The 72,089-nt window shown below is 44.9% G+C and overlaps 1 protein-coding gene across 1 annotated transcript; it reads right to left on the reverse strand.

The window, feature by feature from the left end:
• Positions 1 to 8,441: 8,441 nt before the first annotated feature.
• On the reverse strand, positions 8,442 to 42,283 carry MED10 (mediator complex subunit 10). Its single transcript, XM_069730580.1, has 4 exons — positions 42,001 to 42,283; positions 34,737 to 34,820; positions 10,950 to 11,052; positions 8,442 to 9,799 (listed from the first exon to the last, which is right to left on the reverse strand). Exons 1-4 carry the CDS (start codon positions 42,120 to 42,122, stop codon positions 9,701 to 9,703), a joined length of 408 nt encoding a protein of 135 aa, XP_069586681.1. The 5' UTR covers positions 42,123 to 42,283; the 3' UTR covers positions 8,442 to 9,700.
• Between the last annotated feature and the right edge of the window lie 29,806 nt (positions 42,284 to 72,089).

The following is a 72,089-nucleotide window of genomic DNA, read 5'->3' on the forward strand; positions in this document are numbered from 1 at the left end:
TTGTAACACGTCTGTTGGTAAAGATAACCGACTATCTAATCGGCCCTGTAATCTTTCTTCTTCTTGTAGTATTGTATACTGTAATTTCCTACTATGGAATTGGGCCCATGGAACAGCTGGAATACATGATGTGAAAGAACCAAGAAGGGACATACCTTCTCTTAGGGAAATTAGGGGTTTATTAATCACCGATTGTACCTTGTTTATAATTGCTATTTGTTTAGATTCGGGAAGAAAGCACCTTTGATTTATAGAATCTAGAATAAGTCCTAGAAATGTTTGTCGCGTTGTGGGAGACAATCTGGATTTTTCCCAGTTTACTAACCACCCTAATTCCTGCAGGGACGAAATTGTATCAAATAAACGTTGATGGCATTGAGAAAGGGAGTTCCCCACTATCAAAATCTCATCTAAATATGGTATTATGAGGGTGTATTTTAACCTCAAATATGACATTACCTCTGACATTAATTTTGTGAAGACTCTAGGGGCTATTGACAGTCCAAAGGGCATTGCTGTATATTGATAATGCTGTATTTGACCTTTCATCATAACTGCCACCCGTAGATATTGTTGATGTTCAATGAAGATTGGAAGATGGTAATACGCATCTTTAAGGTCAAGAAATGCCATAAAGCAATGGGGAAACAGAAGTTTTATAGTTGACCGTATAGATTCCATTTTAAAAGTGTGGTTCTCTAAGAAGACGTTTAGTCTCTTAAGGTTAATTATTGTTCTAAATGATCCGTCTGGTTTCGGAATCAAAAATAAAGGGGAATAAAAACCCCTTCCTTTTTGATGAAAAGGGACTTCCACTAATACTCCTTTGGACAGGAGATTTGTTATTTCCCGCTCTAAGGCCTCTTGTTGTGATTGAGACCTTAAGGAAGTCAATAAAAATGAGTCCGGAGGGACTCGGGCAAATTTTAATTTTAGACCCGTAGTTATAAGGCTAGTTGCCCACGGATTGGAAGTCATTGCCAGCCATTGTGCAGAGAAGAAAGACAACCTACCACCAACGGGTAGATCTGTCCTAACGGGGTTTATCCTCAGGTTTGAATGGGCGTTTTCCGAAAAAAGCTCCTTTTTGTTTAAAGTCTTTATTAGCCCAGCGGTCCTGGTTTTTATAGTCCCTTCTTCTATTAAACATGGGCTTTCGGAACGCTCTCCTATAGGATGGAAGATAAGTATCATTGGGGAACCCCTTCTTCCTCTCACCCGCTTTGGTAAGTATTTCATCCAACTTAGTACCAAATAGGTACTCACCCTGGCATGGAAGACCACATAATTTAGACTTCGTTTGGGGATCTCCTTTCCACCCCTTTAGCCACAAAGCGCGGCGAGCCGCGTTAGTCAGACCTGACAATTTGGCTGCTAATCGTATGGAATCAGCTGAAGAATCCGCCAAAAAGGCAGTAGCTCCTCTAATCAATGGTATGGAAGAAATAAGTTTATCCCGGGAAAGGCCACCTTTCAATCCTTCTTCTAAATCATTCAACCAGACTAGCATGGACCTAGCAGTGCATGTAGCCGATATAGCCGGTCTGAAAGCTCCTGTACAGGATTCCCATGCCCTTTTTAAAAGGGAATCAGCTTTTGGTCAGACGGGTCTTGTAAAGAACCCGAATCTTCTACGGGCAGTAAAGATTTTCTAGAAGTGGATGCCACTGCCGCATCTACCTTCGGGGCTTTTGACCATGTGGAGAAATCCTCGTCGTTAAAGGGATAGCGTCTTTTTGACGAAGACGGCAACCCTCTTTGTCCCTGGCTTTCCCATTCTTTTTTGACTAGATTTTTTATTGCTGGAATTACTGGAAAAGAAGGTCTTTTTCTTTCAGACTTGCCAGCAAACATCACGTCCTGAGGCGTTAAGGATTTTTGTATCTTCAATGCCCATGGTGTTACATACTGATTTGACTAAATTGTCAATACTGTCTGTGGGAAAGCATGTATCCTGCTCGCCTTCTGAGGAAATAATCTCTTGGGAACCCTCCGAATCTTTATCTTCAATATCAGAAGATTGCTCAGACCTAGGAGAATTATATTTTTTCCTACCCTCAGAAATTTGGTCTGAGCTTCGAAAGGCTCGTAATTCTTCTCTAATCATACTCCTTATATCCTCCGACCTTACAGAAGATTCCTCACGTAAGGTGGATTCGATGCATGACTGGCACAGCTTCTTTAAATAACTATCCGGGAGCGGCTGAGAACATAAAGCACATTGCTTCTGTTTGGACTTCCCTGTTCTTTTTGCCTAGGGAATTAGACAAAGAGGGAAGTATAATCAGCCTAAATAGGGTAGACAGACACTCACCCCAGTGAAGCTGTTGTCACAGTACCGGCTGATGAGGAGGAGACGGAGGCACATATGGAGGAGCCAACCGGTCCGACCTCTTATCCCTGGTGCTCTTTCAAGAAGATCTGCGGCTGCTGCTTGTCCGGCTACCAGGCGTAATAGTGGTGACTTCAGATGAAGCCAGCGCTGGGTCCTGTGGAGATGCCATGATGGACGCCGGGTAACGGCGCCGGCATCCTTTTGTAATGGGGGCCGCCATCTTCTTCCTGCCGCACCCGGAAGTGACCGCTGCATCCGGGTCGCGGCCATGCTGTACGCGCCTGCGCCTTCACCAGCGTTAGCGCAGGCGCCGTCCTCCTCCTGTATCACCCCGGAAGTTGTGGTAATGCTTCCGGGGGACGATATACTGGGCCTCACGCTGCCTGCACGCCACCGAAGATGGCGTCACAGGATCTCTTACCGCAGCGATTTGGTCCCTGCAGGTCCGCTGGATGGACTTCCGTGAGCCAGGCGACTCCCCGGTCCTGGCCTCACGGTACCTGCCAGCAGAGGGGGGAAGCTGCCACAGGACCCCCGACGCTGCTTCCAGCTCTGGAGCCCTTGCCGTCCCTTTGAAGGTAAACTGCGCAAGCGGCATCCAGGCTAGGCATCCTCTTCTCTCCAGGTGTCTCCCGTAGGAACAGGAAACCAACTGTGGGAGCGAGGGGGACCGCCCCTTTTATCTCTCCATAGGGTTTCCTGTTCCTAGGGGCAGATCCCCTCTCTCAAGTGGGTGCTGTCGTGGCGAAGAGAAAATAGGAAATTTGGCTAAAATTTTGAAAAATTCACAATTTTCAAATTTTGAATTTTTATTCTGTTAAACCAGACAGTTATGTGACACAAAATAGTTAATAAATAACATTACCCACATGTCTACTTTACATCAGCACAATTTTGGAAACAATTTTTTTTTTGCTAGGAAGAGAAGGGTTAAAATTTGACCAGCGATTTCTCATTTTTAAAACAAAATGCACAAAACCATTGTTTTTAGGGACCACCTCACATTTGAAGTTAGTTTGAGGGGTCTATATGGCTGAAAATGCCCAAAATTAACACCATTCTAAAAACTGCACCCCGCAAGGTACTCAAAACCACATTCAAGAAGTTTATTAACCCTTCAGGTGCTTCACAGCAGCAGAAGCAACATGGAAGGAAAAAATGAACATTTAACTTTTTAGTCACAAAAATTATTTTTTTTAGCAACAATTTTTTTATTTTCCCAAGGGTAAAAGGAGAAACTGGACCCCGAAAGTGGTTATACAATTTGTCCAGAGTATGCCGATACCCCATATATGTGTGTGTGTGTGTGTGTGTAGGGGGGGGGGGTGTGATGAGGGAGAACCACTGTTTGGGCGCACGACAGGGCCCGGAAGGGAAGGAGCTCCATTTGACTTTTTGAATGGAAAATTGGCTCCAATCTTTAGCGGACACCATGTCGCGTTTGGAGAGCTCCTGTGTGCCTAAATATTGGAGCTCCCCCACAAGTGACCCCATTTTGGAAACTAGACTTCCCAAGGAAGTAATCTAGATGTGCGATGAGCACTTTGAACCCCCAAATGCTTCACAGACGTTTAGAACACAGAGCAGTGAAAATAAAAAATCATTTTTCTTTCCTCAAAAATTTTTTAGCCCACAATTTTTTATTTTCACAAGGGAAACAGGAGAAATTAGACCCCAAAAGTTGTTGTCCAGTTTGTCCTGAGTATGCTGATGCCCCATATGTGGGGGGGGACAACTGTTTGGGCGCACGGCAGGGCTTGGAAGGGAAGTAGTGACGTTTTGGAATGCAGACTTTGATGGAATGGTCTGCGGGCGTCACGTTGCATTTGCAGAGCCCATGACGTGCCTAAACAGTAGAAACCCCCCAAGTGGCCCCATTTTGGAAACTAGACCCCCCAAGGAACTTATCTTGATGTGTGGTTAGCACTTTGAACCCCCAAGTGCTTCACAGAAATTTATAACGCAGAGCCGTGAAAATAAAAAATAATTTTTTCCCCACAAAAATACGTTTTTGTTATTTTCCCAAGGGTAATAGTAGAAATTAGACCCCCAAATTTGTTGTGCAATTTTTCCTCAGTACGCTTATGCCCCATATGTTTGGGTAAACCACTGTTTGGGCACACGTCGGGGCTCGGAAGGGAGGGAACACATTTTGACTTTTTAAACGCAAGATTGGCTGGAATCAATGGTGGCGCCATGTTGCGTTTGGAGACACCTGATGTGCCTAAACAGTGAAAACCCCTCAATTCTAACTCCAACACTAAACGCAACAACACACCCCTAACCTTAATCCCAACCATAACCCTAATCACACCCCTAACCTTAATCCAAACCCTAATCCCAACTCTACCCATAACCCTAATCACAACTCTAACCCCAACACACCCCTAACCCTAATCCGAACCCTAATCCTAACACACCCCTAACCCTAATCTTAACCCCATTTCCAACCCTAACCCTAATTCCAACCCTAAGGCCATGTGCACTGCGTTTTACCTGTGGATTTACCATGCATTTCCAGTGATTTTTGTGCGGATTTCACCTGCGGATTCCTATTGAGGAACAGGTGTAAAACGCTGCGGAATCCGCACAAAGAATTGACATGCTGGGGAAAATAACGCGTGTGTTTTTTTTTTGCACCATGGGCACAACAGATTTGGTTTTCCATAGGTTTACATGGTACTGTAAACCTGATGGAAAACTGCTACGAATCCGCAGCGGCCGATCCGCAGCCAAATCCGCACCGTGTGCACATAGCCTAAAGGTACCATCACATTTAGCGATGCTGCAGCGATCTAGACAACGATGCTGATCGCTGCAGCGTCGCTGTGTGGTCGCTGGAGAGCTGTCATACAGACAGCTCTCCAGCGACCAACGATGCCGAGGTCCCTGGGTAACCAGGGTAAACATCGGGTTACTAAGCGCAGGACCGCGCTTAGTAACCCGATGTTTACCCTGGTTACCAGTGTAAATGTAAAAAAACCAAACACTACATACTTACATTCCGGTGTCTGTTGTGTCCCTGGGCGTTCTGCTTCCCTGCACGGTGTAAGCGCCGGCCGTAAAGCAGAGTGGTGACATCACCGCTGTGCTTTACGGCCAGCCGGCGCTGACACAGGATGCAGGAGTGCAGGGAAGCAGAACGCCAGGTGACACGACAGACACCGGAATGTAAGTATGTAGTGTTTTTTTTTTTTTTACATTTACACTGGTAACCAGGGTAAATATCGGGTTACTAAACGCGGCCCTGCGCTTAGTAACCCGATGTTTACCCTGGTTACCAGTGAAGACATCGCTGAATCAGCGTCACACACTCCGATTCAGCGATGTCTGCGGGTGATCCAGCGACGAAATAAAGTTCTGGCCTTTCTGCTCTGACCAACGATGTCACAGCAGGATCCAGATCGCTGCTGCGTGTCAAACACAACGATATCGCTATCCAGGATGCTGCAACGTCACGGATCGCTAGCGATATCGTTGTTAAGTTGTTCAGTGTGAAGGTACCTTAATTCTAACCCTAACTTCAACCCTAACCCTAACTTCAACCCTAACCCTAATTGCAACCCTAACCCTAATTGCAACCCTAACCCTAATTGCAACCCTAATCCTAATTGCAACCCTAATCCTAATTCCAACCCTAACACTAATTGCAACCCTAACCCTAATTGCAACCCTAACCCTAGTTTTAACCCCAACCCTAGTTCTAACCCTAATTCTATCCCTAACCCTAATTGCAACCCTAACCCTAGTTCTAACCCTAGTTCTAACATTAAACCTAGTGGAAAAATAAAAGTAAATGCATTTTCTTTATTTCATTATTGTCCCTACCTATGGGGGTGATAAAGGGTGGGGGTGGTTATTTATTATTTTTTTTATTTTGATCACTGTGATAGAACCTATCACAGCAATCAAAATGTACCTGGAATGAATCTGCCGGATGGCGGCGCCCATGGAGAAGACAGACACCGGGAGGGACATCGGAGCTCGGAAAGTATGCGGGTGTGGGATCGGACCACGTGGGGGTGGGGGAAGGGGGGGTGTGATCGGACGCAGGGGGGAGCGGACAGGAGGACGGAGGGGAGCGGAGGACAGCAGAAGACAGGACGGAGGACGGGGCAGTGGATCGATGGCGGGAGCAGATCGCGGTCTCCAGCCATGGCAGATGATATTGAAGCATCGGCCATGGCTGGATTGTAATATTTCACCAATTTTCATTCGTGAAATATTACGATTGTTCTGATTGAAAGTGAAACATCACTTTCAACAGCCAATCAGAGCGATCGTAGCCACGGGGGGGGCTGAAGTACCACTCCCCCTGTCCCTGGAGGTCGGGTGAAATTACAGTTAACCCTTTCACCCGACCTGCAGGAGCGCAATCATTCTGTGACAGCATATGCGTCACAGGTCGGATTGGCAACGACTTTCATGACGCATACGCTGTGTCACAGGTCGGGAAGGGGTTAAGAACCCATGATTTCTGATCTATCTTAAAAATAAATAAAAATTTGTTTGATTTAATTGAAACTTTAGCCCCATTTGGCTTTCATTGCCTCTTTCTTGCAATGATTTGTGAATCCATCAATCGAGCATGGGAGTTGATAACTTGTCATTCTTTTTTGGAACTCCTCTCAGCTGATGTATGACCACAGACCACATTAAAGTGGAATAAGCAGAGAAACAAAACCCAAATGGTGTAAAAAAAAAATTAAACATACCGTATATACTCGAGTATAAGCTGAGATTTTCAGCCCAAATTTTTGGGCTGAAAGTGTCCCTCTCGGCTTATACTCGAGTCAAGGTGGGTGGCAGGGTCTGCGGGTGAGGGGGTGAGGGCGCTGAGGCATAATTACCTGCTTCCAGCGATCCTGGCGCTCCCCCTGCCGTCCCACAGTCTTCGGTGCTGCAGTTCTTCCACTGTTCAGCGGTCACGTGGGACCGCTCATTAGAGAAATGAATAAGTGGCTCCACCTCCCATAGGGGTGGAGCCACATATTCATTTCACTAATCAGCGGTAACGGTGACCGCTGATAGAGGAAGAGGCTGCGGCACCGAAGACAGCTGTCCGGGGGAAGGAGCGGGACACCGGGACCAGGTAAGTATCGCATATTCACCTGTCCCCGTTCCAGCCGCCGCTCCATCTTCCCGGCGTCTATCTGCACTGACTGTGCAGGTCAGAGGGCGCGATGACGCATATAGTGTGCGCGGCGCCCTCTGCCTGATCAGTCAGAGCGGAGAGACGCCGGGACCGGACGCTGGGAGCTGCAAGCAAGAAAGGTGAGTATGGCATTTTTTTTTTTTTTTATTGCAGCAGCAGCAGCAGCAATGGCAGAGATATATGTGGAGCATCTATGGGGAAATATGAACGGTGCAGAGCACTATAAGGGGCACAGCTATGGGGCAATATGAATGGTGCAGAGCACTATATGGGGCACAGCTATGGGGCAATATGAACGGTGCAGAGCACTATATGGCACAGCTATGGGGAAATATGAACGGTGCAGAGCACTATATGGCACAGCTATGGGGAAATATGAAGACACAAAAGAGAATAGTAAAACCAAAAACACTCAGTTTGAAAAAATACCCTGTTTTTTACATCTTTTACTAGCACTTGCGGATTACTGCAACATTTTTTCAAACTGAGTGTTTTTGGTTTTACTATTCTCTTTTGTGTCTTCAGGTTTCTTGGTGGTGTGTGAACATGATCATACAGACTTGTTCACTGTGCAAGTAGCCCATGTGTTCCTGTTTCCATAATTGTTCTCTTGTGTCTACAAGACTGGGGAGTTCCACCACTCCTCTTGGGCTATCTGCACAAAAGCTGTTCTACCCTGTATGCACACATGGATTTTTCCTCTCTGAACCCTGTTCACACAGGTTATATACAGATGATCAGGTTTTTAAATACATCAGATAGGGATTGCATACATTAGTTAGGACTGCTCTGATAAGGGTATACCGTGAAGATTGGTAGAGCAGCTTAGTATACATTTTTTGCAAAAAACGTATCAACCAAATACCCTGTTTTTTACATCTTTTACTAGCACTTGCGGATTACTGCAACATTTTTTCAAACTGAGTGTTTTTGGTTTTACTATTCTCTTTTGTGTCTTCAGGTTTCTTGGTGGTGTGTGAACATGATCATACAGACTTGTTCACTGTGCAAGTAGCCCATGTGTTCCTATGGGGAAATATGAACGGTGCAGAGCACTATATGGCACAGCTATGGGGAAATATGAACAGTGCAGAGCACTATATGGCAGAGCTATGGGGCAATATGAACGGTGCAGAGCACTATATGGCAGAGCTATGGGGCAATATGAACGGTGCAGAGCACTATATGGCAGAGCTAAGGGGAAATATGAACGGTGCAGAGCATTATATGGCACAGCTATGGGGAAAAATGAACGGTGCAGAGCACTATATGGCACAGCTATGGGGAAATAATGAACATGCAGAGCACTATATGGCACAGCTATGGGGCAAGAATGATCTATTTTTATTTTTGAAATTCACCGGTAAATGCTGCATTTCCACCCTAGGCTTATACTCGAGTCAATAAGTTTTCCCAGTTTTTTTGTGGCAAAATTAGGGGGGTCGGTTTATACTCGAGTATATACGGCAACTTAATGGTAAATTTTTTAACCTCAAAATACATACATTTATAAAGGAGTTTGAGCAAAAGCTAGCTGCTTGACAGGTGCTATAGGTGTGTGTGTGTATATATATATATATACACACACATACAGACATATACACACACTCCCATCTTGGAACAACTACTTTAAAACAGAGGATCCTGCAGGTATCCTCCTTTCGTCACTGCTGTCTTATTTCCACAGTCAGATGTATAATATTAGGAGACCGGAATATGTGTTTTCTCCTGCAGTTCTCCATCAGATCTCATTGTGCCTATTGTTAAGACCCAAGAGCTGCAAAGTGAGGCATTTCATACATATTTAATCATTTATTGAAAACAGTACACAAAATGCATAACTATGAATTGAACCAAAATAAAATAAACAAAAATGTAGAAAAAAATATATACATATCTGAAACAGGAGAGAGAGAATGCATTATTCATTTGACTCAATTTAGTGCTGTATGGGGTTTTGTGACGTGTGGCAAGAAAACGGTGAGGAATCTTCAAATATTCCATGTTCAGCGTCTCCCAGTGATCACTATAGCCTGTATGGCGCAATGTCCTCAGTTCACCCCTCTAAATCGCAGGTAATGTGACCTATGAAATACGTCTGCCATAAGAGGTCTTCCAGTCACATTTTCTCACACTTGTAAACACAAGGCTAGAATTATAGAATCCTGTAAGTGTCGGTGAAGTTCATATCATGTAAAGGTGAAGTGCAGTCATGATGGAGGGTGCTCTTCTCCTCGAATTGCCTTGTATTTAGCCATATCTTCAGGAAAGACCTTGCTCAACTCTTGGATTAAAAGGCTTTGAAATTTCTGCAGAATGCAAAATACAAAAATTAAAAAAAAGGAATGTAAAAATAAATCTTTTCAACAAAAGTAAAAAAAAGACAAATACATTTATTAAAACTGGTGCTCTGGACCACCGTCTGAGCAGCCGTTCTAGCCCTTATGCAACACCTTCTAATATGTGGCCCATTATTTAATAGCCAGACAAATTCCCAGACTGCCACTGATCATCTCTTCTATGGATTGGCAATTCCTTTTGATTATATGGAACCCCTTAAAAGTGAACCTGTCTCCAGATTTCACACTACAGACTGCATATATTATGCCCTTGTCACTGATGCAAAAACAAAATGATGCTTCTGGAGGCATGAACCCCTAAGTTAGGCGGGCTCTAATTTCTTCAGAAATGCCAAACATGTGGGTGATATATGTGGTTTAGGTACACTGTAGGGCTCAGAAGGGAGGGGGCATTTGGATTTGGGAGAGCAGAATTTGCTGAATTTCTTTTGGCGGGTGAGGAGCCATTTTGCTTTTCCAGAGCCTTTGTGCTACCAGCAACGTAGAAACCCGCTATATTTCCAGTAACAGATGACAGACCTGAGTGAGGACTTGCTTTTTTTGTGTATTGAGTTGAAGCTTTTATTGGGAACATTTTACATAACGTTCGGTATCACATTTATCCGGCGCTCTATGCTGAGCACTTATACATTGGTGTTTCCATCTAAATCTCTGAGTGACGTGATTCAGAGGAAACCACCGAGGGATCCATTCACTATAATGAGGCAGCAGAGTCACGGTTATCACCCACGCACAGCCTGTGTGAACGGGCGATCGCCATGCAGTAATAATACGTCCCTGGTCAGATAGGCCCAGGGCATAGGGACGTATTATTACGACAAATGTCAGAAAGGGGTTAATTGGGAGGGTTTATGTGACCAGACCCATACATTGTCCTCTTACATCAACTTCCAGGAGAGCTGCACAGGCAGTAAGGAAAACTGTACTAACAAGTGAAAAAGGAGAACCTGGAGGTGGTATAAAATCTTAGCCTAAAAATATAGAAAAGGTAGCCAACCCCTGTAATTAATTTTTTAGTCAAATTATGAATGGACTAGAGAAAATACAGCTTTCTAAAAACATTCCTTCATATTTGCTAAACAGATATTTTCTTCCTTACCTTCATTGTGTCTATTTTCCCTTTAACTTGTTCATTTTTCGCTAATGCTCTTTCCAAACACTCCTTTGTGTACAGCTGAGGATTTCGGCCTTGATCGATGTAGCTAGAAAACACAAATCATTGCAAATGGTAACTCTTAAACGCATGCGCTTATGTAGCAGCCTCAAAAAAGAATTTATATGTTTGTTTATCAAAAGACGTTTTAATGGATTTATTACATAATAGTGCAGCTGTAGGCAAGGATGGCAGCAGAGGGTACAACAAATAGAAAAAATATGTACAAAGCAATTGAAACACATACATACAGTTATATGAAAAAGTTTGGGCACCCCTATTAATCTTAAGCTTAATGTTTTATAAAAATAGTTTTTTTTTGCAACAGCTATTTCAGTTTCATATATCTAATAACTGTTGGACACAGTAATGTTTCTGCCTTGAAATGAGGTTTATTGTACCAACAGAAAATGTGCAATCTGCATTCAAACTAAATTTGACAGGTGCATAAGTATGGGCACCCTTATCATTTTCTTGTTTTAAAGACTCCTACCTAATTTTTACTGACTTACTAAAGCACTTTTTTTGGTTTTCTAACCTCATTGAGCTTTGAACTTCATAGCCAGGCGTGTGCAATCATGAGAAAAGCTACTTAAAGTGGCCACTTGCAAGTTGTTCTCCTGTTTGAATCTCCTCTGAAGAGTGGCATCATGGTCGTAACCGTTTTCCTATAGAGGAAACAGATGCGCTCATAAAAGCGGTTAGAACAACTATGGGGCTGGCAGAGACTCGGTCTAAAAAAAACGTCGGAAGACCTTATGTTCAGCGGCTTAGAGCAGAAGTAACGCCGGGTGTTCACGTTAAACAAAAAAAAATACAGACCCCAAAAGAAGGAGTGGAAGAGGCCAGACCAAAAAGTCCTCATAGCTCCAAAAAGGAAATATCCGTTTGACGACCCTGCATGTGTTTCTTGGGTAAAAGCGCCAAAAATAGATGTTGCTATTGCAAAGGCCTCTAAAAAATTTGCGTTACCCTTTGAAGATATGGGGACCCTTAAGGACCCTATGGACAAGGCCGAAGTTTTCTTAAAAGGCTCCTGGGAAGCGGCTAGCGGGGGTTTAAAACCAGGAATAGCTGCTACATGCACGGCAAGAGCATGGATGGTGTGGTTGGACCACCTAGAGTCCCAATTGAGAAATAATACCTCACGGGAATCAATATTGGATTCCGTGTCAGTAATGAGGGGTGCTGCTGCATATTTGGCGGACACGTCCATAGACTGTGAGCCTGACGGCAAGATCAGCTTCATTTTCAAATGCAGCCAGAAGAGCACTATGGCTCAAGTGCTGGCCAGGAGACCTTCAAAATAAAGCAAAGTTATGCTCTATACCAGGGGTCCCCAACTCCAGTCCTCAAGGCCCACCAACATGTCATGTTTTCAGGATTTCCTTAGTCTTGCCCAGGTAATAATTGCATCACCTGTGCAATGCAAAGGAAATCCTGAAAACATGACCTGTTGGTGGGCCTTGAGGACTGGAGTTGGGGACCCCTGCTCTATACCACGTGAGGGAGAAATTTTGTTTAGCCCTACGCTAGAGGACGTACTCGAAAAGGCTGTAGACAAGAAGAAAGCCTTCCCAGGGTTTCTTAGCCAACCTTACAAACGGCCCTTTCGGGGGTAGGAAATTCATGCGTAAACGCCCCCCAAAAAAAACAAAAAGAAGGATGGGAAGAAAAGATTTAAAAGGTAGGGGCTTCATGTTTAACAAACCGGACAATAAGAAACAATCCCAATGAAGGTACGCCCCAGGTGGGAGGGAGACTGACATACTTTCTCCAAGTCTGGGAAAGAATATCAGGAAGCGAGTGGACACTAAATATAATAAGGACGGGTCTAAAATTAAAATTTCATACAATGCCATGCAACCATTTTGTAATAACACCACAGAGAAAATCAGAGGTCGAACAACTGGGCCTGCAAAAGGAAATATACAGTCTTCTCACAAAGAATGTCCTACAGGAGGTCCCACAACAGGAGAAAGACACAGGTTTTTACTCTCCGCTTTTCCTTCGAACGAAACCAGATGGGACTTTCAAAACAATAGTTAACCTAAAAAAATTAAACAAATATCTAGTGACCCAGAGTTTCAAGATGGAAACAATAAAAACCTGTGTCAGTACCCTTCATCCGTCTTGTTTTATGACTGTAGTCGACCCAAAAGACGCATACGATCATGTGCCCATCCATCCCAGTTATCAGAAATACCTCAGAGTGGCGGTGATAATGCAAGGAGAACAAACATTATCAGTTCAGAGCTCTACCATTCGGCCTTGACATAGCCCCGAGAGCATTTACAAAACTGATGGCAGAAGTGATGGCCCACATAAGGAAGCAAGACGTGCTAATAGTCCCATATCTGGAGCACCTCTTAGTCGTGGGCAGATCCTCACACCATTGCAGTCAGCAGTTAGACAAGGTGATGACAGCCCTGTCAAATTTGGGTTGGATGTTGGAATAATTCTGGATTTTTCTAGATTCAACACAAATACAAAAGTACTTAGGAATAATGATAGAGTCGACAAAACAAGAATGCCATCTTCCGGGGACGAAAGTTTCCAACATGATACAACTAATAGCCCAATTAAGGTTTTCGCCAGTCATCACCTTACGGAAAGCAATGTCAGTGTTGGGATCAATGACAGCCTGTATTCCAGCAGCCCAATGGGCTCAGCATCACTCCAGATATCTCCAGTGGGAAATATTAGAAGCACAACTCCCCTTAAAGGGGATTTAGAAAAGCGCTTAAAAATCTCCTCACAAACAATATGTTCCCTAGCTTGGTGGATAGATCCGGCCAACTTAACCAGAGGGATCCCATGGGTATGGCCAGTTTCTGTAACCCTGACCACGGATGCGAGCCCATGGGGTTGGGGGGCTCATTTAAACGATCAAATTGCCCAAAGCCCTTGGTCAGAGAGAGAAAAAAAACTCTTCTCCTCGAACATGAAAGAACTCTTGGCAGTAGAATACGCACTCAAACACTTTCTAGTTTCCCTCCGTTCCCATCACGTAAGGGTACTTTCATGGTGGTGGCATACATAAATCACCAGGGGGGAACGAAGTCCCGCTTGCTGATGGAAGTAACAAAATCTATCATGTCACTGGCAGAAGCAAATCTATCTTCTCTGTCAGCCCTTCACATCAAAGGGACAGAGAATCAGGCGGCAGATTTTTTAAGCAGAACACAATTAAAGCAGGGGGAGTGGGAGTTGAACCAGGAGATATTCAACCACATTGTGGCTCGCTGGGTAGTCCCGGAAATAGATTTGTTCGCAAACAGTCTAAACCGGAAAACACAGGCATTCTGTTCAATCGAACCACAGGGGAATCCATTGACCCTAGACGCCTTTCTAATTCCCTGGAACTTCCAACTAGCTTATGCCTTTCCTCCGATAGCATTAATTCCATTAGTTCTGAAGAAAATCCGAGAGGAGGGGGCGAGAGTAATTATGATAGCCCCGTTTTGGCCAAAAAGCGTGGTCCCCATGGCTACGCTTAATGTTGGTAACAGAACCATGGGTTCTCCCGGATATCCCAAATCTATGCCAGGGGCCAATAAATCATCCACAAGTAAAAAACCTACATATGACAGCCTGGAATTTGAGAGGGAACTTTTAGCAAAAAAGGGGTTTTCTTCAAATTTAGTTTCAACCCTTTTGTCCAGTAGAAAACCAGTAACTACCAGAGCATACGGCAAGGTCTGGAAAAAGATCCTCTCTAATCCAAATGTCAGCGTGTCGGGAACAATCTCAATTCAGGAAGTACTAGAATTCCTTCAGAAAGGATTAGAAAAAGGGTAAGCCACAAGTACCCTTAAGGTTCAAATCGCAGCATTAGGTGCCCTATACAACTGTAACCTAGCAGGGAGTCACCTTTTTAGGTTTATTAAAGCCTCAATTAGGTCTAAACCAGTCATACACCACACTTCGCCTCCCTGGGACCTAAATCTAGTACTTTCTGCACTAACTAAAGCGCCTTTTAAACCATTATCTCAAGCTTCCTTAAAAATAATCTCCCTGAAAACTTCTCTTCTGGTAGCATTAACCTCAGCCCGCAGAATTAGTGACTTACAGGCTCTTTCAGCTTACCCGCCTCTAACTCTGATCTCAGGAGATATCCTTGCCATCTTTTTGCCCAAATCTCAAGAATGAAAAGGAAAAGTCTCTACACCCATTAGGTCTCAAGAGATGTCTGACCCAATATATAACAGCCACAAGGGAGTGTAGGAAAGGCAGGTCTCTGTTTGTTTGTTTTCTGGGCCCAAATAAAGGACACAAAGCTTCAAAAGCCACGCTGGCGAGATGGGCAAGGGATGCCATTACTCTAGCATACGCCTCATCCAGTGAAGCCGTTCCAGACGGGATCAAAGCTCATTCAACTAGATCGGTAGCAACCTCTTGGGCAGAGCGGGCAGGAACATCGATTGACCAGATATGTAGAGCAGCCACTTGGTCTTCTCCCTCTACATTTTTCAAACACTACCAACTGGACCTATCTTGCTCTTCAGATCTAACCTTTGGTAGAAGGGTCTTAGAGGCAGTAATCCCACCCTAAAACACATTCTATGAAATTCTCTCCGTGGTGCCGTCATGGGGTAAGAGAATATCGTAGTTACCGTATTTTTCGGACTATAAGACGCACCGGACTATAAGGCGCACCGAGGTTTTAGAGGTGGAAAATAGGGGAAAAAAATATTTAAAGCAAAAAAATGTGGTAAAATATTTAATAACATAAATAACATACTATTATACGTGGTGTTATTATATATAATAGTATGTTATTATGTTGGAAGCTGCGGGACCAGTGTGGTGTCTGCACAGTACTATATGAAGATGCTGGAGGGTGAGTATAAGAATGGGGGCACAGGGCTTATATTTAAAGCACCACTCCAGCACTGCAAAATAACACTGGAGTGCTGCTTTAAAATCCCATGGGAGAACTATAACTCCCAGCATGTCTTGCAGATCCTATGACATGCTGGGAGTTATAGTTCACCAAAGGAGTGGCAGAGTGCTTTATTGTGTTTTGTAAAGACTAACCTCTTAAATGTGGCAACCAGCCACACTGTGGTGAGGTAAAAGCATCCCATGACTGCACACAGAGCCTTCCCTCGTTTCCTTTCCACAGCACAGGTTATGAGGAAGCTGCAGATTCTAGTGGAGAGCCTGAAGGACCTGTGATGATGTCAAGAAGAGGGAGGGCTCTGAGCTGCCATGTGATGCTCCAGCCCGCCCACTCCTGACATCAAACAGGTCCTGTTTGTGCACAGCACTCAGTGTCCAGCCCAGGCATGGCAGGCAGGTATGCAGCGATCTCCTCTCTCCTCTGGCCCCTGCTGCTGCTGCCTCCTCTCCCCCGGACACACAGACCTCCCCAGCTGCTGCAGGAATCAGCGCTGGAGAAGCCATGTGTGTCCCTGCTTAAGTGCAGTATTCATTTGGTGCTCTAGGCTCACAGCTCAGCTGATAGGTGGGCGGGGAGCCGCTAATGAATATTCACTGCACTTAATCATCGGGACCCCATGGTTTCCCCAGCACTGATTCTGGGCAGCGGGGACATCCTGAAGTGGGATAACAGTGCGATCCCACTCACTGCTGCCCCCCTCCCCTCATGCTACATCCATACCATAAGACGCACCCACACTTTCCTCCCAAATTTGGAGGAAAAAAAGTGCGTCTTATGGTCGGAAAAATACGGTACTTACCGATAACGGTAATTCTCTGATCCCATGACGGCACCCTTATATTCCCTCCCTCTCACGTGTGGGTGTGCACACTAGTAATCAACCATTGATACTTAGTCACGCGATGTGTCAAAAAAAAAAAAAAAGTTAATTATTTTGTTGTTTAATAACCATTTACGTTACAGCTGTAGTCCTGTTAACGCTCTGTAAACCAAACTGAGGTGGAAGAGAGGTCCCGCCTTTTTGACCTGTGGGTTTCCTGTCCCTGAGGGCGGATCCCTCTCTCCGTGGTGCAGTCATGGGATCAGAGAAATACAGTTATCGTAAGTAACTACGATATTTTTTTACATGTAGATGTTATTGTGGGTTTAACCATTTGCATTGGGAAGAAGGGAAAAATCCAGTTTCCAATCCAGATATATACATGTGTAAATATATATTCCTTTATTGCAAACTATTACAAATAAAACTGGCATGCAGCAGGTTTAAAACGAATGAATCATAAGAAATTGATCTGTTTGTTTTTTTTGTTTAAATCAAATATTTTTTTATTAAAATTCTATTTTGTAACAGAACAAAACCAACAACTCAACCATGGAAGGAACCCAGTCCCTCTTCTATTCGCCCCACAACATGTCACCCTTTGACAACATAACATCTTCAGATAAATATTTCACAGTTCTGTCCACAGCAGATTACAAGCAATATGAATAACCACTATCATAACAATATTAATGGGGAATCTAGATCTTGGTTTGGCACAGTTATGTGTGTGTCTAACTGCCCAATGTGGAATATAGCACCTATCAGGTCTAATTGAATCTATACATAAATCAAAACAGACCTAGTAGAAATCTCTGCAGTTCTCTAGATGCTAGGCCAGAAAATTAATCTACTGTTTACATCAGGCTTGTGTGTTTAAAAACAAACAAAACAATTATTTTTTTTTTTTCCTATCATGACCTATATTAAGAAAATTAAATCAAAATGAGTAATCTTGCGATTGTCACACAGGCCACTGGGGCGATTTTAGACTCCTACTTCTGGTCCCTTCATGATTTCTTTGCAATTCCATTATCCGAGGCAGAATTACAATGTCTAATACACAGCTGATAAAGGACCACGACAGAAGATATAACAGCTGGCACTGCTCCCTCCCCTCACAATGATATTACACATGCTCAGTAGATGCCCCAATACTAGACAAGGGGTCAGGCTTCGGGTACGTTCATACGGCACCATATATGCGCTCATGCAAGAAGAAAAAAAAAAAAATTGAGCAAACTATGCTAAAGACACTGATCAAACACTGTCAAAGTCCAAGTGTCATCTTACTGTGATAGGATTCTCTTACATGAGAGTCGTATCACAGGTGCAGAAGAGATGGAGAGCTTACGGTAATTTCTCCATCTTCTCCATTGTCAGAGTCTGCGGATGTCAAACTGCACTCAGATGACTTCCGACTGCAGTCCGATGTCAAACTTGTATGGGTACAGGAGATCAGCATATTAGAGCCACTCGCTGCACTTGTTTTCTCATGCCGAATTAGTAAGTGACCTACACCAGACTACGTGCTGTAGTTTAGAAGAAAAGAACAGTTAGAAAAAGGCTATCAATGAGAAGACTAGTAAACCTACAGCAAAGTAGTCCTTGAAATCTCCACTCACCACCAATGATTGTCAGCTTTCTTCCTATACACAGTGTAGACGGGAAGCTAACAGTTAATGGGGTTTGTCCAGAGCTCATCATTGACAGGTCTAGCAGAGCTGCTGGAAATAAAAGTGATCAAAAAGCACAGCAAGACAAACAGTAAGTCATACATCGCAGGAATCAGGGTCTCGGTCCCAACATCATTGTGTTCTCAGATGGAGTAGAAAAACTTGCCAACTGATTTCCATTAAAACCATTTTGCAGGTCAATGCGCATACAGATATTTCATGTGGATAGTTGATGTTTAAAGAGATTTTCCCACAATAGACATGGAATTAATCTACATTAATAAACTGTCACATTATAGCCACACATACTGATCCTGAGTGACAACCTGCATTATAGTGAGAATTGGCAGAAGCGTTTCTTTTGGCTATTGTTAGAAATAGGAGGAAACATGCTTATGTGATGCAGTGAAACAGTTAGGCATCAAGAACAAAGAAAACAAAAAAATACTGTATAAAATTCATTGACAGCTGTAGATTATAAAATGGGGTTCTGCTGTTCTGGCACCTCATGGGCTCTCCCAGTGGGTCATGGCACCTGCAAACCATAATCGTAAAATCTGCACTATAATCTGGCGCTCTTTGTCTTCTGAGCTTTGCACTGTGCTTGAAAAGTATTTCCCGATTACATGTAGGGTATTGGCGCACTCAGGAAAAAATGGACCTCAGTTTGATGTCCTATTAGCCCTTAGAAAAATTAAAAACTTGGGGCTAAAACAACATTTTTGTGATAAAAAAAATAATTTATTCTTCACCACTCAGTGGTATAAAATTCTGTGAGGCACATGTGGTGTCAATATGATCACTGCACCACTAGATCAATTCACTGAGGGGTATATTTTATAAAATGAGTTCACATATGGGGGGTTGTTCTGTTGTTCAGGCACCTCAATGTGACATGGCACCCTCAAACCATTTCAACAAAATCTGAACTCCAATATGGCGCATCCTCCCTTCTGAGCTTTTGCACTCAAAAGTAGTTTTTCCCAAAATATGGGGTATCGGCGTACTCAGGATAAATATCACAAGTTGTATGGTGCAATTTCTCCTGTTATCCTAAAAAAAATGCAAAATTTGGGGCTTAAAAACATTTTGTGGGGAAAATGTGATTTTATTATCACAGCTTAACGTTATAAACTTCTGTGAAGCACCTGGGGGTTCAAAATGCTCACCACACATCTAGATACATTCCTTGAGGGGTGCAGTTTCCAAAATGGGGTCAGTTTTGGGGGATTTTCACTCTTCTAACACATCAGGGGCTCTCAAACACAACATGGTGTTCGCCAATTGTTCCAGCAACTTTGCATTCTAAGGGTCAAATGGCGCTCCTTCCTGTCCAAACTCTGCTATGCACCCAAACCGTGGTTTTCCCCCACATATTGGGTATCTACATGCTCAGAAGAAACTGCAGAACAAATTTCAGGGTCCATTTTTTGTGCTATACTTGCAAAAATAAAATTTGGGTGTAAAGTAAAAATTTTCGGAAAAAGTTAAAATGTTCAGTTTTTCCTTCCACATTTCGAAAATTCTGTTAAGCACCTGAAGGGTTAATAAACTTCTTGCATGTAGTTTTTGCAATGGTCTCACTTTTGGTTCTGTCATATTGACCCCTCAAAGTCACTTCAAATGGAATGTGGTGTCTAAAAAAAAAAAAAAAAAATTGTGCTGATGTAAAAGTAAAAATGTGGGAAATGTTATTTATTAACTATTTTGCGTTACATCTCTCTGATTTAGGGGTATAAGAATTTTAAGTTTGAAAATTGCAAAAAAGTTCAAAATTCCCCCCCCCCCCCACAAATAAGCGCAAGTCATATTGAACAAATGTTACCACTAGAGATGGGCTAACTCCTGGATGTTCAAGTCTGGCAGGTTCAGCCGAACAGTTAAAAAAGTTTGGGTACCAAAACAGTACCCAGACCCCATTAACATGAATGGGTGGCCCAAATATCCAGTGTTCGCCAACGCTGTCATGTGCATGACAGCGTGGCAAACACTGGTTCTGATCGGCAATAAAATCATTACCGCCGGTCAGAGCTGTGGTTCCCACGCTGTCAAATGACAGAAAGGGCCAGCAGCTGTGATCGAAGGTAAAAAATAAAAATAAATTTACCTCCGGACACTGGGGTCGGCTGATGAGAGTACTGCTCACATCAGCCTACGCCTGCTGCCGCTAATAACAGCAAGAGCAGGCAGTGGGTTGATGGTATTCTTCAGCCGGCACCCGCACCAAAAAAAAAAATAAATAAATTAAAACAAAAACAGCATGGGTTCCAGTGTATTTTTGATAACCAACCAGGCAAAACTGGCAGCTGGGGGCTGCAACCCTCAGCTGTCAGCCTTAGCAAGGCTGGATATCAAAAACAAATGGTTCCCCACGCTGTTTTTATTTAAATAATTAAAAAATACGACACTGGGTCACCCCCCATTTTTGACAACCAGCCTTGCTGAATCAGACAGCTGGGGGCTGGTAATCTCAGGCTGGTAAGGAGCCATGGATATTGGCCCCCCAGCAGCAGCTCAGAAAAGTTACATCTATTAGATGCGCCAATTCCGGTGGTTTGCCCGGTTCTTCCCACTTGCCCTTTAGCGGTGGCAAGTGGGTTAATATTTGTGGGGTTGATGTCACCTTTGTATTGTCTGGTGACATCAATCCCACGGATTAGTAATGGAGAGAGGCCTCAATAAAACACCTATCCATTACTAATCCTATAGCTGTAATGTAAATAAGCACACATTCAGAATAAAGTCTTTAATTTGAAATAAAAACAAAACACTTTTTTCCTTTTGTATTTAAAAACAGTCAAACTCACCTAACGCCCATTGAATTACTCATTTCCTGTGATAAAAAAATCTTTAAAAAAAAAACAACAAGATCCCTCAGCTGTCCGACATTCTGTCCCACGTCATAATCTATGTCTGGGGATAAATAGTTTTCAAACTGGACAGTGCCAAAATGAGACTGTCCAGGTTGAAAACCACGGGAGAACTAGCCGCGCAGTGGTGACCTCATCAAGGTTGCCGCAGGTTACTGAGACTGCTTTCCCAGCTAGGCCAATGAACTGTGGTGACCTTCCTCCAGTGAGATCACCGCTAGCACAGCGAGAAAAAGTCTCATGGTGCAGAGGAGAGTTCACCGCAGTTCATTTCTTGTTTTATAACAAGAGACTAGGGATTCAATGGTATGGGCATTAGGCAAGTATAATTGTTTATTATTTTTAAACAAAAAAGAAAAAAAAAGTGTTTGTTTTTATTTCAAATAAAAGACTTTACTCTAGCACTTCCAACAGATGTGTTTTTCTCAGGGCGGTTGTGGGCCGCTATTTTTAGCCCCTTACCAGCCCAAGAATACCATCCCCCAGCTGTCTGCTTTAGCAAGGCTGGTTGTCCAAAATGGGAGGGGGGTGGTGGTGGGGGCTCTCCACAATTTTAATTTTTTTATTTAGAGCGCAAGTGCCACCTGATGAATCCTCCCATCAGCCACTGCCTGCTCTCGCTGTTACTAGCGGCAGCAGGCATACGCTGATGGGAGCAGTAGTCCCATCATCCGACGCCAGTGACTGAAGGTAAACTTATTACCTCCGATCACAGCTGCGGGCTCACGCTGTAATTTGACAGCATGGGAACCGTGTGTCTCTGAGAGGTGGTAATTATTTTAACGCCGATCAGAAGCAGCGCAACAAACACCCGGTGTTCGGAGGGGGGCCGAACCCAAACACGGACTTCCTGGTGACAGTACATCAAGCTTATAGTGTTTGCAGAAAGTGTCAGCACTGGCCCATGTTGCTGCCCTATAGATCTACTCTAAAGATACTCCTGCCCTCTCGGCCCAGGAAGCAGATATCCCACATATAGAGTGGGCACATAGACCTGCTGGAGGAGAAATCCCCTCAGCTTGGTAAGCATCTGAGAATACGGTCGTGATCCAACGTGCGATTGAGGCCTTAGAGGCCTTTTTACCCTTATTTCCCCCAAAAAGAATAAACAGGTTTGAATCCACCCGCCAGGAACTGGTGGCCTCTAGATAATCTAAAACCGCCTGTCTGACATCCAGAGAGTGAAGGGCTTTCTCCTTCGCGTTGGAAGGGTTGTTACAAAAGGAAGGTAACACTATCTCCTGATTTCGTTTATTTTCAGAGCCTACCATTGGTATGAATGAGGGATCCAATTTCAAAATTAAACTATCCTCCCTGATCTGGAGATATGGGTCTCTGGTACATAGGGCTTGGATCTCCCCCACCCTCTTAGCCGTGGTGATCGCTACTAGGAATGCAGTTTTCTGTGTGCGAATTGATATAGGCATATTCTCGCCCAGAGCATATGATCCCTTACACAAGGACCTGAGGAACAGGTTAAGGTCCCAAGGTGGAGTCAACTGCCTAATGGTGGGGCGCAGCCTCTGAACCTTACTATCCACGGGTGAGATGCTAGTGTATAGTCAAAGAGCTTAATGCTGAGACCTGCACCTTCAAGGTGCTTGGCCTATGGCCCTTGTTGAACCCTGCCTGAAGGAAGTTTAAGATTCTAGGTATGTCCGGGATATCTGCCACAACATTGGACCTGCCCCCTTCCAGACAGAATAGTTTCCAAATTTTTAGGTAAATTGCCGATGTGACTGGTTTTCTACTTGCCTGGATAGTGGCTATGACCTGATCTGATAAGCCTTTAAAGGGAACCTGTCACCCCGAAAATCACGGGTGAGGTAAGCCCACCGGCATCAGGGGCTTATCTACAGCATTCTGTAATGCTGTAGATAAGCCCCCGATGTTACCTGAAAGAGGAGAAAAATATAGTTCTTACCGATAACGGTATTTCTCTGAGCCCATGACGGCACCACGGAGAGAGGGGATCCGCCCACCAAGGACAGGAAACCTACGGATAAAAAGGCGGTACCACTCTCCTGCATCAGTTGTTTTACATAGAGAACGATGGGAGACTACTAAAACATTTGTAAATTTTAACTGTTTATCATAACGAGATACCGCGTGTTTAAAGACTATAAATAGACTATGGCACTAATTTGATGTGCGCACCCATAAGTGAAGGGAGGGAATGTACGGGTGCCGTCATGGGCTCAGAGAAATACCGTTATCGGTAAGAACTATATTTTTCTCTGATCGCCCATGACGGCACCACGGAGAGAATTGCATAGATAGTACATTCAGGGAGGGACCACCGCCTCCAGAACCCTTTTACCGAAAGTAAGGTCTGAAGAGGAGATTAGGTCCAATCTATAGTGCCTATAGAATGTGGATGGTGAAGACCAGGTAGCAGCTCTACATATCTGGTCTATAGAAGCTCCGGCTTTCTCCGCCCAGGAAGTTGCCACTGCCCTTGTTGAGTGAGCCTTAACCTCCCCTGGAACGGACATCCCACTTGCCGAGTATGAGAGACTGATGGCGTCCGTGATCCATCTTGCTATGGTGGCTTTGGATGCTTTTTTCCCCTTCCGGGGACCCTGGAAACACACAAACAGAGAGGGATCCTCCCTACTCTCTCTAGTGGCTTCTATGTAATGTAAGAGACACCTTTTTACATCTAGTGTATGTAAGGTTTGTTCCTCCTTATTTTTAGGGTTGGGACAGAAGGAGGGGAGAGATATCTCTTGGGACCTGTGAAATTTTGAAGCCACTTTCGGTAGATATGCTGGGTCTATTTTTAAAATGACTCTATCCTCTAGAAATTGTGTGTAGGGAGGATTAGCTGAGAGAGCCTGTAAGTCGCTAACCCTACGGGCAGAAGTGAGGGCGACTAACAGAGCAGTTTTTAGAGATAAATTTTTCAGTGAAGCTTCGCGTAATGGTTCAAATGGAGTACTAGTCAGGGCTTTAAGGACCAAGTTTAAGTCCCATTGAGGAACAACTTTTACTGGAAGAGGCCTCGATCTTCCTGCTGCCCTGATAAATCTAGAGACCCATCTGTTTGAAGCCAAGTCAAAATTGAATAGGGCTCCCAAAGCTGCCACATGAACTTTTAGGGTACTAGTGGCCAACCCCATCTCCAACCCATTTTGTAGGAATTCTAGTATGGAAGTAAGGGGAATTTCTTTCCCTATTCTTACACCTGAAGAAGACAGAAATTTTTTCCATACCTTGCCGTATTGTTTTGTTGTAACCGGCTTCCTACTTTGTAACAGGGTTGAGATTAGCCCCGGAGAGAACCCTCTGCTCTCTAATAATTTCCTTTCAAGAGCCAAGCTGTCAAGTGCAAGTTCTTGACTCGAGGGTGACAGACTGGGCCCTGCGACAATAGATCCTGAAGGTCTGGTAATACCCAAGGGTCGGATATTGACATCTTCCTCATCCATGAGAACCAAGGTCTCTTCGGCCAGAACGGGGCAATTAGGATGACCAGCGCCCCGTCCTCCCGAATCTTCCTCAGCACTGCTGGAATCAGAATAAGAGGAGGGAAGGCATAGACAAGATGGTGACCCCAAGATATCAGGAAAGCGTCCACCGCTACTGGGTTCCCCAGAGGAGATAGGGAGCAAAAGGAGGCTACTTTTTTGTTTAGATGGCTCGCAAAGAGATCTATTTTGGGAACACCCCATCTTTCTGTGATCTGGGTGAATATTGACCGATTTAGTTCCCATTCCCCCTGTTTTAGGCTGGACCGGCTGAGGAAGTCTGCTTTGTAATTGTCTACTCCCTTTATGTGTAGGCTTGTTAGGGATAAGAGATTGCTCTCGGCTATTTGCAGGATTGAGTCGGTCACTTCCATTAGATTTTTGGAACGGGTACCCCCCTGGTGATTTAGGTAAGATACTACCACCCGGTTGTCCGACATTACTCTTACATGGTGAGAGTGAAGGACCCCCAAGAATTCTTGAAGGCCAAATTTTACTGCAAGGAGTTCCTTCATGTTGGAGGATTTGTTTACCAGAGATGGAGACCAAATGCCCTGGGCTACTAGGTCGCCCAGATGGGCCCCCCACCCTGAAGGGCTTGCGTCTGTAGTCAGGACTTTCGAGACCTGAATTACCCATGGGACTCCCTGGGAAAGATTTTCCTGCGATTTCCACCATGTTAGAGAGTGATTGGTGCGAGGAGATAGAGTCAACTGCCCGTCTAAATGCCCTCCTAGATGGATTTGCTCCGATAATATCTGCCATTGAAGGACTCTCGAATGTAATTGGGCCCACTGGACCGCTGGAATACAAGAGGTCATGGAGCCTAAGAGGGACATGGCCTGACGGAGTGTTATGGAGGGGAGAGATTGGGTTCTTGATACTAAACTTTTTAGTTTTTGTATCTTGTTCTCTGGGAGCCGACACTCCATCTTTTTGGAGTCTAGAGTGAGACCTAGGTACTCCTGGACCTGAGAAGGCATTAGTCTGGACTTCCCTACGTTTATTAGCCAGCCCAATTTCTTTAAAGAATGCATCACTATTGCCAGTTGATCCTCGCAATGTTGCGGGGAGGAGCCTATCACCAAGAAATCGTCCAGATATGGAACGATTAGGGTATTTTCTTCCCTGAGGTGAGCCATTACCTCTGCTATCAGCTTTGTGAAAACCCTCGGGGCTATGGCAAGGCCAAATGGTAGAGCTGAAAATTGGAAGTGATTTAGGACTCCCCTGATGTGAACTGCCATCCTGAGGAACCTCTGGTGATCCTTGTGTATTGGGACGTGATAATATGCGTCCTTTAGGTCCAGGACCACCATGAAGCATTGGGGAAACAACATTTTGATAGATGATTTTATCGTTTCCATCTTGAATGCTTGAACGTCCAAGTAATCGTTTAGTTTTTTTAGATTTATAATGGTCCTGAAGGAACCGTCTGGTTTCTTCCTCAGGAATAGAGGGGAATAGTACCCTTGCCCTCTTTCTTGTGGGGGAACCTCCAGGAGTACTCCCTTTTTTACTAGCCCGATGACCTCGTTTTCCAGTGCCAGCTGTTCTTCTGCCGAAGATCTTATAGATGTCATCGTAAAAGAGGGACGGGGCCATTTTTTGAATGTCAGCCTCAGACCTGATTCTATGATGTTTAGAATCCATTGACTGGAGGTAATCTTTTTCCAGGCTGGGAGAAAGAGAGATAATCTCCCTCCCACCTGGGGCGAACCTTCATTGAGAAGGCTTCTTGGTATCGCTGGGGTTTTTGTTAAAGATGAACCCCTTGTTCTTGTTCCTCTTATCCTCCCACTTTCCCTGGCCTCTCCCAGGGTTCTTACGGAAAAACCTCTTGTTTCGAAAGGGCTTCCTGTAAGAGGGGAGACCTAGAGAGGGAAAGGACTTTTTCTTGTCCCCTGCTTTTTCCAAGATATCATCTAATGTGGAACCGAACAAAAACTCCCCTTCGCAGGGGATAGTACACAATTTTGTTTTTGTTTGTAGATCGCCAGGCCAATTCTTAAGCCAGAGGGCACGCCTGGCCGCATTAGCAAATACTGCCGACCTGGCAGCTAATCTTATAGAGTCTGCCGAGGCGTCAGCCAGAAAGGCCGCAGCTCCCCTTATTACGGGTAATGTCTTCAGCATCAAGTCTCGGGAAGTTTTCCCCTTTAATTGACCCTCTAGTTGATTCAACCAGATCATTAGGGAGCGAGATGTGCATGCTGCTGCCACTGCCGGTTTCAGGCCTCCTCCCGCTGACTCCCAAGAGCCCTTGAGGAAGGCATCCGCCTTCTTGTCCATAGGGTCTTTTAGGACCCCCATGTCCTCAAACGGGAGAGCGAATTTCTTTGATGCTTTCGCTATTGCTACATCTAATTTGGGGGCTTTTTCCCAAAAGGAGCAGGATTCATCCTCAAAGGGGTATTTCCTTTTGGGAGTTAGGAGAGTCTTTTTCATGGGTTTTTTCCATTCCTTTTTGATTAGCGCTGCAATTGTTTCATTAAGCGGAAAAGCTCTCCTCTTTTTTTGTTCTAAGCCCCCAAACATAATGTCTTGTGCTGATTTTTTAGGGTGGGAGTCTACTAACCCCATAGTACTCCTCACTGCCTTTATGAGGCCATCAGTGTCCTCTAATGGGAAACAATTGTGACCTCCTGAGGAAGAAGTGGATGACGAAGACGCGGAGGAGGAGTCGGAGGATTCCGAACTCGCACTATCGCTGTCAGATTTAGAGACTGGGGACGGGGACCTGTGTCTGGTCCTTCTCCGTTTTCTTCCCCTTTTAAGGGATTTAAAGGTGTCTTCCACCTGCTCTTTAATCAGGTTTTTAAGATCTGTTGCAAACCCGGGCAGGCTTTCTGATACCGTCTGCTGTATGCAGGAATTACATAGCTGCTTCTCCCAGGCGAGTGGAAGATCCTCTTTACAGATGGCACAGACCTTGTGCTTGGTTTTACCTACGCTTTTCCTTCCCTAAAAGAGACAAATAATAATCTTACTGTCTCTAACTTTCACGAAGATCAACTTACCACCTCCAGGACCCATAAATACCGGTTGGGAATTCTCAGCCTCTGGCTTTTTCCCCGACGCCGTGCTGGACTCCTTGCTGTGTTGAGACCTTTGGCGTTCTTTGCTGGTGTCCTGGTAACCTTTCTGCTGCCGCCTTTTTTGCTGCTGCGGCGATGCTATAGGTGGAGGTGATTCAGGCAAGGGAGATGCCGGGTCGCTCATACTGCTGCTGCTGGTCTGCGCAAAACAACACTTGCTACGCTGGCGCTGACACGACTGCTCCTGAGGCTCCTGCCAATATACTGCAGAGCCACTGGGGGGAAGTAAATCCTCCCATTTAAACTTTCCCGCTGCTCCTCTTTTTTTTTTTTTTTTTTTCTACTTCCCGGCGCCTGCGCAGTAGCGCCCGGCCGGCACGAGGAGCGCTGAAACGCTGGCGCCTGCGCAGACGCTCCTGCGTCTTGTAGAACGCCTAAGCGTCATGTCGGGATCTATGGAGCGTCCAGCTACAGCGAGGAGCGCCGACGCCTGCGCAATCGCTTCCGCGGCGCCCCGGCGTCTCGCGAGACCAGCGCAGTTCCGGGCATGCGCCGACTTTCCAAGATGGCGCCCGGAGTACAGATATGGCGCTGCTGACCGGCACCCCCGGTCCTATGCAGACCCTTATTGCGCGGCTCTGCAAGCCCGATGGCGTTGCAGTGTGCAGGCTGACGCGAGCTAGGGGAGGGCCACGCCGCACCTCCCGCAACCACAGAGGGACCCCCCTGGATGTTGCCGCTGCTGCATCTTACCTGAGGAGGTGACCGCGAACTCCTTGTCACCTCCTCCACGCACCCTTGAGGCCCACTAGCCCCCAGCGGTGGTGCCTCGGGTCACCACCCCAGCCGAGGCAGAGGGACCCCAGCTGCCTGAATCGGACTGGTTGGCCCCGGAATTCCAACGCTGACTGGTAAGTCCGTAGGTCTCCCATCAAGGACAGGAAACCAACTGATGCAGGAGAGTGGTACCGCCTTTTTATCCGTAGGTTTCCTGTCCTTGGTGGGCGGATCCCCTCTCTCCGTGGTGCCGTCATGGGCGATCAGAGAAAAAGACGTTATATTATACTCACCCAGGGGCGGTCCCGCTGCTGGTCAGGTCGGATGGGCGTCTCCGGTCCGCTGCGGCGCCTCCCATCTTCATTACAAGACGTCCTCTTCTGAACTTCAGCCACGGCTCCGGCGCAGGCGTACTTTGCTCTGCCCTGCTGAGGGCAGACAAAGTACTGCAGTGCGCAGGCGCCGGAAAGGTCAGAGGCCCGGCGCCTGCGCACTGCAGTACTTTGTCTGCCCTCAACAGGGCAGAGCAAAGTACGCCTGCGCCGGAGCCGTGGCTGAGATCAGAAGAGGACGTCTTGTAATGAAGATGGGAGGCGCCGCAGCGGACCGGAGACGCCCATCCGACCTGACCAGCAGCGGGACCGCCCCTGGGTGAGTATAATATAACGTCTTTTTCTCCTCTTTCAGGTAACATCGGGGGCTTATCTACAGCATTACAGAATGCTGTAGATAAGCCCCTGATGCCAGTGGGCTTACCTCACCCGCGATTTTTGGGGTGACAGGTTCCCTTTAAGATGTCCCTTTCCGGATCCAGGCTGAAAGATGGAGTTCCCCTGGGTTTGGGTGGTAAATCGGACGCTGGTGAATGACATCCTCCCGAAGGGGAAGCTCGATTGGGTTGTTGATCGCCAAGGCCCCTAGCAGAGGAAACCAGCTCCTTCTTGGCCAGTACGGGACGACCAAAATGACCTTTGCTCGGTCCTCCTTGAACTTCTGTAGCACGGCTGGGATCAGCGCCAGGGGTAGAAACGCATATGAGAGAGGTTCCACCCACCTTTGGCTCAGGGCATCTATCCCTTCAGGAAGATCCAAAGAGTTCAGAGAAAAGAATTTTGAGACCTTCGAGTTTCTTCTGTTTGCAAACAGGTATATCTTGGGGGTTCCCCAACGACGACATGACTCCTGGAAGATATCCTGGTTCAGCTCCCACTCGGTTGGGCACACCCGACGTCTTCTCAGGTAATCTGCTATCACATTCTGAGACCCTTCCAGATGAATTGCCGTTATGGATAGACCCGTACCTTCTGCCCAGCTGAATATTTTTTCCACTAGGTTCTGCAGTGGTCAGTGTCTTGGGCCTCCCTGATGTTTCAAGAATGAAACCGTTGTCAGACAATATCCTGACTTGACAGTCTGAGAGCGTGAGCCGATTTCGTCTTAAGGCCTCCCAGATGGCATATAGTTCTTTGAAGTTGGAGGATCTCTCTTTGATGTCTACTGGCCACCTGCCCTGGAGGATTCTGCCCTGTAGATGAGCTCCCCAGCCCCACGCGCTGGCGTCTGAGGTGACCACTACATAAGGGGAGTAGGACCATAACACTCCCACCTTTAGATTCTCTGTCTGTGTCCACCAGCGTAGAGACTTCCGTACTGGTCCGTATAGCCTCATGGGACAGTCTAGTGAGGACTGGCGGCGATCCCAGATGGACAGAATCTGTCTCTGCAGTAGTCTTGAATGTGACTGTGCCCATCTGACGCATGGTATACATGCCGCCATTAGGTCTAACACTTTCATAGCGACCCTTATGGAAATTTGGTGTTCCAATAGGTACCTGACTCGGATTGCCTCCAGCTTGTCCTCTGGTAAGAGGGATATTCTGCATCTGAAATCTAGACATACTCCCAGGAAGATCTTCCTGTGATCTGGAATCAGGTCGGACTTCTGCCAGTTTATGACTCAGCCCAGGTGTTCCATTACTGATATCGTCCAAATTCTGTGATCTGTCAAAGTCTCCACCGATTTTGCCACAAGGAGAAAGTCGTCCAGGTATGGAATTATTATGATACCCTGGTTTCTCAGGAAGGCCACCACCTCCGATACCAACTTTGTGAAGATACGGGGTGCCGAAGCAAGCCCAAAGGGGAGGCATTGAAACTGGTAGTGGCAGGTCCGAGTTGGCAGAGCTACCGCGAACCTTAGCAGCCTCTGTGATGAGGGATGAACCGGGATCTGATAGTAGGCACTCTTCAGGTCGAGAGTGCACATTACAGAATCACGATCTATGAGATGAATTGCCGACCGGATAGATTCCATTCGGAAGCTTTTGTATCTGACCCAAGCATTCAAAGGTTTTAGATTTATAGTAGTGCGGGTCTCGCCAGACGGTTTTGTGATGGCGAATAGGGAGGAGTAGTGTCCCCTGCCCACTTCTGACGGGGGAACCGGAATTATGACTGCCGAACTGAGCATGTCCTGCAAGTCTATCGGTATGCCAGAGTATGCTGAGACTACGGTAGGGGAGATGTACCTTTCCGGAGAAGGGGAGTAAAGCTAGATGCTGTATCCCTCTGCTATGGTTCTGCAAATCCACTGATTCTGAGTGATTTGGGCCAAATTTCCTGCAAAACGACGTAGCCTTCCCCCAATGCAAGTGGCGTCATTGTGTTTTGGTTTTGTAGGTCGGGCTAAAGAAGAAACCTCGGTTCTTATTACCCTGGCTACGGAAACCTCTGTAGGACCCTCTATTGGACCTACCCTGCCCTCTAAAGTCGTACTGTTTTCTGGAGAAGAAACCTTTCCGAAAGGGCGGAGGTCGTTTAGGTTTGTCCTCAGAACCCCTTCTTTTTGTCAGAGGCTGATTCTAGAATAGTATCTAAGGCTGGCCCAAATACCCTTAGCCCTGAAAATGGGATGGAGCAGAGCTTAGTCTTAGAGGCGTTATCTCCTGACCAAGATCTTAACCATACAGCCCTCCTAGCTGCATTAGACAGGGAACCGTTTCTGGCTGAAAATCTAACCGACTCAGCCGTCATATCAGAAAGGAATGCCATGGCCGACTTCATAATGGGAAGGGAACTTAGAATGTCAGTCCTAGGGCTCTTATTGGACAAATGCTCTTCCAACTGACCCATCCATAGGTACATAGATCTGGCCACCGAAGTGCCTGCTGTGTTTGTCCTAATAAGGGTCGCAGAAGCTTCCCAGGCCCTCTTTAGGAGAATGTCAGCTTTTCTGTCCATAGGGTAGCGCAGGTTAGACGAGTCCTCAAAAGGGATGGCAGTTTTTTTGGCGACCTTTGCTACTGGGACGTCAATTTTAGGGATCTCTTCCCATAATTTGGATTCCTCGGGGACAAATGGTAAGCGACCCTTAAAGTCACGAGATAGCACCAACCTGCGTTAAGAATCCTTCCACCACTCCTCTAGTACCATGGCCTTAATATGTTCACTAATAGGAAAAACTGTCTGTCTCCGTGACATAAGTCCCCCAAACATCAGGTCCTGTCTGGACTGTGGCTTGGGAGTCTCCTCGATCTGCATGGTACTTCTCACCGCCTGGACAAGCTCGTCCGTTCCCTCTGACTAGAAAAGGTACTTTCTACGCTGGTCCTGGCTCCCTGAGGGGAGCTCCCCCTCTTCTTCTGTGACAGAGTCCCTTAGATTTGAACCGTCATCAGAACTATACTCCAGCTCTCCCTGGTCTCTCTCCCGCCTGGCTCATTTGCGGCCTGGGATGGGGGCTGGACGGATGTTGTGAAAGGCTGGACACAGAAGCCTGGACCTCCTCCCGGATTAGGGACCTCATTTCAGAAAGCAGCAATGATTGCTCATCTTTCATGACCTTTGATGTACAAGGTGCACAAAGTCTTGCCATGGGAGTCCGGGAGCTTTACATGGCATACAGGACATCTGTTAGACTTCGCCGAGACCTTGCCGGTCTTTTAGCTGTGGTCCGGGGAGCAGCGGGGGTTCTCTTATCCTAAACGAGATAAGATAGGGAGTAATAGGCTAGACCTGTGCTAAGATCTATCTGAGGTGAGGGTGGACTGCGCCAGGCGCACTTACCCCCCCATCCTCAAGCATGTCTCCTTCCATAGTTGTCTTCCGCAACTGCAGCCAGAAGCACCGCGGCACGACACAGGACGCTATTTGCCAGAAGCGTCCACACTGCTATGCGTTCCACCGCTGGAGCGCACGCACTTCCCCGCTTTCAAGACGTCACCGGAAGTGACAATACCAGAAGTGACGTTACCGGAAGTGACGCTGTCCTACCGAAACTCCGGAAGCCGCTCTGGCTCGGAAGATCTGCGTACCACGCTGGATGTAGCATCGCAAAAAAGACAGCGACACTCTGCTGTCTGCGAGGAGCCCTTCCTCTGCGCTGTGGCACTGCGTCCCGAGCCGAGAGCCTCCCACCGGGATGAACGGCTCTATCCAGGAGCCTCGTCCTGCTCCTGGCCTTTGGGGTAGAGGGACTCCCCCCTCGGGAAGTTTCGACCCTGAGCCTCTTGACAGAGGGAAGGGTATTGGCAAGCCACAAGATCCTCCTGAGCCCGGTAAGCCTGCGCAGCTCTTCTCGTGCATCCCTCCGTGCAGGGACAGGAAAAACACTGAGGAATTAGGGGTGGGACATGACCATTAAACTCTCGTGTGTTTCCTATCCCGGCAAGGAGGAGGAGGAGGACGTCCTCCAGGGTGCTGTCAGAAGAGACGTCCTGGAAAAATTACTTTGGAACCATTTTTTTTTTTATTTTCACAAAGGTATCATGAGAAAATGGATCACAAAATTGGTTGTGCAATTTCTCCTGAGTACGCAGATATGTGGGGGAAAGCCACTGTTTGGGAGCATGGCAAAGCTCAGAAGGGAGAGAGAATCGTTTGACTTTTTGAATGCAAAATTGGCTGGAATCAATGGCGGGCGCCATGTCGCGTTTGAAGAACCCCTGATGTACCTAAACAGTGGAAACCCCCCAATTCTAACCCCAACCGGAAAAAAATATATACATTTTTTAAATTATTATTTTTACCTAACTGGGGGTGATAAAGGGGGGTTGATTTACAATTTTTTTTTTTGATCATTGTGATAGGGTTTATCACAGTGATCAAAATGAACCAATAGGAAAAATCTCCCATTGTTGCCGGTGTCGGTCGGCAGGCGCAGTGCACGTGACCACCATATTTTTCTGGAGGGAAAGGGGGACACCCGAGGTACGGGCTCAGTGAACCCTATTTCTCTCTCCTCTGATGTGTAGATCCTATCAAAAGAGAGAAATAGATGGGAAATCTGACTTTTCTTTTTTGCGGTTGCCGTTATTCCATGAATAACAGTGATCGCAACACTGGGGACAGTAAAAACCTTGGTAGCCAAGACCCCAGAGATTTTCCGACACTGGGGGTGCTATAACTATATTTCTCAGCACCGTTAAAAAGCAGTGCTGAGGAATAAGTACCCTTAACTGCTGAACGTTAAAAGGCGTATCGCCGGTCGTTAAGGGGTGAAACCTGACAGAGAAAAAACGCCCTCTCAGCCTTGCATGGCATAAAGCCACTGACTTCAAAACAAACGTTAATAGAATAATGCTTGAGAGATTAAGAAAGAACCAAATCCAGTCTAAAGAACAGAACACCAACTGCAGAGTCCTGTTAAAAGTCACATACAGTAATCAAGTGTTACAATGAGATTAGTTCCCAATTTATTTTTGTCATAAGAATGGAGAAAATCAACTGAATAACTGTATGTTGTTATCAATGTAACCGACAAACTATAAAACAGGACTGAAAACTCACTGTAAACCCCATTTTGACACATGATTGTCACGTAGTAGACTATTGGGGGTGGCGGTCCAGGTAAGATCAGTTCCTGCTTTGGGAAATCCTAGGAAATTATATTACCACACAGTGAATTAGAGTGCCACGTAGTACTAGATTTCCACTGCAGCTGCCCCCCCAGACATTGAAGGCTATACACATCAAAATGGGTTGTTGGTCTTGCCAAATTAGCAGGTTTTAATAATTCGATGTGTATGGGGGACACTAGGAAAACACTGGGAGACTCATTTATTGGGAATGAAAAACATGGTATCAGATTGAAAAGAATAGTGCACTATAAGCAAACATTTCACCGATACGTGCGAGTCATTCATGCTGTAAACACACAAACTATCCAGGAAACTTACTCGAATACTTCCAAGGGCACTGTGATGTCATGAAGCTGCTGACGACACTTGTCAATATCCTGTAATCCTGTGATCATGAAATTCCTGTAGAAATACAAGCAATTCATTAGTAGGCACACTGCATGCAGGTTTGTCTAGCTAAAGCTGCTCTTCTACGCATTATTAAAATTTGCAGCTAAAGCAACATTAAAATAAATGCAAAGAAGTATCAGGAAATGCTTTCGCTTTGGCTTGAGAAAGGTCCACATATGGACCGAAACTTCGTCGTCATTGTGGACTAATCGACTTTATTCCTAATTTTTTTTGCATTGGTGTGCTGCATCAATGTTTTTATATATTTGGTGGATTATTTTTTTGCCTGAGAGGCTAGGCAGCTTTCTTTTTCTGCTGCAGTGTTGCCCTGTTCCTTTTGGAAATTCTTTAGGATACAAAAAAAAAAAAAAAAAGCAGGAGACATAATAGCCAGCGAATGTAGAGGTTCCAACCAGAGGTCCTATTATATATTTTACAGCGGGTTAACAATATTTCTCTGAAAATGTTTAGGTGTATTTATAGCCAAAGAGGAGTATGTAATTACATGGTGTAGTTTGTAAGACATACAAAATATTAAGTACTCAAAGTTTATGTAGAGAAATTACTATATCTTATAACCAGGGCAGTGGAGTCGGTAAGCCAAACTACTGACTGACTCCACAGCACTGGTCACTACTGATACATAAAGTGCAGAACAGAGTCATCTCCACTAAAGGCAGAGCTCCTTAGATCAGGAACAGAACAGACATTTATAGGACATTTCATAACTTTCCCCAAGTTCTTATAAAAACATTTACAGCACATCCTGCACTGAACATCTGAACCCAATTTATTATATATTTTAGGATTTGGTCCATTTTATACCGACTCCACAGCCCTGCTTATAAGGGTAGGTGCACACGGTCAGTAAACGCTGCGGGTCCAGATGTTACAGCATACTGGATGGGATTTCAAGAAATCCCGTGCCCAATGTGTGCACAGATGCCCACAGATCACTTGTGGATACGGACATGCGGCGCCACTTTCCAGACTGCAGCATGTCTATCTTTATCTAGATAAATTCCACCAGTCCAATGTATTGGGTGCGCTGATTCCGCACAGTTCAATGAACAAATGCGGAATCACCTGCGTTCAATAGCTGTCAGGAGCTTTGGACGCAGCGAAAATGTGCTGCATCCAATGTGCTGCCAATTACTGAACGTCTGGAACCTTATATACAACAAATATTTAAGATAAAACCTATCTTTTATTATGCCCATAAAAATAAGACATTACCATGCATTAACCAAACAACTGTGCTGGCTACCATCACCCTATATGATTATCACCTATTGCCACACTCTCCTCGGTGGCCAACCCTAAAAATCCTAGATGTCCCTATATTGGTGAATGACAAGGCCAACCATTTAAACCACCATGAAAAGGAGTGTATAGGGATTGTCAATCAAGGATTAATATTGAGGTTATCAAAAAATAGAAAGCATGTGCAAAAAGAGGTGAAATTGGCAACAACAATAAAGTGACAAGTGCATTCACTTAGTACCTTGCTATACTGTTCCCTATTTCTGTATAGCCTTCCTAAAGCGGAGGTAGGCACCCTACTGGTCAGCGGAATGGCGCCCTTCACTCCACGGCTGCTGTCCCTTGGGGTCCCTGGTATCAATCAAATGTTAACACAAGGGTAGCCATTTAACAATTAGTAAGGCAGATAAACATTCAAACATGCCAGGAAGACATTAAAAAAATCCTTAAATGGCATATATAGCACATGATATATGCTAATGTTGATAACAGCAAGCTAAGAGGTACTTAAAGGGAACCTGTCAGGTCACCCCCAAAATCGAAGGTGAGCTAAGCCCACCAGCATCAGGGGCTTATCTACAGCATTCTGTAATGCTGTAGATAAGCCCCCGATGTATCCTGAAAGATGAGAAAAAGAGGTTATATTATACTCACCCAGGGGCGGTCCCGGTCAGATGGGTGTCGCGGTCCGGTGTCTCCTATCTTCATCAGATGACATCCTCTTCTTTACGCTGCGGCTCCGGCACACTTTGCCTCCCCTGTTGAGGGCAAAGTACGCCTGCGCAGGAGCCGTGGCAAGAAGACAAGAAGAGGACGTTATCTGATAAAGATAAGAGGCCCTGCACTGGACCGCGATGCCCATCGTACCGGTACCGCCCCTGGGTGAGAATAATCTAACCTCTTTTTCTCATCTTTTAGGATACATCGCGGGCTTATCTACAGCATTCCAGAATGCTGTAGATAAGCCCCCGATGCTGGTGGGCTTAGCTCACATTCGATTTTGGGGGTGACAGGTTCCCTTTAAGATTTGTTGATATTCATGAAACGCGTTTCTCCATAACGAATCATTAGGAGGTTAGATGTAAAGATACTGCCATCTTTACATCTAACCTCCTGATCATCCGTTATGGAGAAATGCAGAATTAGGATCAACTGGACCGACTCCGATTCCGAATATATAATAAATTGTACAGTAGTTCAGTGCAGCATGTGCTGTAAATGTTTTTATAAGAATTTGGGAAAGTTATGAAATGTCCTATAAATGTCTGTTCTGTTCCTGATCTAAGGATCTCGACTTTTGATGGAAATGAATCTGTGCTGCACTTTATGTACATGCTCAGTAGTGACCAGTGCTGTGTGGTCGGACTCCTGGAGTCAGAGTCTGTAGTTAAAGGGGTTATCTGAAAATCAGATAACATGAAGTCCCTGATATGATTCAAACTAGTAAAGTGTCAGGACAGGCTACAGCCTGAAGACATCACAGATACCTCAGTTGCTGGACAGGAGCACACTGTCATATGTGAAATCTCTTCCTCACTGAGCACAAAGGGGTTATCTCCAGCTTCATCTTCCTCAATGTTTGTTTTCCAATTGAGCACAGTCACTCTCTGTCTGACTGACAGGAAGATGAAGCAGGAGATCTCCTCCCAAAGTACATGGGTTAACCCCTTTCTGACCTCAGACAGGATAGTATGTCCGAAGTCAGATCCCCCGCTTTGATGCAGGGCTCCGGCGGTGAGCCCACATCAAAGCACGATATGTCAGCTGTTTTGTACTGTTTTTTGCAGCTCTGAGTGAGATGTTCTGTCTACCTGGAGATGCTGCACTCAGGAGCCGCAGAGCTCACTGATCAGTTGCCATATTGTCACCCAGACAAAGCAAGAGGCCGAGAACAGTGGAGAAACTCGCCTATGGACCTGGGGAGGGAGATTAGAACGTGGATTGTTTCTTTACAATGATCTGAATCCAATGACATAGTAAAAGGGAACAACCCCTTTAAGTATAAGATGGCTGAGTCTGTGGCTTGGTGACGTACACGCTGTGAATGCAGAAATGAAGCTGGGGACATACATCCGGATCCAAAGGCGAGATTTACAGGGCGTGACATTGCCTGTACTAGCCCAATCGGGCTGCGATGGGTGAGAATATTTTGATGAGGACCGTGAATGGAAGGACATGGATTACAGCCTGGGACAGAATGACGGACAGGTATGGTATATTCTTGATTTATTATTTTTGGTTTATTACAGGAGATCGAGGGCTTCGATGGAATTAGGCGAGGTCTTAAGTATGGCTTAATTGAGATTTTGAAAGGAGTCTGTCATTTTTTCAATTAAAGAATTGTATTCTGGCTGTGTCTTTATTTACCTTACAAATATGGGATTAGTAATGGATAGGTGTCTTATAGACGCCTAGTCGTGGGCTTGATGTCACCTGACAATACAAAGGTGACATCAACCCCACTTGCCACTGCTACAGGGCAAGTGGGAAGAGCCAGGCAAAGCGTCAGAATTGGCACATCTAATAGATGTGCCTCTTCTGGGAAGCTGCGGGCTGCTGTTTTTAGGCTGGGGGGGGGGGGGGGGTGCTATATCAATGGCCCCTTAACAGCCTGAGAATACCAGCCCCCAGCTGCCTTCTTTGGCAAGGTTGGCTGTCAAAAATGGGGGACCCCACATGGTTGTTGTTTTTTTTTAATCTATTTAAATAATTAAAAAATACGGCATGGGGACCCCTCTACTCTTGAAAACCAGCCTTGCTGAATCTGACAGCTGAGGGATGCAGCCCCCAGCTGGGAGTTTTGCCTGGCTGGCTAACAAAAATGCAGAGGAACCCACGCCGTTTTGTTTTTTTTATTATTTATTTACAGCGCAGGAGCGGCTGATGAATACTCCCATCTGCCGCTTCTGAAGCTCTGTTATTAGCAGCAGCAGGTGTCAGTTCATGGGCGCAGTTGTTCCATCAGTGACTGGAGGTAAACTTTTTACCTCCGTTCACAGCTGAGAGCTCGCACTGTCTTCTGACAGCGTGGGAACTGCGGTTCTGACCAGCGGGGATGATTTCACCGCCGATCAGAAGCGGTGTTTGCCGGGCTGTCATGCACATAACAGCTCAGCAAACACTGGATGTCCAGGCCCCCCATTCAAGTGAATGGGGTCCGGCTACTGTTCTGGTACCTGAACTTTTTGTAACTGTTCGGCTGAACCTGAACATCCAGGTGTCCTTCCATCTCTACTCCTAAAAGTGATCAAAGTACAAATTAATCTATACAGTAAAATATCGAGAGAAAAAAATCCAAAAATCATGAAAAAAGTCTTACGTACTATTCCAAGGAAAACAACTGACCACACTAAAAATAAAAGAAACAATCCTTCACAGCTTTTCAATGGATTAAAATAAAAAAAAAAAGTTATGGGTCTCAGAAAATGGCAACACAATCTTTACATAAGAGACAAAAAACCTGAAGGCACTGCTAATGGTTAATATATGGGATCACCAAAAGCACGCTAAAAAAAGTGTGGCCAAAGAGAAGAAAGTAGCGTGTAAAGGTAAGGATCACCACAAACAATATAACAAATAAGATTCATTTTATTAAGACAATTAAAGTTAGACAAGCCACAAACAGGTTAAAAACAATTAAAAAACCACAATGGTAACAAATGAACAACAGTGTGGAGGGTCTTGTAAGTGCTTCCCACGCACAAAGAAACCTTCCTCCACTATGTGCACCGCGAGTGTGTTATGATAAAACAGAATATGCTACTCAGGATGGTAACCAGAGCTGATGAGTCTCGACAGGATAACTCCGGCACTTTCCCGACAGGATAACTCCGGCACTTTCCCGACAGGATAACTCCGGCACTTTCCCGACAGGATAACTCCGGCACTTTCCCGACAGGATAACTCCGGCACTTTCCCGACAGGATAACTCCGGCACTTTCCCGACAGGATAACTCCGGCACTTTCCCGACAGGATAACTCCGGCACTTTCCCGACAGGATAACTCCGGCACTTTCCCGACAGGATAACTCCGGCACTTTCCCGACAGGATAACTCCGGCACTTTCCCGACAGGATAACTCCGGCACTTTCCCGACAGGATAACTCCGGCACTTTCCCGACAGGATAACTCCGGCACTTTCCCGACAGGATAACTCCGGCACTTTCCCGACAGGATAACTCCGGCACTTTCCCGACAGGATAACTCCGGCACTTTCCCGACAGGATAACTCCGGCACTTTCCCGACAGGATAACTCCGGCACTTTCCCGACAGGATAACTCCGGCACTTTCCCGACAGGATAACTCCGGCACTTTCCCGACAGGATAACTCCGGCACTTTCCCGACAGGATAACTCCGGCACTTTCCCGACAGGATAACTCCGGCACTTTCCCGACAGGATAACTCCGGCACTTTCCCGACAGGATAACTCCGGCACTTTCCCGACAGGATAACTCCGGCACTTTCCCGACAGGATAACTCCGGCACTTTCCCGACAGGATAACTCCGGCACTTTCCCGACAGGATAACTCCGGCACTTTCCCGACAGGATAACTCCGGCACTTTCCCGACAGGATAACTCCGGCACTTTCCCGACAGGATAACTCCGGCACTTTCCCGACAGGATAACTCCGGCACTTTCCCGACAGGATAACTCCGGCACTTTCCCGACAGGATAACTCCGGCACTTTCCCGACAGGATAACTCCGGCACTTTCCCGACAGGATAACTCCGGCACTTTCCCGACAGGATAACGCCTGCACTTTCCCGACAGGATAACGCCCGCACTTTCCCGACAGGATAAAGCTGTGGAGTTATTTTTGTCTTTGGTACCACGATTGGATTTTGTCATCACATTTGCTGCTGTTAATTTGCAGGAGTTATCCTGGCGAGCCTCACCAGCTCTGGTTACCATCCTGAGTAGCCTATCCTGTTTAATCATAACACACTCCCGCTGCACATAGTGGAGGAAGGTTTCTTTGGGCGTGGGGGGCACTTACAAGACCCTCCACACTGTTGTTCATTTGTTAACATTGTGGTTTTTAATTGTTTTTAACCTGTTTGTGGCTTGTCTAACTTTGTCTTAATAAAATTAATATTGTTATTTGTTATACTGTTTGTGGGGATCCTTACCTTTACACGCTACTTTCTTCTCTTTGGTCACACAATCTTTTCAGAAAGTTCAGGTTTTCTTCTTAAACCACTAATAAATTAGAACAACATTAAGAAAATAGTTAATGCTCACGAAGAGTCTTACAAACAAAACACAATAGTGAAACTGCGTTTTAGTCAGTTTAAACAGATTTTTCGCAGCTCTGAGTGAGATGTTCTGTCTACCTGGAGACGCTTCACTCAGGAGCTCACTGATCGGCTGCCATATTGTCACCCAGACAAAGCAAGAGGCCGAGAACAGTGGAGAAACTCGCCTATGGACCTGGGGAGGGAGATTAGAACGCGGATTGTTTCTTTACGATGATCTGAAGCCAATGACTTCGTGAAAGGGAACAACCCCTTTAAGTATAAGATGGCCGAGTCTGTGGCTCGGTGACGTACACGCTGTGAATGCAGAAATGAAGCGGAGGACATGCATCCGGATCCAAAGGCGAGATTTACAGGGCGTGACATTGGGCTAGTACAGGCAATCAGGCTGCGATGGGCGAGAATATTTTGATGAGGATTGTGAATGGAAGGACACAAGGTGCCGCCCCTATGGCTGAAGGAGAAGGTATGCAATCACCTAAGGGTAAAGCGGGGTTAGTAGATAAATAGTGGGAAGTTTTGCTTGACACTAGTGATGCACAGTATTCCCTATGAGGAAAAAGGCTACAAGTGACCACAGCAGTGACAGCCATAGAGAAAGACACAGGTCACGTGATACCTGGGGCTGCCACTGGCCCCACAGTCACTGGCACACACGGGCACTGACTCACAGCTTCTGGTTGAGGCCAGCCTGGCTGCTGGGCTGGAAGTCGCTCACGATGATCCCCAGCTGTCGTATGTTCTCCACGAACTTCTCCAGGTGCTCCTCCAAGTTATCAAACTTCTCCGCCATGCTCCCTGCTCCTCCCGCACGTCTTCCGCTTATGTCTCTACCGGCCAAACATGCTCCTGTCACTAGCTCTCCTCACCGGGTCCTCACCGGGTCCTCAGGGCTCTCAGCAGAAAGGCTGCGGAACACTCCACTTCCGAGAGCTCTCAGCTTCCGGTCTAGTCCCCGCCCCCTGGTGGTGCAGAAAGAGTATCACGTGATCAGAGTCAGCGCGTCTGGCAGTGCGCACTCTTCACAGGCGGCTCGCGGCTGAGCGGTGACGTGTGGCGGGAACGTGCGCTGTTGTGTGCGCGCTCTCTTCGCCGGCTTCAGTACATACAGGACATGGCTGCATGTCACAGCACATAGCGACGTGTTCGCTGTGGAAACGTGCACGTCCACCCGCTGACAGCTGCAGAACGGTTGTCACCAGAGCATTCTGTGCATGTGGGATAGCATCCTTAACTGCAGCACATCTGCTGACACTAGGAATTTCGGTGCACCATACTGGCAACGTTTTTGGGCCCCCTTGAGACGCCGCCCCAGCCCTGCTGCAAAGGTCCCACCGCCATTCTTGGAAAAACTCAACTTCTGCACCATGTCCTCACCAGATATTAACAGTTCTCATCAAACACCAGATCACATTCATAACCAGCAGCTTTTGTTCTGGCCTAAAGAATTATTAAGCCGCCACCACGACACGGAAGACTCTTTTGGCCGGGCCCTACTCTTATTAAAAATATATTTTTATTTAAGGGAATGAGTCACATACATTTTTTTTTAATGACCATTAATACCACATACAAGGGACAAATAATCGTCACACCATGACCAGACCACATAGTACCACCATAGCGTGACCAAATAATATCACGTACAAGGAACAAATACCACCACACCATGGCCAGACCACATATTACCACCACATAGTGACAGAATAATACCACATGCAAGGAACAAATACCACCACACCATGACCAGATCATATATTACCACCACATAGTGACTGAATACTACAATACTGATCATTAATTGAAAAAAAAAAACAATACTAAGTGCCATTGTACACAGGAACTCTGTATTTACTGTTAGTGTACAAGTAATACAGTGATCGCTGGTGACATAATAATAATAATAATAATTTTATTTATATAGCGCCAACATATTCCGCAGCGCTTTACAAATTATAGAGGGGACTTGTACAGACAATAGACATTACAGCATAACAGAACTACAGTTCAAAACAGATACCAGGAGGAGTGAGGGCCCTGCTCGCAAGCTTACAAACTATGGGGAAAAGGGGAGACACGAGAGGTGGATGGTAACAATTGCTTTAGTTATTCGGACCAGCTATAGTGTAAGGCTCAGGTGTTCATGTAAAGCTGCATGAACCAGTTAACTGCCTAAGTATGTAGCAGTACAGACACAGAGGGCTAATACTGCATAAAGTGTATGAGAACATGATGCGAGGAACCTTTTTTTTTTTTTTTTTTTATTATAAATAGGCCACACAGGGATCGTTAGGTTAATGCATTGAGGCGGTAGGCCAGTCTGAACAAATGAGTTTTTAGGGCACGCTTAAAACTGTGGGGATTGGGGATTAATCGTATTAACCTAGGTAGTGCATTCCAAAGAATCGGCGCAGCACGTGTAAAGTCTTGGAGACGGGAGTGGGAGGTTCTGATTATTGAGGATGCTAACCTGAGGTCATTAGCGGAGCGGAGGGCACGGGTAGGGTGGTAGACTGATACCAGGGAGGAGATGTAGGGTGGTGCTGAGCCATGGAGTGCTTTGTGGATGAGGGTAGTAGTTTTGTACTGGATTCTGGAGTGAATGGGTAGCCAGTGTAATGACTGGCACAGGGTAGAGGCATCGGTGTAACGGTTGGTGAGGAATATGATCCTGGCTGCAGCATTCAGGACAGATTGGAGCGGGGAGAGTTTTGCAAGAGGGAGACCGATTAGTAGAGAGTTACAATAGTCCAGACGAGAATGAATAAGTGAAACAGTAAGAGTTTTTGCAGAGTCGAAATTAAGAAAAGGGCGAATTCTAGAAATGTTTTTGAGATGCAGGTAAGAAGAGCGAGCCAGTGATCGGATGTAGGGGGTGAATGAAAGGTCAGAATCAAGGATGACCCCAAGGCAGCGGGCATGTTGCTTTGGAGTAATGGTGGAACCGCACACGGAGATGGCAATGTCAGGCAAAGGTAGGTTAGTAGAGGGAGAGAACACGAGGAGTTCAGTTTTTGACAGGTTTAGTTTCAGATAGAGGGAGGACATGATGTTAGAGACAGCGGTAAGACAATCACTGGTGTTTTCTAAAAAGGTCGGTGTGATATCGGGAGCAGAAGTGTATAATTGGGTGTCGTCAGCATAGAGATGGTACTGGAAACCAAATCTACTGATTGTTTGTCCAATAGGGGCAGTATACAACGAGAAGAGTAGGGGGCCTAGGACTGATCCTTGAGGAACCCCAACAGTAAGGGGAAGGTGAGAGGAGGAGGAACCAGCAAAACATACAGTGAAGGATCGGTCAGAGAGATAGGAGGAGAACCAGGAGAGAACGGTGTCCTTGAGGCCGATGGAGCGGAGCATAGTGAGGAGGAGCTGATGATCCACAGTGTCGAATGCTGCAGAGAGATCCAAGAGAATTAGCATGGAGTAGTGACCATTAGATTTAGCTGTTAGTAGGACATACACAGGAGCTCTGTATATAGTGTCAGCATACAGGTTATACAGTGATTACCAGTGACATTATACACAGGAGCTCTGTATATAGTGTCAGTGTACAGGTAATACAGTGATCACCGGTGACATTATACACATGAGCTCTGTATATAGTGTCAGTGTACAGGTAATACAGTGCTCACCGGTAACATTATACACAGGAACTCTGTATATAGTGTCAGTGTACAGGTAATACAGTGATCACCGGTGACATTATGCACAGTAGCTCTGTATATAATGTCAGTGTACAGGTAATACAGTGATCACCGGTGATATTATACACAGGTGCTCTGTATACAGTGTACAGGTAATACAGTGATCACCAGTGACAATATACACAGGAGCTCTGTATATAGTGTATAGTAGACAGATAATACAGTGATCACCGGTGATATTATACACAGGAGCTCTGTGTGTAGTGTACAGGTAATACAGTGATCACCAGTGACAATATACACAGGAGCTCTGTATATAGTGTATAGTAGACAGATAATACAGTGATCACCGGTGATATTATACACAGGAGCTCTGTATATAGTGTCTGTGTACAGGTAATACAGGATCACCAGTGATAATGTACACATGAGCTCTGCATATAGTGTATAGTGTACAGGTAACAAAAATGAGAAAATCTTTGGCACGCAACAAGTAACAGTTTATTCTTATCCAATGTATGAGAACAAATAAAGGCAAAACATCCACCACATATGCAAAGCATAAGACACTGGTATATACAGAAATGCTTCCGCTACGACGTTTTGGCAATCACATGCCTTTCCGAAGCCAAATCTGTTTTGAAGTGAATCTTTTACCCAGAAATTCAGACTTCAGCCTAAGAGAACATATTGACAGCAGCATACTGTATATGCAGTGGATAAATCAAGTGGAAGTCTAGGGTTTCTTTGACCCTGGATGCTTGGAAGGAGGGAGGCGATGGACCCATGAAATTGTGCACTCCAGGATGAGACCTTAAATGCTGTTTTCAGAGATTGACAGTGATACCTCTATAGACTACAAACCAGGCAGATACGTCATGCACGTCTCATAATCCAAAGATAAATTTCAAAACAGATTTAGCTTGAGTAAGGCATGTGATTGCCAAAACGTCACAGCGGAAGCATATCTGTATATACCAGTGTCTTATGTTTTGCATATGTGGTGAACGTTTTGCCTTTTTTTGTTCTCATTCATTGGATAAGAATAAACTGTTACTTGTTGAGTGCCGAAGATTTTCTCATTTTTGTATATTTTGTCTTTTTTTTCTGAGCACCAAACTCTTTTTGAAGTGAGCACCCCTTAGTTTTTCAATTCTAGTGTTCAGGTAATACAGTGATCACCGGTGACACTATACACAGAAACTCTGTATATAGTGTCAGTGTACAGGTAATACAGTGATCACTGGTGACATTATACACAGGAGCTCTGTATATAGTGTCAGTGTACAGGTAATACAGTGATCACAGTGATATTATACACAGGAGCTCTGCGTGTAGTGTACAGGTAATACAGTGATCACCAGTGACAATATACACAGGAGCTGTGTATATAGTGTATAGTAGACAGGTAATACAGTGATCACCAGTGATATACACAGGAGCTCTGTACATAGTGTCAGTGTACAGGCAATACAGGGATCACCAGTGATAATGTACACACGAGTTCTGTATATAGTGTCAGTGTACAGGTAATACAGTGATCACCAGTGACATACACAGGAGTTCTGTATATAGTATACAGTGCATAGTGTCAGTGTACAAGTAACACGTATACAAAAAAAGATTGCACTCTATTATGCTAAGGCATGTGAATGTGAACTATATGAAATATGAATAGCAATACGGCTTTTGAATATTATTAAAAACAATTTGAGATGCTTAGCATAAAATTTGGCCAAATTATATCTGCCCATCAACCATCGTCAAGGTGGTCTCAAAAACTGATGGGTACCTACATGTGTGAACACCTCTCTTAGGCTGATGTCTGAATTCCTAGGTGAATGTGGACACCTCTGTCAGCAATGCCTGCATTTATGGGTAAGTAGGAACCTGCTATAATTAAAATCACCACCTGTTGAAGGGCGGAGTGCTTGGTCAGTAAGCTAACATGCAAAAGACAAAAAACTGACTGGCACATCCAGACTAGTGTGAATAGGTGCATTTGGCCAAATTTTATGCTAAGCGTCTCAATTTTTTTTCCTAATATTCAAAAGCCGTATTGCTATTCATATTTCATATATTTCACATTGACATGCCTTAGCATAATAGAGTGCAACCTTTTTTTGTATACTATACATGGAGGCAGCTCCTCCTGGTATGCACCTATTCACACTAGTCTGGATGTGCCAGTCAGTTTATTGTCATCCAGGGAGGTTGGCTACAGTCCCTTGGATATTAAATTTCTGAATAATATGCGCAACTGTAGTCACAGGAACATCAAGTTGCTTGGAGATGGTCTTATAACTTTTACATGTTTGTCTATAATTTTCTTTCTAATCTCCTGAGACAACTCTTTCCTTCGCTTCCTCTGGTCCATGTTGAGTGTGATACACACCATGTCACCAACAGCACAGTGAGTATCTGTAGCCCTATATACAGGCCCACTCACTGATTCCAGGACTGTAGACACCTGTGATGCTAGTTAGTGGACACACTTTGATTTAACATGTCCCTTTCGTCACATTATGTTCAGGGGTACCATCATTTCTGTCCTGGCCTATTTCATGAGTTTTATTTTTTTTTATATTCTGTGGAACCATGGTTGAAAAGCAATGTCTGACTTTCATTTGTTCACTTTCATAGATCTTTTGTTTATTATTACTTCTGTCAGATTTAAGTTATTTCTGTGACCTTTGTGTTTTTTTTCATTAGGGTATATGCACACATTGTCGTTTCTTTGGTTTTGTTTGTTTCCATGGCCTGTGTGAACATGCTTTTATATCATGCATGTTTTCAAGTCATACTCCGGCTTAGTTTTTTTTTTCTACATTAAATGAGGGGTACCAACAATTTTGACCACGTGTGTACATGCTCCTCGAGCCCCAATTCATTGTCATAACTTTCTCTCCTACCCTCTATTCATTATCAACTGCTCTCCCCCACATTCAATACATCATTTACTCCCCCACCCTCAAAATGTATTATTTGTTCTCTCCTCCTTAGATCATCATTTGCTCTCCCCACTCCCACCTTCAATTCATCATTTGCTCTCCCCACCTTCAATTAAATTGCTGTCCCCCATTCCTCACACTGAATTCATCATTTGCAGTCCCCATTCCTTCCCCCCACTACATCATTTGCAGTCCCCCCACTTTAATTTGAAGTCCCCTTACTGCATCCATTGCAGTCTCCTATCACTCCCTCAGTTCATCTGCAGTGACCCTTCATCATTTGCAGCCCCCTATCCCCCTTTCATTTCACCATGTGAAGTCTCCCCTAAGACACACTTCATCATGTGCAGCCCCCTTACCCCCCAACTTTATCATGTGCAGTGCCCCTTACCCCCATTTCATCATGTGCAGCCCCGTCTCGCCCCACTTCATGTGCCGTCCCCCTTACACTCCCCACTTCATCACTTGCAGTTACCCTTACCCATTGAATTCATTTTATAAAGATAACAAAAAAGTTCTTCATACTTACCTCAGAGTCGCTCCCCAGCAGAGCAGCTCTGCTTCCAGTGTCCAGTACATGTCGGCGCGAGCGCTATGTCGTCATCAAGTGAGTTGCCCGCCAGGGCCGTGGGGTACTCAGTACCGGGTCCTGAGTTCACAGGGGGATGTCACGGTGGCTGTGACCCGGTCCGTGGCCCTGGGCGCCCATGCAAAAGGGAAAGGTCTTTAAAAGGAATAAAGTTTATGTTCGTGACGCCACCTGTGGTGTTCGGTCAATGGGGACCCACGCTGCTTTAAGGGGTCCTCTGGGGTGATGTTATGGCAGCTAGATGGTATAACTTCCAACAGGTGAAGTGTATCCCCAGGGCTCCCGTGGTGTAGATGGAAGATGGTGAGGAGTGCAGTAAAGAACGAGGACACAAGGTTGCAGTATATATACCTTGGTTTACTGAAAACTTCAGCATCCACAGTCCAGGGCGCCAAATCACAGGGCAGGCAGGGTCTGGCTGGCTTGAAGGCAAGTTAGGAGTCCCCTTGCCCAGGTGGAAATCAAAAGCCTTCTTCTAGCGCCGTGGTGGTGTAGTTCCTTACTGCTTAAAGCTTCACATAAGGTCCTCACAGATGTTATCTCTCTCTCGGTCCCCCGGATAGGATAGGACATAACCCGTATGACTGGTGGCTTGAGGCTGTTTATAGGGACTCTAGCATGCCCCGGCCTCTGAGGGGTGCCACCGTGCCTCCTGGGTGTTAGGTTGGACGGATAACTTGGGGTTCAGCTGTCCTGCCGGTCTCTGATGTAAGTCATAGAGGTCCTTACAACCTCAGTGTTCCGGCTACTGGTCTCTGCGCCTCAGATGGCTCAATTGAGCAATCTAAATGTCTCTTTCCAGGAACTGCTGGACTGCGGTGGCACAGCTCCGTAAAACCTTCCTCTGCCTCAAACTGATCCAGTCTGTTTCCTGGCAAGACTGAACTCTCCTTTCCCTCTGTGTCTCTGGCAGGAACTCTCTAACTTTCCCTCCAAAACTACATCATATATGGGGAGTCACCTAGCAAGTAGGATAAAAAGCTCCCCCTGGTGGCCTGGAGTGTGAATGTGTTGCATGTTTGTGGTATCTGGTTGCAGTTATCCCTTCTTGCTTTCAAGCGTAAAATCACTCTCCCCGTGAGGAAAGCAATGCTACTGTGACGACCAGGATCCTGGGGTGTCACACAAGCACGCGCCGTCACCTGACCCAGAAGTACAGAGAACATGGAGGGAGCTGGAGCTACGCAGCCATCACAACAGATGTGTGCGCCGCAGGCCCGCAGCGCACAGCAATTGGGGCCCGATGACACACAGCTCTTGGTGCCCGATGAGTAGAAGCACAGGAGTGGGGCTCCGGACCTGTGGACCCCCTACTGTACTGATGTCACCAGGCCCCACACAGCAGTAAGGGCAGTAATGCCCTGATGGCGGCCCTGCATCTTCTTACACAAGACGATGTGCTGCCCACAGGATCATAAGTGCAATAGGTGCAAGGGTTGTGATCGGAGCCTAGGGGGTGCAAAAATACCTTTTTGGCCTAGATAAAAAGACCAATGCTATTATGACTTGCAGTAGTTGGGTCTCTTTGTAGCTCTTGCATAGTTGCCTAAAAGCTGTACATTATGCCACTGGTTCATGATAATGATTCTGGAATAATCTATACCCCTTGCAAAATAGCAAGAAATATTTTCCATACCGGGGCCATTCTAGCAAAATCAGTGCAGGTCTCATATGACATTGTTAGGCCACATGAGAGAAGACGCCCAGTAGTGATCATGGGCTCACATGGCCTCACAATATCGTGCAGACCTTAGGAGAACCTTCCGCCGGCATATATGGAACGGTACCATTGTTGGAGTTGAGGATCTGGTATTTTTATTTCACAGTTAGGAATATGGTATTTAAGAAATGGCTGTCTGTGTAGTGGATAACTCATTTAAAGGGGACCTGCCAGTGCGGGCAGCATGCATCAGGCACTGGCTGTATGATCTCTGACTCTAAAGCACTGCAGCATTTCAGAGAAAAATATGGTTTATTGCCCATTAACAATTGGTTTATTGCCCATATGGTTTATTGCCCATATTGGGACTGGGCAGCACTGGAGACTAGTAGAACAGGTGAGATCCAGGCGGCTTCTGTCTACCTGCTGTCATGGAGTGAGACACAGGCGGCATCGCTCTACGCGCTGTCCTTAAGTGAGACACTATAGGTGCCTTTGCCTGACATTGCCATCTCCGTCTGCAGTTCCACCATTACTCCAAAGCAACATGCCCATTGCCTTGGGGTCATACTTGATTCCAAGCTTTCATTCACCCCCCACATCCGATCACTGGCTCGCTCTTCTTATCTGCATCTCAAAAACATTTCTAGAATTCGCCCTTTTCTTACTTTCGACTCTGCAAAAACTCTTACGGTTTCACTTATTCATTCTCGTCTGGACTATTGTAACTCTCTACTAATCGGCCTCCCTCTTACCAAACTCTCCCCACTCCAATCTGTCCTGAATGCTGCTGCCAGGATCATACAGTTAGGTCCATATATATTTGGACAGAGACAACATTTTTCTAATTTTGGTTATAGACATTACCACAATGAATTTTAAACAAAACAATTCAGATGCGGTTGAAGTTCAGACTTTCAGCTTTCATTTGAGGGTATCCACATTAAAATTGGATGAAGGGTTTAGGAGTTTCAGCTCCTTAACATGTGCCACCCTGTTTTTAAAGGGACCAAAAGTAATTGGACAATTGACTCCAAGGCTATTTCATGGACAGGTGTGGGCAATCCCTTCGTTATGTCATTCTCAATTAAGCAGATAAAAGGCCTGGAGTTGATTTGAGGTGTGGTGCATGCATTTGGAAGGTTTTGCTGTGAAGCAAACATGTGGTCAAAGAAGCTCTCCATGCAGGTGAAACAAGCCATCCTTAAGCTGCGAAAACAGAATAAACCCATCAGAGAAATTGCTGCAATATTAGGAGTGGCAAAATCTACAGTTTGGTACATTCTGAGAAAGAAAGAAAGCTCTGGTGAACTCATCAATGCAAAAAGACCTGGGCGCCCACAGAAGACAACAGTGGTGGATGATCGCAGAATAATCTCCATGGTGAAGAGAAACCCCTTCACAACAGCCAACCAAGTGAACAACACTCTCCAGGAGGTAGGCGTATCAATATCCAAATCTTCCATAAAGAGAAGACTGCATGAAAGTAAATACAGAGGGTTCACTGCAGGGTGCAAGCAATTCGTAAGCATCAAGAATAAGAAGGTTAGACTGGACTTTGCTCAAAAAACATCTGAAAAAGCCAGCACAGTTCTGGAAGAACATTCTTTGGACAGATGAAACCAACATCAACCTCTACCAGAATGATGGAAAGAGAAAAGTATGGCGAAGGCGTGGTACAGCTCATGATCCAAAGCATACCACATCATCCGTAAAACACGGCGGAGGCAGTGTGATGGCTTGGGCATGCATGGCTGCCAGTGGCACTGGGTCACTTGTGTTTATTGATGATGTGACACAGGACAGAAGCAGCCAAATGAATTCTGAGGTATTCAGAGACATACTGTGTGTTCAGATCCAGCAAAATGCAGCCAAACTGGTCGTCATTTCATACTACAGATGGACAATGACCCAAAACATAAAGCCAAAGCAACCCAGGAGTTTATTAAAGCAAAGAAGTGGAATATTCTTGAATGGCCAAGTCAGTCACCTGATCTCAACCCAATTGAGCATGCATTTCACTTGTTAAAGACTAAACTTCAGACAGAAAGGCCCACGAACAAACAGCAACCGAAAACCACCGCAGTGAAGGCCTGGCAGAGCTTCAAAAAGGATGAAACACAGCATCTGGTGATGTCCATGAGTTCAACACTTCAGGCAGTCATTGCCAAAAAAGGGTTTTCAATCCAAGTACTAAAAATGAACATTTTATTTAAAATTATTGAATCTGTCCAATTACTTTTGGTCCCTTTAAAAACAGGGTGGCACATGTTAAGGAGCTGAAACTCCTAAACCCTTCATCCAATTTTAATGTGGATACCCTCAAATGAAAGCTGAAAGTCTGAACTTCAACTGCATCTGAATTGTTTTGTTTAAAATTCATTGTGGTAATGTCTATAACCAAAATTAGAAAAATGTTGTCTCTGTCCAAATATATATGGACCTAACTGTATTCCTTACCAACCGTTACACTGATGCCTCTACCTTGTGCCAGTCATTACACTGGTTACCTATCCACTCCAGAATCCAGTACAAAACTACTTCCCTCATCCACAAAGCACTCCATGGCTCAGCACCACCCTACATCTCCTCTCTGGTCTCAGTCTACCACCCTACGCGTGCCCTCCGCTAATGACCTCAGGTTAGCATCCTCAATAATCAGAACCTCCCACTCCCGTCTCCAAGATTTTACACGTGCTGCGCCGATTCTTTGGAATGCACTACCCAGGTTAATACGATTAATCCCCACAGTTTTAAGCGTGCCCTAAAAACTCATTTGTTCAGATTGACCTACCACCTCAACGCATTACCCTAACTATCCCTGTATGGCCCATTCAAAAAAAAAACTTAAACCATAATTGGGTTCCTCGCATCATGTTCTCATACACTTTATACAGTTAATAGCCCTCTGTGTCTGTACTGCTACATACTTAGGCAGTTAACTGGTTCAAGCAGCTTTACATGAACACCCGAGCCTTAAGGTACCGTCACATTAAGCGACGCTGCAGCGATATAGACAACGATGCCGATCGCTGCAGCGTCGCTGTTTCGTCGCTGTGTGGTCGCTGGAGAGCTGTCACACAGACAGCTTTCCAGCGACCAATGATGCCGAAGTCCCCGGGTAACCAGGGTAAACATCGGGTTACTAAGCACAGGGCCGCGCTTAGTAACCCGATGTTTACCCTGGTTACCATTGTAAATGTAAAAAAAAAAAACACTACATACTTACATTCCGGTGTCTGTCGCGTCTCCCGGCATCAGCTTCCCTGTACTGTGTAAGCGCCGGCCGTAAAGCAGAACGGTGACGTCACCGCTGTGCTCTGCTTTACGGCCGGCCGGCGCTGACACAGTGCAGGGAAGCTGACGCCGGGGGATGCGACAGATACCGGAATGTAAGTATGTAGTGTTTTTTATTTTTTTTTTACATTTACAATGGTAACCAGGGTAAATATCGGGCTACTAAGCGCGGCCCTGCGCTTAGTAACCCGATGTTTACCCTGGTTACAAGTGAAGACATCGCTGGATCGGCGTCACACACGCCGATTCAGCGATGTCAGCGGGTGATCCAGCGACGAAATAAAGTTCTGGCCTTCTAGCTCCGACCAGCGATGTCACAGCAGGATCCTGATTGCTGCTGCGTGTCAAACACAATGATATCGCTATCCAGGACGCTGCAACGTCACGGATCGCTAGCGATATCGTTCTAAAGTTGCTCAGTGTGAAGGTACCTTTACACTATGGCTGGTCCGAACAATGACAGCAATTGTTACCATCCACCTCTCGTGTCTCCCCTTTTCCTCATAGTTTGTAAGCTTGCGAGCAGGGCCCTCACTCCTCTTGGTATCTATTTTGAACTGTGATTTCTATTATACTGTAATGTCTATTGTCTGTACAAGTCCCCTCCATAATTTGTAAAGCGCTGCGGATATATGTTGGCGCTATATAAATAAAATTATTATTATTATAGGTGGAGTGCAGTTAGTGACAGACCCCACACTACACATAAAGGGCAGATAGTGACAAACTGTGCTACATGTAAAGGGAAATATAGACAGTGACAGACCCCACACTACACATTATAGCATTCTAGATAGGTATACAGTGACACATCCTGCACTAAACATGGAGAGCATGCAGCGAAAGATCCTGCCAGGGCTGGGATGAGGGGTAGGTACAAACTTAGCGTGCTACTTCCTGCCTCTCTAATGGGGGCGCACTTTGAGAGAAAAAATGACATCAGTGAATGCTTGTGGCTACACATCTTTCTCTGGCCACAGGCATTCAGCACAGCGATGGCCAGGGTACAGGCACACAAAGGAGCAGCGTCAGTCACTATATATGGGGATTGCTGTGGGGATATACCGTTGCATCAGAGGCGTAGCTAGGGGTTCAGCTCAGGCGGGGGGCGAAACATGTGAGTGGGCCCCTAACAGGCGGACATATCATTAGTGCAAACTATGCAGCAGCACATGGGCCCAAGAGTTAAGGAGGCCCATTTCTACCTCTAAATAAGGTGCAATTTTGTATTTTTAGAAGTTCTTGGGCTGCAACGGGCCCATATATTGTTCTTGCACATGGGTCCTTTTCTGTCTGTGTCCACCTGTGGCCCTTAACCAGGTAACCATGATTGTAACTACGGTGGGTATAGGGGAACCTCAGGAGATGACCGCACTGTTATTGAAAATAAATCTCTATACAATAACCAGCACTGATATTACCGCCATATGGTAATACCATATAGTGGTAGATACCAGTCCTGCATGACATAGAGAGATCACAGTACAGTTATAGATGGTGACTTACAGAGGACGTTCTTTCCGGTGGAGCCATTCACTTTTCCCGTCTTTTCCACCTGGCCCAGACTGACAAACTGTGTATACTATTACTTCAACATTTTTCAGTCACCGCTCTGTGTATAGTGAGTGGCGGCTGTAACTGATGCCCCGGGACCAGGTACGGACTGGAGCTGAAATTCAGTCCTGGCATTTGAAAACACACATGCCCATGTTGTCCCCGTCCCCATGAACCAGATGGGATATATTACTAATATTACACTGGATGGAGGAAAGGAAGATTTTCTACAAGACCAATATGTCTAATGATACCTGTGGGCTACTGGGGTAAGTGACGGAGTCAGCGACTTTATACTCCATCACAACTCATAACAGTATGAGTATCTTGAGAACATCGATTCTGTTAATAATGTGGTAGACAAGGCAGCCCATGACCAGACAGGCCCTTCTGGCATTTGCCAGAATTGCCAGATGGCCAGTCCGGCCCTGCCCGGGACAGACTGACAGCCGGTACAGCACTATCTGCCACCCAGTAGTTAGGCTTCAATGCTTTGTAAGTGCCTACTTGATATTTAGGAGTCCCCCTATGTACAGTAATAATGGCCCCAGCATCGCTGATGAGAGCAGGAGGTCATGTGACGATTTTCTTCTATTGAGAGAAGTCAAACTTGTCTAGTCAACACGTGCAAATAGCAAACGTGGTCACATGAGCGCCTGATCACACCAGTGGTCTTGGGGTCTCATGACGGCAGGTGCACCCCATCATGATTTGGCAGTCTGTAGAGTGGCAGCAGACAATTATCCCAAGCCTTTAATAACTTAAAGGGAACCTGTCACCCCCCAGGGCCTAATAAGGTAAAAGAGCCACCTTCTTCAGCACTAAGGTTGCATTCTGTGAAGGTGGCTCTTATGTTTTTTATCCCTAATAACGCTGAAATATTCACTTTTATAAATTGTGCGCCATACCTGTATTGAGTCTGGGGGGTACGTTTTCTCCCCCTGACTCAGCTGCCTCTCAGCCGTTCATCATCCCACCGAGCACCGCCTCCTCTCTGTTTTGCGCCGTCACCTGCATATTTGCGCTCTGCAATTATTTCTCGGTCATGCGCAATGCGCGCTGCCCTGGAACTTATATCAAGTGATGTAAGTAGATCGCACCTGCGCACAGCACCAGATTCCCAGCCCCGCAGTGTGAATAAATCATAACACACTGCGGGGCGGGATCTCGGTCCTCCGCTACACGCAGGCGCGATATCAGTACATCAGCTGATGTGAGTTCCAGGGCAGCGCACACGGTGCATGCCCAAAAAATGAGAGCCCAGGCATCGGCGCCTGGTGGGATGATGGACGGCTGGGAGACGGTTGTGTCCGGGGACAAAAGACGTACCCCCAGACTCAATACAGGTATGGCACGCAATTTATAAAAGTGAATATTTCAGCGTTATTAGGGATCAAAAACATAAGAGCCACCTTCACAGAATGCAGCCTTAGTGCTGCTGAAAGTGGCTGGCTCTATTACCTTAATATGCCTGGGGGGTGTGACAGGTTCCCTTTAATAATTTAATTATAAGCAATTTATTCTTATAACATAGAATGCAGCCCGTGGTTACTGTATTGTTATACTTGTTAGGGGGCAGACAGACGGACGTATTTCTCATGTGAGGATCGCATCGCAATCCTCGGACTGACCGTCGGCTCTCCTGACCTGAGGCTGACAGTTGCATAGCAATTTATCACGCTGTCAAGCTTATGTCAGGAGAGGTGTCAGGGCCAGTCTGAGGATTGCAATGCGATCGTCGCATGAGTTATACAGTGTCTGTCTGCGCCCTTATGTTAATACTTATCCTTGTTATAGTAATATTAACCTTCTTTGCTATGCTTCTTTTACTAATACTTATAAAAGACCCAGCTCGCAATAATAAAAAGCCCCCGACCTCCCCATCTCCAGCCCCCAAGACAGCAACTATTAGGGTATGTTTCCAAGGGGCGTATTGCTTGGGTTTTTGCTGGGGATTGGACGCTGTATACATGCGCAGCGTCTAAACCGCAGCTTCCAGATGTTACAGCATAGTGGAGGCGATTTTATGAAATCCCATCTCCACTATGCGTACATAGACGCAGGTGGCAGACCTGCGTAACCGGACATGTGGCGCGTTTTTCTAGACAGCAGCATGTGTATTGATCTTGTGGAGATGCTCCGTCTCCACAAGATAAATAAAACAGTCTATGAATAGGATGCGGTGATTCCACCTGTGTTCAATGAATATATGCAGAATCACCGCGCGTACAACAGGGGGCAGCGCTTTGGGCGGAGCAGGGTAACTGCTGCGTCCAAAGCGCTGCCAATACACCTCTAGGACACATACCCTCACATATGATGGAGAGAATATCTCATAACATTAAACAGTATAATAATAATCAGCCCCCCAGTGCCCCCTCACCCACATCAGCCTTCACAATACCCTCAAACTCTCCCATTCACCCCCAGTACCCTGTCCCCCTTCCACAATACCACCATCCTCTCATTCACCCCCACAGTGCCCTGTCCCTCTGCACACCCACAATAACCCCTATCATTTCACTTTTACCCCACAGTGCCCTGTCTTCCTCTCCCACTTCAGCCCCTACAACACCACAATCCTCTCACATTCACCCCCACAGTGACCATGATATGCCTAAATCGAATACTCTAATAAATTCCATCCCCACTTACTGATGAAGTTTTCAGGCAGGCAGTGAGAAGGACCAGGAAGTGTCCTGTTAGATGCTAGGATGGGCACTAGGACCCAGCGTGCCTCAGCCAAACCAAGCAGTGCACACACTCCACAGCCATAACTGCAGCTGCTGCTCCAGCCAGGAAGAGATTCCTGGGATGAGACCACATTGCACTCTGCACGGAGAGAGGCTCTGCAGCCGGCATTGTGCTGCTCTCTCCCTGACACCTCAGCCTCGGCAGTGGATCTCCCGATGGGCCCCTTCAGGTGATTGGGCACTGTGCAATGGCCCCCTCTGCCCCCCCAGTAGCTACGCTACTGAGTGGCATGTAAAAGTTTGGGCATCCCTGATCAAAATTACTGTTATTGGGAACAGTTAAGCAGCTTGAAAATGCAACGATCTCTTAAAGGTCTAAAGTTAAAGATGACACATTTTCTATGTATTTTAGGCAAAATTATACTGTATATATTGTCTTTTTTTTTTTTTATTTAAAAATTACAAAAAGTAAACTCGGCCAATACAAAAGTTTAGGCAGCCTTAAGTTGGAAATTTGTGTGCTCAGATACACAAGATAACTTTGACCAAGGTTTCAGACCTTAATTAGCCTAATATGGTTATGGCGTGTTCACTATCATTGTTAGGAAAGGCCAGGTGATGCAAATTTCCAAGCTTTATAAAAACCCACCCTCCTCTAACCTTATGCCAAAAAAACAGCAGCCTCAAGTTTTTCTAAGCAGCTGCCAAGCACTCTGAAAATGAAAAGGGTGGAGGCCCACAAAGCAGGAGAAGGCTATAAGAAGATAGCAAAGCATTTTCAAGTTGCCCTTTCCTCAGTTCGAAATGTAATTAAATGACAGTGGAGGTCAAAATAACGCCTGGAAGACCAAGCAAAAATTCAGTGAGACCTGCTTGTAGGATTGCTAAAGAGGCAAATCAGAACCCCTGCTTGACTGCAAAAGACCTTCAGAAAGATTTAGCAGACTCTAGAGTTGTGGTGTATTGTTCTACTGTTCAGAGACACCGGTGTAACAGGCCAGATTAACCCCCCGCCCAGAATATACCCGGGGTTAAAGTGGCCTAGGCCAGATTATACCCCGGGTATATTCTGGCCTAGCCCAAACTATACCCCGGGGTGCAAATTGGACTAGTCCAGTTTATACCCCTCCAGGTCAGAATATACCCCAGCTACTGTAGATCAGATTTTTCAGGCTTTTGAGAACCATTGAGTCACATTCTTAATAACGGGGCCCCAGGCAGCACCCAGGGCCCCAGCAGCACACAGGGGCCGAAGGCAGAGCACAGGGGCCCCAGGCAGCACACAGGACCCCAGGCAGCCCACAGGGGCCTCAGGCAGCCCACAGGGCCCCATGCAGCCTACAGGGCTCCAGGCAGTGCACAGGGGCCCCAGGCAGCGCACATGGCCCCAGGCAGCGCACAGGGGCCCCAGGCAGCGTACATGGCCCCAGGCAGCACACAGGGGCCCCAGGCAGCGCACAGGGCCCCAGGCAGCACACGGGGCCCCAGGCAACACATGAGGTCCCAAGCAACACACAGGGGCCCCAGGCAGCACATGGGGCCCCAGGCAGAGCGCAGGGGCCCAGACAGCACATGGGGCCCCAGGCAGAGCACAGCGGCCCAGACAGCGCACAGGGGCCCCAGGCAGCGCACATGGCCCCAGGCAGCACATAGGCTCCAGGGAGCACACAGGGGCCCCAGGCAGCACACAGGGGCCCCAGGCAGCACATGGGGCAAAGACAGCGAATGGGGCCCCAGACAGCACACAGGGGTCCCTGGCAGCACACGAGGACCCAGGCAGCACACGGAGTGGCAGAAACAGTGAACAAGGGAGGGGGAAGAGACAGTGAACGGGGACCCAGGCAGCAAACAGGGCCCCAGGTAGCGCACAGGGGGGCAGAGACAGTGCACAAGGGAGGGGCAAGTGACAGTGTGCAAGGGGGGAAGAGACAGGGCGCAGGGCCCCTGTGCGCTGTCTCTGCCCCTGTGCGCTGTCTGGGATCCCATGTGCGCTGTTTGGGACCCCCTGTGGGATGTCTGTGGCCCCGTTCTTGAGTATATTAAAGATTAAAGCATATTAAAGATCAAATTTTTCACGTTTATGAGCATCATTGAGTGATATACTCAAGAATTACATAATTTTTCAACATTTTATTGTGTAAAACTCTAAACACACAGACTTTTTTTTACTTCAGCCTGAAAACCTTGACTGTTCATAAAAAAAACTGTTCAGGATATAATAAAAGTTATAACATTCTGAAACTTCAACTTATAAAGGTACTTTTACATGGGGCGATTATTGGTTCCAGAGAGGCTTTTGGCTGATAATCGTACACATGGCTGGTGATAGTACACTACAATATAAACGTTCAAAGGTAATCACTGATAACATTATTAAAATGATTAGTAAACACTGATAACATTAAAATGATCATGATTGTTTTCAAGATAAAGTGCATGTTCTGTTGTTGACTGCAGATTGAAGCCTGCGGGATAGGTCAACCAATTCATGGTGTCACCAACTTTGGTGTGGATGACGATGTCACAACTCAACAGATTTGCTGTGGTCATGATTTCAGCATCAGTTGCCCAGGCTCCATCACAAGAGATGCCAGAGGTGTTCACATATTCATTCACATCTTGATTACAGTAGCCCTGTAGTTTTTTGGACAAGTCAGTTTTCATGTGGTGGATGACTTTAGCTCTGAAAAGGGAGTAGTTGTCCTGTCAGGAAATAGCTGATGGCCTGAAAATAGCAGTTCCCATCACCTTTGGTTTTACATGTACGCCGTGGTTGTCCAAGATCTCTTGTGCCTCCAAAGTACACCAAATACAGTAGTATTAGAAAAAACTTTTTGACAGTTAGGGTGATGTATGAGTGAAACAGGCTTCCACGAAATGTGGTGAATTCTCCTACAAAGGGCCCTTTTGCACGTTGAATTCTCTGTCTCACCCAAGGCGACTACTGCATGTCTCACTGGTTTCAATGCTGCATTGCTATAGTGGTCTCAGCAATGACGTCACCAATTTGTGCATTCTGTTGCAATGGCAACCAGATGCAAAACAATTATTGCAGTTTAATTAAACATGCAGGAGTTTGCTGTTGATTTTCAGGATGCTGCCTTTTGTTTGCAATGGATTTTTTTTTAGCCCGCCTGTTTTGACCCATTTATTTGTGTTGGATTCTACCTTATGCCTTACCTCTTCAGGTTGTCTCTCTGGTTTGACCTCTGACTTTGACTTCACTCTGCTTACAGTTCTCCCTCCCTCTATACTTGTCATCACTTTTGACTACCTAATATCTGACCCACTGCTGTCTGACTTCGTTCCTTTGCCTTTACCGCTTACACGTTTGGTTGCCGCTTGGTGACCATGCTAACAACCATGACCTAGGTATCCTATTGTTTAAGTTCAAAGACCTTGCAGGCATCCGCATTGAAAAATGGGGGGTTCCTTAGAGGTGACATTTGAAGTTATGCTTTCATATGGTTATGAGCAGGAGGGAGCACCATCTCTCATTCCATAATCCCCAGCAAGAAAGGGTGTTTATGTCAACCTTAGGCCAAGCAATGGCATTTGGATGAGCCAGCCACTGTGACCTATTAGACCCTGCTACAAGCATATAGGGACTGAATAAAAAAAAAAAGTTCTTCAAACTTTATAATGCATTAAAAAATAAAACATGAAAAAATTCTGGGAAAATGTATTACCATTAAACAAAATTAAGTACAAATATTAGGTATCCCCGTGTCCGGAACAACCATAACTATAAAACGATCATATTATTTATCTCATATATTTTGAATACTGTGAAAAATACATGGAAAAAACACATTCATCATACTGTCAGACAGATAATGAATATAAATGATCATAACATTTTATGTTAAAAAAACCTGGTATCACTGAAAGCTACAACTCGTCCTGCAAAATAACAAGTCCTTACTACACAGCTTTGTTGATAAAGAAATAAAACATGTATAGTAACCAGATTATTTTTTACAAACAATTGTTTTTATTCTGCAAAATGTGGCAAAACATAGAAAAATATTTATAAATTTCGTATCTCTGTAATCATATCGAAGCGAAGAATAAAGTTTTCTGATCACTTTTACTGTATTGTGAATGTCATTAAAAAAAATAAAAATCTGGAATTGCTGTTTTATTCATTCTCCCTCCTAAGGTCAGGTGCAGAGAAGCATATTTTCGATCCGAGTGCAAAAAAATCAGTTCTTGTCCGGACCAATGTTAGTCTTTGGGGCTGTGCACATGTCAGATTTTTTTCTTCGGACAGAGACTCCCTGAGGAAAAAATCATTGCATGCCAGAGTTTGATCTGATACTGAGATTTCACTCTTTCTTGCAAGTCAATGAGTGGGCGGAATCCATCAGACAGCACATCGGATTTCCGCAGACTGACACAGTGAAGAAGGTAGAGATTTTTTTTCGCTATCTTTTTCACATTCATTCGAGAGAATCGGATCACACCATGATCCCACTCTGATCTTAACATAATTGAATGTGATTTTCTTAGATGACAAAAAATATGCGTGTCTGCTCCTGCCTTAAAAGATTGTAATAAAAATCAATCTAAAAAATGTTATGTACCCCAAATTGTTACAAATAAAAAACTTTTACTCCCAAAAATAATGCTTTATGCAGTTCTGTCAATAGGAAAATAAAAAGTTATAGCTCTCAGAGTATAGCAATGTAAAAACTTTTGCAGATTTCCCAACTCTCAGGGTGTGCAGAATTATTAGGCAACTTGTTTTCTTCAGGCAAAATGGGCCAAAATAGATTTACCCGACTGAAAGGTCAGACATTATTGAAAGTCTTACAGAGGGATGCAGCATTCCCGAATTTCCTAAATATTGGGGAATGATCACAGAACCATCAAAAGTTTTGTTGCAAAGAGTCAACAGAGGCACAAAAACATGTTGAGAAAAAGACTTTGATTAACCCCTTTGCCCCAAGGGTGGTTTTCACGTTAATGACCGGGCCAATGTTTACAATTCTGACCACTGTCCCTTTATGAGGTAATAACTCTGGAATACTGCAATGGATCCTGGTGATTCTGACATTGTTTTCTCATGACATATTGCACTTCATGACAGTGGTAAAATGTCTTTGATATTACTTGCATTTATTTGTGAAAAAAATGGAAATCTGGCGAAAATTTAGAAAAGTTTGCAATTTTCCAGCTTTGAATTTTCATGCCCTTAAATCACAGAGCTATGTCACATAAAATACTTAATTATTAACATTTCCCACATGTCTACTTTACATCAGAACAATTTTGGGTTACACGTTAACCAGCGATTTCTCATTTTTATAACACCATTTTTTTTTAGGGACCACATGACATTTGAAGTCACTTTGAGGGGTCTATATGATAGAAAATACCAAAACGTGACACCATTCTAAAAACTGCACCCCTCAAGGTGCTCAAAAACACATTCAAGACGTTTATTAACCTTTCAGGTGCTTTACAGGAATTTTTGGAATGTTTTAAAAAAAAATGAACATTTAACTTTTTTTCACATACAATTTAATTCAGGTCCAATTTGTTTTATTTTACCAAGGATAACAGGAGAAATTGGACCTCAAAAGTTGTTGTGCAATTTGTCCTGAGTACGCCGATACCCCATATGTTGGGGTAAATCACTGTTTAGGATCACGGCAGAGCTCGGAAAGGAAAGAGCGTCGTTTGACTTTTCAATGCAAAATTGGCTGGAATTGAGATCGGACGCCATGTCGCATTTGGAGAGTCCCTGATGTGCCTAAAGAGGGGAAACCCCCCACAAGTGACACCATTTTGGAATGTAGACCCCCTAAGGAACTTATCTAGATGTGTGGTGAGCCTTTGAACCCCCAAGTGCTTCACAGATGTTTATAATGTAGAGCCGTGAAAATAAAAAATCATATCTTTTTCACAAAAATGATCTTTTTACCACCAATTTTTTATTTTTCCAAGGGTAACAGGAGAAATTGGACCCCAAAACTTGTCCAATTTGTCCTGAGTACGCTGATACCCCATATGTGGGAGAAAACTACTATTTATTTGGGGCTCGGAAGGGAAATAGTGACATTTTGAAATGCAGACTTTGATGGAATGGTCTGCGGGCGTTATGTTGCGTTTGCAAAGCCACTGTACAGAAACCCTCTACAAGTGACTCCATTTTGGAAGTGAGTCCCCCCCAAGGAACTTATCTAGATGTGTGGTGACAGGTGAGCACTTTGAACCCCCAAGTGTTTCACTAAAGTTTATAACGCAGATCTGTGAAAATATATATTTTTTTCCCACAAAAATGATTTTTTAGCCCCCAAATTTTTATTTTCACAAGGGTAACAGGAGAAATTGGACCCCAAAATTTTTTGTGCAATTTGTCCTGTATACTGATACCCCATATGTGGGGGTAAACCACTGTTTCGACACAGCCGAGCTTGGAAGGGAAGGAGCACCGTTTTACTTTTTCAACACAAAATTGGCCGGAATTGAGATTGGACGCCATGTCGCGTTTGGAGAGCCCCTGATGTGCCTAAACAGTGGAAACCCCCCAATTCTAAATCCAACCCCATCCCAAACACACCTCTAACCCCAACCCTAATCATAACCACACCCCTAATCCAAACACACCCCTAACCCTAATCTCAACCCTAACCACACCCCTAACCCGAACACACTCCTAACCCTAATCCCAACCCTAAACACAACCCTAACCCAACGCACCCTAACCCTAATCCCAACTCTAAACATAACCCTAACCCTGACAAACCCCTAACCCTAATCCCAACCCTAATTCCAGCCCTAACCCTAATCTCAACCATAAACGTAATCCAAACCCTAACCCCAACTCTAGCCCTAACTCTAACTTTAGCCCAAACCCTAACTTTAGCCCCAACCTAACTTTAGCCCCAACCCTAACTTTAGCCCTAACCCTAATGGGAAAATGGAAATAAATACATTTTTCCATAACTAAGGAGGTGATAAAGAGAGGTTTGATTTACTATTTATAGCGGGTTTTTATATCGGGGTTTTTGTGTTTGGCAGCTGTCAGTCTGGGAGCTCGTACTTGGTGTTGCCCACAAAGTTGGTTGTCAACAGATTAAGAAACTGACAGACTCCTTGGATTTAAGCTTATGACTATATTTGAAACAAAGGTTTTTTGCATTGGTCACTGATATTTTTTAAAATATTGCAAATGTATTTTTGCACTTTTTGAGTTGTTTTATTATTCTCACTTTAACAGATTAAAATAAACAAGTGAGATAAGAAAATTAACGTTTTTCATTTAGTTGTATAATAATCCTCCAGGCTAATGGTTGCCCAATAATTCTACACATAGATATTCTCCTAAGAAAGACAAAACCTCAGTTTTACTTTCTTAAATATTCAGGTTTCAGGTTTATTAAACTTTTAGATTAACTGACAGCACTGTAGTTTTTCAATAATAAAATTAATCCTCAAAAATACAAATTGAATACCAATTCTGCACACAGTGTATATGTGACCCTTGTCTTAAAAATGCTAAAAAATGGTATTTACTCCCAAAATCGTACCATTCAGTTTCAACTCAACTTACAAAAAACAACCCCCACTCAGGTTCATGAATTGTCATTACAAAAATAGAGGTTTTCCATTGTGCTTATATCTCAAATAGGTCTGAAAAAGCGATCTGGCTCCCCTCACAAAAATCCAGCAAAATATATACTCCCAAAGCCAAATATTTTCCCGCCTCACTCCTTTATTAGCACTAAGCCACAATTAGCTTCATGTATAGTCTTTCTACAGTGATAAGAACATAGTTAACAACTTATGGATTATGTGTCTTCAGAAGTACAAGTTGGACATAATGTACTAGGTACTAAATTGGCATAGTCACAATTTTCACTCTGCAACTTCCTCTGTGCTGATTTTTTAGATATCACCTCTAGGTCACATAGTCACTGCTCTTATAATTACCCATAAGGGTGTCATTTCCAACATGGGGCCATTTTTTGCAATTTCCTGATGTTCTAGCACATCAGAAGTTCTGCAAATAACACCCACAAGCTATCTATATATATAATTGTCTAAGGGTTTTTCCGTCTGTCTTTCTGTCTGTCTGTCTGTCTGTCTATCTGCCGCCAGGCCTCGACCAATCAGCGACGGGCACGGCATCAACGTAGAAATCCCGCGTCTCTGATTGGTCGAGGCCACCAGGCCTCGACCAATCAGCGACGAGCACAGCGACGATGATGTCATAAAGGACGTAGAAATCCCGCGTCTGATTGGTCGAGGCCAGGATTGGCCTCGACCAATCAGCAACGGGCAGAGCGACGATGATGTCATAAAGGACGTAGAAATCCCACGTTTCTGATTCAGCGACGGGCACAGTATCGACGTAGATGTCATAATGGTTGCCATGGTGACGATGATATCATAAAGGTTGCCTCGACCAATCAGCGACGGGCACAGTCTGCCGCAAATTCTGGAATCATCATTGTCCATATACTACGGGGACTTGCATATTCTAGAATACCCGGTGCGTTAGAATCGGGCCACAATCTAGTTTTAGCAGACTTTACATTCCATAAGTCAAAGAGTGCTCTTTCCTTTCCAAGCCCCGCCATGTGCCCAGGCAGTAATTTGCAACCAACTATGGGGTATTGCTGCGTTTGTAGGAATTTGCATTTTCCCCTATTGCATCTTGTGAAAACAAAATATATGGGGCTAAAGCAACATTTTAGTGGAAAAACTTAAGTTATTGTTTTCACAGCACAATGCAATAAAATTCTGAGAAGTATTTATTATTTCAAAATGCTCACCACACTCAAAGATACATAAAAAAATGGAGTTTGTAAAATTAGGTCACTGGTGGGGGATCTCCAAAATATCATGAAATTATTCTTAAGCCAAGCATTAATTACCAATACAGCAATGTTAAGTTTTTGAAGTGCAGGTAAACAAAGTGTTAAGTGAGGTGTTTTTCCATCTCAAGCCTAATATAATAATAAAATGCACGTAGCAAGGTTGTAGAAGCTAAGTCATTCCGAGTGCATGTTTTGTTAGACACAAGATCATCCTTAGCGGTTATTGCATCGTATACTGGAAGAACTTTTATTAATTTTTCAGTGCGCAGACCATAAGAAGATATTGCTGCCCGCCAGTGTGAATCTTATCAGTCTACTTTTCTGTGATCTGATCAGCTTCTATCACTGTAGATGTTTTATTGATAGAGGTTGTGCAGATGTTTCATATCTTCCAAACATAGCCTATCAACGCTTTCAATGGAATATACTCAGGCAGGTTTAGCCATCTTCAAAGTAAAGCATGATGCTTTGAATTGAAGTAATGTAACAGAAACTGGCAGCAAAAGCAGTCAATAGACCTTCATAATGACGAAAATAATTACTGTGAACTAAGGCCTACTCTACCTACCGTATATATTTTTATGCATGTAATTGCACAGAAACGAAATTTTGCTTTCATTTAAATACTTGTAAAAGATTTGTAAAACATTTAAAAGGATTAAAAAAAGAGTATACAAAAAATGGTGATAACCAAGAGAGTATTATATTTATGTACCCCCCAAAAAAATTATTATGACATAATGAACAACACATGGGAGAACAAACAGATTAAAAACATTTAAACAGGAGAACTAAATGTGGCCTACCAAAACACAGACAAAAACAACCTGGAATATGGTTGTTAATGAACCCAAGGATGGATTGTTGAGCATACAGTATGTATATATATATATATATATATATATATATATATAAAAGGGACAAAACATATAAACATGGACAAAAGGTGCAATAGTGCTAAATGATGGACTCCGTAAGAAGATTTAGATAAAGCACAGAATAAGTTGGTGCTACAATATGGACTCAATAAACAATAATAAAGCTCACACATAAAAATACATGGTAACTTGTAAGCAGTACCAAGAGAAATGTCTCCTATCCCATAAGCACACTGTGTTAAATGCACAAAAGCCACAAGTCCGTGCAAAAAAGCAGTTAGCTATGCAAAGATATCATAAAGGCCGCAAAGGTGTAAAGATAAGAGAGTATGTAAAGTAACGGTAATAGCTGGCAAAATAGCAAGCCAGAGAACAGCTATAAACAATGCCCAGCATCAAGGGTAGTAAATGTCCCTATGCACACAAAGTGCAATCCTTTATGGGTGTGGAACCCCACGCATATCGACACAGGGTGTCTTCCTCAGGGGTAGCTTGTCCAAGTCCAAGATAATTAATGGAGTGGGAACTTGGTTATAAACTTTATCGCCAAGTCTCCTGTCCTGTGCTTTGTGTAACTTCTATGCACTTTATCAGTAACTTACCTGTAGCAGTGTCTTGGACAGAATGTTATGCCACGGCTGTATGTTACACTGAGGGAGGAGTGGGAGTGTTTAGGTGGAGTTATAGAGGGGCACCCAGCACAAGGGATGATTTGAAATGTATTTAGAAGGGAGCAGAGGAATCTGAGAACTAAGTGACGGCTATTACAGCAAATCAGGTGCCAGACTTTTATGGGAAAACTAGTGTTAGGTGTCGAGTTCCTGCCGCTGCACAGGCGGAATCTCGAACCATGTCCGCTGCGGTCTCCCATTGTTCTCCAGTCACAGTGGAACCTGCTCAGCAGAGACGTTGGTCCCAGTGCCTGGCTCGGACAGATACTGCACATTTGGTTACTGCTGTGTTGTGAATTCTGCTCTTGGGTTCCCTCCAGTGGTTGTAGGTGGGAATGCAGTTGTCTCTGAGTCGCAGTCCTGGCCAGGTGTATCTGCTGATTACAATTCTGACTGGGATATTTAGGTGTGCAGGATTCATTAGCCCTTGCCAGTTGTCAATGTTCCTTATGAAGTGTTGGATCACTTTCTGGCTTCTCCTGCTAGCTGCCAAATTCAGCAAAGATAAGTGTTTGGTTTTTTGTGTCTGTGACACACTGCTGTGTGCTTGTTTTTGTTTGTATTCCTGCTCTGATTGTAGGATTCGCTGGAGTTGCAGATATACGCTCCTACATCTTTAGTTGGATGTAGGAAGTTTTTGTATATTCTTCTGTGGATATTTTTGAAGGGTTTTAATACTGACCGCACAGAACTCTGTCCTATCCTGTCCTATTTAGCTAGAGTGGCCTCCTGTGCTATATCCTGTTTTTCTGCCTGTGTATGTTTTTTCCTCTCTGACTCACCGCCAATATTTGTGGGGGGCTGTCTATCCTTTGGGGATCTGCTCTGAGGCAAGATAGTATTCCTGTTTCCATCTTCAGGGGTATTTAGTCCTCCGGCTGTGACGAGGTGTCTAGGATTGTTAGGTACACTCCACGGCTACTTCTAGTTGCGGTGTTAAGTTCAGGATTGCGGTCAGTATAGTGACCACCATCTCCAGTGAAAGTTTTCATGCTGCTCCAAGGTCACCGGATCATAACACTGCTGCCCTTCCAGGTTCAGCCATTATAACCAGTACTGTTCAGCGGCGAGCAGGCGCTCCTGGTACTAAGTCCTGCTTTTCTCCTTCTGAGCATGCCCAAGGGAAGACCTCTCATTGGAGGTCAGGGGTCACACGTTCAGGTCCTGTAGCAGCTCCTATTTGTCCACTAGGAAGGTCCTGGAGAGCTACAACTATAAAAGGTTTGCATGGCTGCATGGCCATGCAATAGTATCATTTGTGTTTAGCTGTTGCCAGTAGATACTCTACCACTCAGTATATATGTGGTGTGAGTCTTTTTAGCTTTGGGGCTGTACCTCAAGCAGGCAGCTAGCGTCAGTGGGGGCAATTAGCCTTAGCTTAGCACCTGGATCCTTCATGTGTGCAGTTAGCACGGAAGAGTTCCAGAGCAAGCACAACCCTAGTTAGGATATTTATCTCTGTGTACAACGCGACTCTGTGAGGCAACAAAGCTCACTTTCATTTCACATGGGGTGAAATTTAACCCACGTGTGAGCTCAGTGTCCATCCGCCATTACTTTGCAGCAGGTGTCTCTGCACAGTGGACCCCGGGCTGCGAACGCACCTCGTATCATTCTCTCTATTACTTGGTGCATCTCACTATCCCTAACAACTAGTAACAGAGTTAGGGTAGTGGACAACCTTTTTAAAATTGGATCACCTTGGGCCATAGGATTAGACTGCATGAAACAGCAAAAAAAAAATTGAATCGAATGTTCCGAATTTTGCTTAAACGTCAGTTTATTGTTCCATCTTAGAAGCATCATGGAGTGATAAGAGAGGATACAGACATGTCCTTGTGTGTTTCAAGCCTGGCAAACATTGACCAGTTGTGAGCCAATTGCAGATACAACCCACCCACAATCAATAGACAAACACACAGTGAAAGTATAACATAGTGTTTGGTTTAAAAAACAGAGTTTAGTCAGTAGTATATAGAACAAGCCATGATAACGAGCTAATAATGAAAAAAAAGTCTTTTTTATTAAGACTAAAAGGGACACAAGTGTTCAACAGGAACATCCAATAAGCTTACCTGCTGACCAACCGAAGTAAATGGTCCCCATCTCTACTAGATATGCTAACTATTCTGTTTCTTGCACATTTAAATGAAACATGTTTCCTTTTTTTTTGGTAAGGCAATGTGCTGACACTGCTGAGATTTTTTTTTTATTGTGCTGGCTGCATCAGACAAATATCTACAAATATGTTTTTAAGCAACCTCTCCAGTGTTTTTTTTTATTTTCAGCACTGGAGTGGCACTTACAATGTAAGCACCCCGACGCTGGACCGTTTGCTCACCCTCCAGCATCTTCACCGTTTTTCAACACCGCTTCGGTCCCACGGCACCATCTTGTGAGAACAAGGCTCTCATAGCCTTGTATTGAAAAGTGACCTCCTAGCCGCTCCATGAAACAATGCAGCTACTGGCAGGTCACATTTGACGCACTACTCCAGCTGTATAATAAAAAACCGCTGCAGCGGTGTTTTAAGTTACCAGAAGTGCATCCAACATATTGTATTTTGCAGGTCATGGAAGTGATCAGATAAACCATGAAAACAGTGTTGCAATGAATTTATACATCGTTTTACTCGCCAAGTTTTGTTATTGGAAGTAGATGTAAAATCACATGATGTGAACATGTATTTACAACATAAACATAGCAATTGTCCACATTTGAAATTCCCTTTTAATTGTAGCTGTATTCTGTGGAGTACAGTTGTGCTCAAAAGTTTACATACCAAGGCAGAATTTTTGCTTTTTTGACCTTTTTTTCCAGAGAATGTGAACGATAACACCAAACCTTTTTTTTTTTCCACTCATGGTTAGTGGTTGGGTGAAGTCATTTATTGTCAAACTACTGTGTTTTCTCTTTTTAAATCATAATGACAACCCAAAACATCAAAATGACCCTGATCAAAAGTTCATATACCCAAACACAGAGGAGGTCATCAATGTTGAGACTGTACCAGACAACATGACCCACCTCAAGCCATCCCCCATTGTGCAAAAATTCCCCTTCTCCAAATGCTGCGTAAATATTTGTTTGACAAATAAAAATTGGCTCCCACCGAAGCACCAATTTTCTTCAAAATATATTCACCATAAAAAAAAGTTTCAAAAATAATATACAACAGAACGTAGAAAGTCCTACAGATCAGAAGTGTAGTCACTGTGTGGCATGAGGAATCAGTTTAATGCCTCAATAGATTTTTTAATTAGGTATAACAGAATACAAAGATATAACTTCTGGTTCCAGCCAACTATAGTTACTTTACCATGAATATTTATCCAAAGGAAATTGCTTTGATGTATCCTGAAATAAGCTGTATGAAGGGTTATAGTATGTTATGGGCCTGCTCGCATAAGCATTCATTCAGTGAGCCAATGCCTGCAACAATTGGATGCATGAGACGGGGAAATCCCCTTCTCTAGAGTTTTGGAAAAACTGGTGTTTCCACTTCTATACATTCCTCATGTTTTTTGAGAAACTCTCTTAGCTACAATTTTTTGTAAAATCAACTTAAATTCCATGGTGGGATTATAAGAAATCCAGGAAGATGTGGTGTTTTTTTCATCACAATATTATCAGATTTTGCTATTTGTATATGTTAGGTGTCGAGTTCCCGCCTCTGCACAGGGAGAATCTTGAACCATCTCTGCTGCAGTCTCCCATTCTTCTCCAGCCGCAGTGGAGTCTGCTCAGCAGAGACGTCGGTCCCAGCGTCTTGCTCAGTCTCATTCTCTCTTGGGCTCGCTCGTCCATGGTGGGTGGACACTTTGGGACCAAGAGGACATCTGAGCTCTTGGCAAAGAAGTACTGGTGGCCGCATATGGCTCGTGACGTCGCAGACTATGTTCGGGCATGTGTCTCCTGCACCAAGAACAAGTCTCCTCGGCAACGGCCAGCAGGGTTGCTTTACCCTATGCCGGTGGCGGACATGC

The sequence above is a fragment of the Ranitomeya imitator genome, chromosome 6 (genome assembly GCF_032444005.1).
Source record: "Ranitomeya imitator isolate aRanImi1 chromosome 6, aRanImi1.pri, whole genome shotgun sequence".
NCBI classification, from domain to species: Eukaryota; Metazoa; Chordata; class Amphibia; order Anura; family Dendrobatidae; genus Ranitomeya; species Ranitomeya imitator.

Coding starts and splice junctions, on each gene's coding strand:
- MED10 (XM_069730580.1), bottom strand. CDS start 42,122: ATGGCGGAGAAGTTTGATAACTTGGAGGAGCACCTGGAGAAGTTCGTG. Junction 34,821..42,000: donor GCTGGCCTCAACCAGAAGCT/GTGAGTCAGTGC, acceptor GTATTTCTACAG/GAATTTCATGATCACAGGAT. Junction 9,800..10,949: donor GGAAAATAGACACAATGAAG/GTAAGGAAGAAA, acceptor TGCATTCTGCAG/AAATTTCAAAGCCTTTTAAT.